Source organism: Phyllobates terribilis, unplaced genomic scaffold (genome assembly GCF_046119375.1).
Source record: "Phyllobates terribilis strain yellow unplaced genomic scaffold, ASM4611937v1 Scaffold_172__1_contigs__length_4051808, whole genome shotgun sequence".
Taxonomy (NCBI): domain Eukaryota; kingdom Metazoa; phylum Chordata; class Amphibia; order Anura; family Dendrobatidae; genus Phyllobates; species Phyllobates terribilis.
The window spans coordinates 2,962,880-3,034,968 of NW_027362932.1; the positions used below are offsets into that span (position 1 = coordinate 2,962,880).

Genomic DNA, 72,089 nt, shown 5'->3' on the forward strand with positions numbered 1-72,089 from the left:
CTCCACCCTTCACTGCCCCCTCCGACCTCCCTCATCTCCGCCGAGGAGTTTGCCACACACTTCAAAAACAAGATTGACCAAACACGACAAGTCTTCACTGTCCGACCACCACAACCCCTTTGTTTTCCACACCATTTCCCTAACTCCATAACCTCCCTTCCCAACATCACGGAAAGAGACCTTACTCATCTCCTCTCCAAATCACACCTCACCACATGTGCACTCGACCACATCCCATCCCACCTCCTCCCCAATCTCACCCCCACACTCGTCTCATCCCTAACCAATCTCTTCAACCTATCACTATCCTCTGGTACTTTCCCTGCTGCCTTCAAACATGCCACAATCACGCCCATCCTCAAAAAGCCATCCCTCAACCCATCCGCCCTGTCCAGCAATCGCCCCATATCGCTGCTCCCATTTGCCTCCAAACTCCTTGAGCAACACGTTCACGCCAAACTTTCCTCCCACTTTTCATCTAACTCTCTCTTCGACAACCGACAATCCGGCTTCCGCCCCCACCATTCCACCGAAACTGCCCTTACCAAAATTACTAATGACCTGCTCACAGCCAAAGCTAACAGACAATTCTCTGTACTCCTTCTTCTTGACCTGTCCTCTGCTTTCGATACACCACTGCCTCCTACTACAGATCCTCTCTTCCTTTGGCGTCAAAGACCTTGCCCTATCCTGGATCTCCTCATACCTTTCTAACCGCACATTTAGCGTCTCCCACTCCCACGCTACCTCCTCACCCTGCCCCCTCTCTGTTGGAGTCCCTCAAGGCTCTGTCCTAGGACTCCCTACTCTTCTCAATCTATACCCTTGGCCTGGGACAGCTGATAAAATCCTATGGCTTCCAGTACCATCTGTACGCTGACGACACCCAGATCTACCTCTCTGGCCCAGACGTCACCTCTCTGCTGTCCAGAATCCCAGCATGTCTATCAGCCATATCCTCCTTCTTCTCCTCCCGCTACCTCAAGCTCAATGTGGACAAAACTGAACTCATTATCTTTCCACCACCTTGCATATCCTTCCCACCTGATCATTCTATCACAATAAATGACATCACTCTTTCCGCTGTACCGACATTCTGCTGCCTCGGAGTAACCCTTGACTCCGCCCTGTCCTTCAAACCCCACATCCAAGCTCTCGCCACCACTTGTCGCCTCCAGCTCAAAAATATTTCCAGAATCCGTCCTTTCCTCAACCCTAACTCTACTAAACTGCTTGTGCACGCCCTCATCATCTCCCGCCTCGACTATTGCAACATCCTCCTCTGTGGCCTCCCTGCTAACACTCTCGCACTCCTCCAGTCTATCCTCAACTCTGCTGCACGACTTGTTCATCTCTCGCCTCGCTACTCCTCTGCTAAGCCCCTTTGCAAATTGCTTCACTGGCTCCCATTCCCCCAGCATATCCAGTTCAAACTACTAACACTGACCTACAAAGCCATCCATAACCTCTCTCCTCCGTATATCTCTGAACTAATCTCCCGATATATTCCCTCACGTAACCTCCAGTCCTCCCAAGACCTCCTTCTCTCCTCCACACTTATCCGTTCCTCACGCAATCACCTCCAAGATTCCTCCCGAATATCCCCCATCCTCTGGAATTCTGTGCCTCAACACGTCCGATTATCCTCCACATCCGGATCCTTCAGACGGAACCTGAAAACCCATCTCTTCAAGAAAGCTTACAGCCTGCAATGACCCCGCTGCCTCCTCAACAACACCGGAGCTACTGCAACCCCCAACCTATTGTCTCCTCCCCACTCCTGTAGAATGTAAGCCCGCAAGGGCAGGGTCCTCCTCCCTCTCTACCAGTCTATCATTGTTAGTTTGTTTACTGTAAGTGATATTTTTACTTGGTATGTAACCCCTTATGTACAGCGCCATGGAATCAACGGCGCTATATAAATAAATAATAATAATAGCTGGGAGTTTGCTACAGTTGTATCTGTTCTAAACCATCAGACTGAACCTCTTCCTTCTGTATTGATATATTGTACCAGGATAAGATCTGTAAGAATGTACCAGTGTGAAAAGTATTTGGTCAGAACGAGTCTTCATTCACTGCCGGAAAGCAGAGATCTAGAAATGTGAAGCATTTGAAACAGTGTTAGAAAGTTCAGAAAATTCCATTATGCAATGATTAAAGTTCCGTTGTGAATTTTAGCGTGACTGGACCGTTCTTGCGGAAATGTTTCCTGCCTCCTTCACTTAGATTCAGATCATACAGATAGTCAGACACCGCATTATCTCTGATACTATGGCCGATACAGCGCACATATAGATTATACAATAGAGTCCAAAAGTTTTGCTTTTTTTTTTTTTAAAAATGTGATGACTTCTGTCTGGTTGTTGTGATGCCATTTCCCTGGTGAGGAATTGAAAGTGCATGAAGTTGTCATCATACAAGACCTTAATTGTAACCAAAATGCTTTTGAATATAGGAATGGTCTTTTAATTAAAGAAAACTGACGGCCAAAAGTTTTGCATCTACTATTTATTGATCACAACATAGAGAGTAATTCATTCTTTACAATGCCATAACTTAGTATTTTGTAACATAACCTCTTGCTTTAGTTCCTGCCGCACCGCATTGAAGCCACTCGGGTATTCAAGACATCTTGAGGGATCTTGCTTCGTTCCATTTGCTGACGCCGGCCCTGATTCAATCCCATTTGTGTCAAATTCTGTGCATGTTATCAGGCCAAAATCACCAGGGTATGTGAACTTTTGATCAGGGTCATTTGGATGTTTTTGGTTGCCATTAAGATTTAAAAAGAGAAAACACAGTAGTTTGACAATAAATGGCTTCACCCAACCAATAACCATGAGTGGAGAAAAAGTTTTTTTGTTCTCATTCATATTCTCTGAAACAAGACCAAGAAAGGAAAAATTCTGCCGGGGTATGTAAACTTTTGAGCACAACTGTATCCTTGTTCATGGTAGCATTCATATTTCCATCAATTCTATGCCAATGGCCGATGCAGAAAAGCAGCCCAAAACCATGAGATTGCCACCACCATGTTTCACTGTAGGCGTTTGGTACCTTACATCATTACGTTTTCCAATTCTGCAGTATATACAGTGCTGCCATCACTACCAAACAGATTGAACTTGGATTCATCCGACCCCAACACCTTAGACCAATCTGTCTCTTTCCGTTGGCTGTGTTCTTTGGCAAACACAAGTCGGACCTTCCGGTTCTTTGCAGAGATGAAAGGCTTCTTGACTGGAACTCGTGCATTCAGCCCTACTGCTTAGTCGTCGCGACTCACTTTGACCCCATATTCTTTGTTCATTTTGTGGACATCAGATACTGACTTTTTCTTTATAATGTGATCAACTCTGGAGGAAGTTCTCCTTGGTCATCCACTTCTAGGTTTGCCGGCTGTTCCAGAACCTTCTTTTTCTTTCTTTAATATATCTGACACTTGACTCTGAGAACAGGTGAATTCCATAGCTGCCTCTTTATGGCTTTTCCCTGACTTCACTCCCAGAATAATAAGCTTCCTGACATCTGGTGATAAATTTGGCTTTGTCTCTGCCATGTTTTTAACCTAAAAACGCAAAAAAAAAAAATTTAGGCAAAATTCGACTGCCCATAACAAAATATGCAAAACATTTGTTCCAGCAAATGTTGAAAACTAACACATAAAGGGATAAAACAATGTCCAACACAATTTTTGTCCTGATAGCTGACAATCATTTGCTTCCAGTTAACTAAAATCACCAGAAAAATGGCCTCACAACAACCAAACAGAAGCAATCACAATTTAAAAAAAAAATGCAAAACTTTTGGTGGCTACTGTATTCATACAGTCAGGTTTAGCAGAGCTGCCTTTATCATTTGGCACACAGTACAGTATCACAACATTTAATGTGGCTGCAGGGAAACTAGGCTGTACTTTTGGAGATGCATATAAAAATATTTTTGGTTTTGTCACTCGGCCTCAAAAAATTTAGTTACATATCTGGTAAAAACCCCTGAGCCCTCCTGAACCCTGCTGCTTTTCTGCCGTTTTGCACTGCGTCGCTCCATTGCAGAGATACTGCACTCCGAAAGCAACAAATGTGAGTATGTGAAATCTCTGCTTTGCAGTACAACTTTGCATTTTTTTAGTCTTATTTGGGAGTACGCACTTTCACCCCTCCCTCCAAGACGCTGCCAATGATCACATGCTCGACTACTAGATCTTCTCCTGATCTGTGGAAGCAGAGAAGAAACAGCCCGTTGCACTACAAGCAGAGATTTCACATGCAGCGCTCCAAAAAACGCAAATGTGAATATCTCTGCAATGGAGCGACGCAGCAAAAAACGGAAAAGAGCTGCAGAATCGGGGGAGCTCAGGGACTTTTACAAGGTATTTAAGGAATCACCCTGTAAGAATTTAATTTTATCGTTCTGGGTCCAATTACTGGAAAGTGGATTGTATTATGTGTTGTGCACAGATATTACTCAGTATTGCAGGGTCTGATTACTGCACACTGGGGTCAGGTGGCTTTAGTGGTCCTATCACTGTCTTATTACAGTTTTTGTGGAGCATTATATGGCGGCACACGCAGTTTGGTACATGTGATGGGTCTCCTAACCATTTTCCTTCTGTATTTTTTTACAGAGAAGGACGGGAAGGCTTTCCATCCAACCTACGAGGAGAAGCTGAGGCTGGTGGCTCTGCACAAACAAGTCCTCCTGGAACTGTACAACCCCGACACGTGCCCCGAAGTCGGCTTCTTCGATGTCCTGGGCAACGATAGGAGGTAACGAACGTCGTGTGCTTTGTTTGTGTATCACATTCCTATAAAAAAAGTAGCCACTTTGTAAATAGCCTAACGCTTTCTTATCGTTTTGTATACACAGCACTGATGCAGATCTGTGTGTCTCCATGGTTACAGACTACACTACATATGTAGTCTGATCCTGCCATTGTATATTTTTCCCCACTAAAGAAGCAGTCAGGGACTGCAGGGTGAACCTCATTACCATGAGCATTTATGGGAGCTGTGTACGCAAAACGGCAACAGATTTTCCATCATGGGCATGCATCGATCTGATGTGTCCAAAAAAAAAATAGGAATTGAAATGCAAAGTTTAATAGAAAACTGCAGACTGTTTCTTGCATAAAACTGAGCGACGATGCGTTTCTAACCTCTTCATAGAAGCCTTTGCTCCCTCTGAGCGTCGTTCACACACTGTCGTCTTTCTCACAGGAAAGAATGGACGGCCCTGGGCAACCTAAGCAAGCAGGAAGCCATGACGGAGTTTGTCACCCTCCTGAACAGATGCTGCCACCTCTTCTCCACATACGTCACATCCCATAAAATAGAGAAAGAAGAGCAGGAGAGAAAAAGGTACTAATCCCTACAATCCGTACATCCGGCATCGGTGCTGCACGGTAACTGCTGGTTTCCTCCCGAAACAGCGCCACACGTGTCCACAGGCTGTGCCTGGTATTGCAGCTCAGTTCTATTAAAGTGAATAGGGCTGAGCAGCAAGGTGACGCACAACCTGCAGACAGGTACCTGAAGACAACTCCAGCACTAATAGTTACTGGAGACGTTCTTAAAGGGACCGCTCTGCAGATTGTGCAGTGAACCCACCCAACTCTACCAGAAGAGGCGCTGGTGATGCTGATAGATAGGAGATGGTTTGCAGCGGTTTTCTATGGATGCCGGACCAGGGTCCTGCAAATCTTTCCGCTCCAGTCTATAGCAGAGGTTAACAGCAGTCGCTATCTCACAAGATAGATGATGATCGACATCTGGGTCACGTTTTTCCACACTTAAAGGGGTTGTCTGTTAGTTTAAAGGAGCTTTCTGTTTCCTGCAGCCAATCACTGGCAAGTACAGCATGAGACCGTAGAAACCAGTGATCGACTGCAGCAGTCACATGGATTATATACAACATCATCGCTGCAGGAAAAAAAGTGATGGCCGCCAGAGTGTGAGCACGGGAGAAGTGAAGGAGTCATCAGGCGAGAAATATTTGTTTTTTATGGGTCAATTTTGTAAAATTTCCAACTGCCTTAAGTGGTATCAAATCCCTATCATATCACTAACTTAAAGCCGCAGGAGTTCTTAAACTTTGACTAAGTTCAATACATAGAATCCAACCTGCAGTGTAAAGCATGGGGGACAAAACAGCAGTATGAGACTGATAGGACATGAGGCATCTTTCAGGTTACCTTCTACTCCAGTACAAATTGCAGTATACAGTGGTGGCCAAAAGTATTGGCACCCCTGCAATTCTGTCAGAGTGCCATGGGCTTTAAACTTCTTGATGACACTGCGCACGGAAGACACAGGAACATTCAGGTCTTTGGAGATGGACTTGTAGCCTTGAGATTGCTCATGCTTCCTCACAACTTGGTTTCTCAAGTCCTCAGACAGTTCTTTGGTCTTCTTTCTTTTCGCCATGCTCAATGTGGTACACACAAGGACACAGGACAGAGGTTGAGTCAACTTTAATCCATGTTAACTGGCTGCAAGTGTGATTTAGTTATTGCCAACACCTGTTAGGTGCCACAGGTAAGTTACAGGTGCTGTTAATTACACGTATTAGAGAAGAATCACATGATTTTTCAAACAGTGCCAATACTTTTGTCCACCCCGTTTTTTAGGTTGGGTGTGGAATTGTATCCAATTTGGCTTTAGGACAATTCTTTTTGTGTTTTTTCATTGAAGACAAATTAAATGAAGATAATAATACCAAAGAATTTGTGATTGCAATCATTTTCAGGAAGAAACGGAGTATTATCTGACAGAATTGCAGGGGTGCCAATACTTTTGGCCACCACTGTAGCTGGAGTCGGTGATTATGGATTTACGGAGCAGTCGGTATGTAAGACCGGAGGGATCATGGACCGGACTTCTGCTTTAAGTCCCAGGAAGTGAGAACGGTTGACGCTGCTGCAAAAATCATGTCCGACATAGTTCAGTGTAAAGCGTCATCTGCTGACTTTACAGGAGAGAAGAGGAGGAGCGGAGACGGCGGGAAGAGGAGGAGCGGCAGCGGCTGCAGCGAGAGGAGGAGAAGTGGAGGAAAGAAGAGGAGCAGAGGCTGCGGAGAGAGGAGGAAGAGAGGATGCGAGCGGAGGATGAACGGTGTAGAATGGAACAGCAGAAGTAAGTACTCCCATCGGAAGTCACTCATCTTTCTTAAAGGATATTTTTGGGTGGGTCACTCATTCAGGACCCTCGTAGTATGAGCCATAGTGCAAGGAGCAGTCTGTTGTATGCAATGCTGGTGACCGGTTGGAGGGTACATGCGCTGGGGTCACCAACAATGGGGTCCACGGAGCCCTGTCACATTCATTTTAATGGAAAATTACTAAAGCTCTGCCGGCCACAGGCAATGGCGGGTGCAGCAGTCATTAGGGCAGGACCGTGCATTTGTGTTTCAAATCTTAATTCTATTTTTTTTTTGCAGGCAGCAGATCATGGCCGCCCTGAACTCGCAGACAGCGGTGCAGTTTCAGCAGTACGCAGCGCAGCAGTACCCGGGGAACTTCGAGCAACAGCAGCTCCTGATCCGGCAGCTGCAGGAACAGCACTACCAGCAGTACATGCAGCAGCTGTACCAAGTGCAGCTCGCTCAGCAACAGGTAGACGCAGCGCACAGACCCCCGAGCCTCGCTGCTCTGAGCTGCATTTACCTGTCGGACCATGTTCCCACGTAGCATAAATGCTGCAGGGTTTGTTTTTTTTTGCAGAAAATCCCCTGTGTTTAAAACGGTGTTTCCCAAACTCCAGTCCTCACGGCCCCCATAGGTCATGTTTTCAGGATTTCCTTAGTATTTCCATCACCTGTGTAATACTATCAAGGCATCAGGAATTCTCTCACCTGTGTAATATGAAGGAGATCCTGAAACATGACCTGTGGGGGCCGTGAGGACTGGAGTTTTGGAAACACTGTTTTAAAAGTTAGAGCAAACTTCTTGTGCTTCCCGGAAAACTCCTGACCGCTGTGCATCTAAAGACGTTGCTGAAATTTGTGTTTTTTTGGTTTGTTTATTTTTTCCTGTGGAGTCGAAAAAATGCATGAAAAAATGCCCTCGCTTCTTGTACAGAATTAATAAAACCTTCAGATCTTCAACAATAAATGGGGTAAAAACAGCTGTAAAAATACGATAATCAGAGTAGATTGCTATTGCGGGTTTTGATGTAGAAAATAAACCCTGCACTTTACGCTCCCTGGAACCTGAACTAATTAACTAATTGTTTTTAGTAAGAAAAAAATTGCGCGGCTGAGTTTTGCTCTTGATGATGGTGGTGCGCTGAGTAGCTGGTTGATTAGATGCAGCGTTTATAAGTGGAAGACAGTGGGATTTGTGTGCAGCGTCTATTGGAGCCTGTGGTTGTCTGAAACGCTGCCTCATTAGAAGTTAAGCTTCTTTGTTCTTCCCCTCATGCTTTACACTGCAGTTTTGCTTTGCAGCATACAAGAAATGAAGAATGCTCATAAATGACGTGGTGTTACCCTCTCCTTACCCTCTCGGCCTTACAGAAACAGCAGGAGGCACTTTCGGCTGGAACCAGCTCCCCTGTCAGTTCTCCATCCAAGATGAACATGGGAAGCATCACCGGCTCCGGAGAAGCCCCCTCGGTCAACGGACAAACCCACCCACAAATAGACAATGCTGAGACAGAACTGGAGGCCGACCCCGCTGGAAGACCTGCTGGAGAACGGGCCTAAAGGTGCGTCCTATTGACCTCAGTGGGGTTGGGGTCTGTTGGGTGGACAATCAGACGATACCTGGACATTGGCTAATGGTTTATGTTTGCTCATTATTTTTCCACTTCCTTCTCTCTACAGAGTCCACGCCGGTCATTGCTGCCCCATCCATGTGGACAAGACCCCAAATTAAAGACTTCAAAGAGAAGATCCGGCAGGACGCGGATTCAGTCATCACCGTCGGAAGAGGAGAGATGGTCACAGTCCGGGTCCCCACACACGAGGAGGGCTCCTATCTTTTCTGGGAGTTTGCCACAGATAACTTTGACATTGGTTTTGGGGTTTACTTTGAATGGACAGACTCCCCAAACACGGCTGTGAGCGTGCACGTCAGCGAGTCCAGCGAGGACGAGGACGAAGGTACTTTGTACAATTTTCATACTTCATTCTTGTACAATAAATACTGTAGCAGGTCTTCACTGCGTCTCACCCCCTCTTCCTGAAGTGGTCGGGGGTCTCTCGAGAAGCAGCATCTTACCCCCTCGTTTTAAGGAGGTTGGGGCTCGAGAAGCAGTGTCTTACCCCCTCGTCTTAAGGAGGATGGGGCTCGAGAAGCAGTGTCTTACCCCCTCGTCTTAAGGAGGTTGGGGCCTCTCACCCCCTCTTCTTGAGGAGGTTGGGGCCTCTCGAGAAGCAGCGTCTCACCCCCTCGTCTTGAGGAGGTCAGGGCCTCTCGAGAAGCAGCATCTCACCCCTTGGTCCTGAGGAGGCCCCCTTATCCCCAATCCTGGTACGCATGGCCCCCTCATCCCCAATCCTGGTACGCATGGCACCCCTCATCCCCCAATTCTGGTATGTATGGCACCCCTCATCCCCCAATTCTGGTATGTATGGCACCCCTCATCCCCCAATTCTGGTATGTATGGCACCCCTCATCCCCCAATTCTGGTATGTATGGCACCCCTCATCCCCCAATTCTGGTATGTATGGCACCCCTCATCCCCCAATTCTGGTATGTATGGCACCCCTCATCCCCCAATTCTGGTATGTATGGCACTCCTCATCCCCCAATTCTGGTATGCATGCCCCCTCATCCCCAATCCCCAATAAAGTACACAGCGTTCAAAGCGCTGCCAATAACGCCCATGTGCACATACCCTTATACTCACCTTCCTTCCTCACTTCTGCTCTGCTTCGTTTTCTGCTGCAGCAGCTCATGTCAGCATCTGAGCAGCGCATGACGTCACTGCCATGCGCTCTCAGACGCTGAGCTGCTGGCACATTCACTCCTCTCCACGCCGGGACTATGGGCGTGGAGAAGAGTGAATATGCACTCTCTTTAGTAGCGGGCACTGTCAGCAGGAACTGCGGCTCAACGCTTCTCTGTGCCCGCTACTAAAGAGAATGAATATTCATCCTTCTCCATGGGAGTGGAGAAGAGGGAATATTAATTTCTCTTTAGCAGCGGGCACACGTGGTAGCTGCAGCAGCGGCTACAGCGTGTGCCCCGCTCCTCCACCGTCACAACCTGCCCCACCACTACACACCACCAGAATTTCTATATACTCGAGTATATACCAGAGTATAAGCAGAGAGGGGCTTTATCAGAACAAAAAATGTGCTGAAAAACTCGGCTTATACTCGAGTATATACGGTATATTAAAAATCTGGTGAATTAGATGATGATTGGAAGAGACGAGATCAATCATAACGTATGCAGCGGATACCACCACTGGCGGCCTCAGTATTCCTGTAGCCAGAAGACCACCACCAGGAGGAGTTAACAGAGCGGCCGGTCATACATGCACCCTGCCTCTGCCAGGAGGAGTTAACAGAGGGGCCGGTCACATATGCCCCCAGCCTAAGTCAGGAGGAGTTAACAGAGCAGTCAGCCACACATGCACCCTGCCTCCGTCAGGAGGAGTTAACAGAGGGGCCAGTCGCACATGCCCTTTGCCCTTCAATGGCTGCAAGACCACCGCCAGGAGGAGCATACTGGTCACACATGCACTCCGACACTACATACCAAGTCCACGGCACGGACGAAGATCGCCGATCCATAGATTCAGAAAGGAGCAGCAGGGTGCACTCGTGATCGTTGAGCTCCTCCTGGCGGTGGGGAAAACATAAGAATGGATCCTGCACCGAGACGGACTTACCCATACCAGACATACTCACTGGGCCAGAGTTTGTGCTGGGCTCTGCAGATGCAGCTTTAGGGGCAGACACATCCATCTTTAGAACCTCAGTCCTTCCTTATGGTGTCTTCCATCAGGGTCCTTTTATACAGGAACTGAGATCCAGCGCTGTCCTCATCCAATAGGATGAGGCCCCCCCCTCTCCTGATATCAGGTCCACCAATCCTGATTATTGCACTTTTTTAATTGAAATTTCAAATTTCCAAAATGGCAGTGCATTCCACCCTGGAACGCAACCAGAAGTGACGACGCGGCCATTGAATGGACCGGCGCGCGTCACTTCCTATGAGCTCTCCATGCGGCCAGCTATACACCGGAGGAGAGCGTTGCGCTCAGGGAGAGGGGGAGACATCGCAACTGGCTGGGGAGCTACAGGAGGCCCCCAGCCAATATCTTCTCACCATCCAGCATTGAATGAGCTCTGGAGGAAGGTGCTGTCCCGCCGGGAGGAAAGAGCAGCGGACATGGAAGGAAGGCACAGGGCGATCGATCCACGGCTACCCGGCTGAAAGGTACTGATTTTTGGGGAAGTAGATTGCCGGCCACAGCCGCACCAGAAGGAAACCTCTTCATCCCTTAGGGACAAGAAAAACACTGAGGTTAGAGGGAAGGGAAGGGCTATTTAACCTCTTGGTTCCTGTCCCTAATTAGGATGGGGAGGCAACCTCCTGTTGGTGCTGTCCTGGAGGGGATTAGAGAAAGCAGCATGTGAGTGCAGCCTAAGGCTATGTTCACACATTGTGTTTTTATGCAAATTAAAAGCTGCTTTTTACAATGTCGGCAAAAGCTAGGAGATTTCAGAAATCTCAGGTTCACGCTTATTTTTTGTTTTACTCTTCCTGACTGAATTGGAAAACTGATGCATGTTAATTCTTTCACTCATAGAAAGTTACAAGTAAGTGCAAAAAAGCAGCAGAAATGCAGCAGAAAACGTTGCCAACAGTTCTTGCAGCGCTTTTAGTGAAAAAAAAAACAAAAAACAAAAAAAACACAGGTATGGCTGGACGTGAAACCCATTTATTTCTGTGATTTTCCCGCATTTAAACCTAAATGTCTTGGTTTCATCACCCGAGATGGCAGATAGGATTAGTACATTTTAATTAAATTAGTGATATGTGTAAAAGGAAACAATACCTGATATCTCAATGCACCGCCAAGTCTTGGGTAAACTATGACTGACCAATTCCCCTAGCTGTTTTTACACTTCCAATTGTGTATTTTTTCATGAATAGTCACTAGTTTTTCAGACATAAAAATCTTGTTCCACTAAATAATTGTATCAAATTGCCCCTTTTCCCCAAAATGTTTTCTGGTGTCACATCCGTCTGTTGTTGGTGGCCTAACACCTTGCATTGCTCATGCTTGTATGGTGGAAGCAAAGCTGAACTTTGGGATCCTGAAGAACGCAGCAAAAAGACGCAATAAAAAACTGTTTTTTGTCTGCAGCTTTTTTACTATCAAGACATCAAGTTTTGGCTGCAGAAAAAAACAGCAGCAAAAACGCAACGTGTGAACATACTGTAAAAACATGACGCCTTTAACAAGTTCAATTGCAAACCTTTCTGGTAAAACTACATGTAACATGGGTCATATTGTGCACTTACTCTTTACAGCAAGTGCCATAAACCACCAATACCCCCCTATTGCAATCTCTATATACGTCGGTGGAGATTTGGCTACACACAGACGCACCTCCTCATTCCAATATATGGAGAATGCGGCTGAAAATGTGTGAACAAGGGTTAGAAAATAACTGCATGTAGCTGTAGAGTCACCATCAATCTTACTGGGGAGCCCTTAGCAGCTGGGCCTGGAGCTGTGAGGTCATCATCTACATGGCGGTGATGTCACGATCTACATGGAACTCTGGTGTCATCATCGGCTCTGTGACATCACAATGGGAGTAAAGTGTATAGAATGCCTGAGCGCAGAGCCGGGGCTGTCTTTTGTGTGACTCTTTATTGGATACACAAAGCTAAAGGAATAAAAGGAGAAAGAAGGAGAAAGAAAGCGACGCCATCATGAGGATTCATGGACGTCCCCGTTATGGCCAGCGGCTGCTGGTCAAGGCTCTCTCTTCCTGCAAGTCAATTGGCTTTAGCCTTCTGACCCGATTCAGGAAATCCCATCGCAATTGGAGAACACTGCTGAAGGATTCCTTCCTGGCCACGAAATCTGCCACCATTACAGCAGTCAGGCGCTTCAGGTCAGTTGCTATAACCAGACGTAAAGACCAAGTCATCAGCCAAGACAGCGGTGAGAAGAGTCCAACCTACATAGTAGGTGATACTGAATCCACTGCCAGCATTGCAGAAAGTGGAGAGGATCTTGCCGATCCAGAATGTGCACAAGGTGCACACGAGGGGCTGCTACAAACAAGACCCCGGGACAATCTAAAAAGAAAAGCACCAACCTCCGAGGACAGTCAGCCCAAGATGCTGCCACCGGCCAAGAGAGCTGCTACAGAAAACTTTTCTGATCTACTGAGAGAGGTAACCCCGGAGATGGAGACCCCACAAGTGGAGATGCCCGATATCGGGAAACAGGAGGACATCCTGTCTCCAGAGCAGTTAACCATCCTGCTGAGCAAAGGGGAGGAAGGCTTCCTGGATGATGAGATCGTCATGATGGCCCAGGACCTGCTGCAGAGTCAGTTTGAGGGTTTTGATGGCCTGCAGCCCCCCTGCGCTCTTCTAGTGCCAGGGTACAGTGTACTGAAGAATGCTGTACAAATCCACTATGATGAGGAGAGGGTGCACTGGCTGACCACCTGCTACAAAAATGGCCAAATCTTTGTGGCCGACAGCATCAACTCCGGAAATCTGACTCCGTCCATCTGTGAGCAGATTATCAACCTGTACAGTGAAGTGGTCGAAGAGCCCCTGAAACATCTGACATTTATCGATGTGGATCAGCAGAGGAACAGCTATGACTGTGGCTTATTCGCCATAGCGTTTGCCTACGAGCTTATAGCAGATGGCGGTGAACCCAGAGCAGAGTTCCGGCATCGGTTGATGAGGACTCATCTGATATCCTGCCTGCAGACCGGCAGGATCAGCGCATTTCCCAAAAAGGTCAGGAAGTGACTCCATGCCTATAAACGGCATGTAGAGTCAATGACCGTCCACAAGATCGCCCTGACCTTCAACCGGACACGACCCGGGACCACAGACCAGCCTGCACCAGTAAGTAACCATGGACTTTCCATAATACCCTCAATATAGTGAATGTATAAATATGATGGGGGGGGGGGGGGCGCTGCAATTATTGGAGCCGTTTATCAGTAAAGCTTAGCTCCAGCCCCTATAAAGATGTATTAAGAGATTAATTATAGCAGGATTATAAGGGGTTTTCTGTTATTTTGTACACAGAGGTGTGAACCAGAACAAGAATGACCCCCGCAGCTATAACAAGTGTCGGTGTTTCTGTCATCACCATGGACCAAATATAATCCAGGTAAGAGGAGTGTACTAAGCAGCAGTGACCGGGAGTAAATCGTGTGAACGTCTCGGATATTAAATATTCGGCTGCTCCATGATCAGTTCTGTTCCCTGTTTCTACAGATCACTGTAAGCGAGCTGGGGTCCCACTAAGAAGACGGGGTACAGCTGGAGGTGACGGCTATAAGAAGTCAATGATGTGGCGGCCGCCATGTCAGGAGCAGAGGAGCCGCACTTCAGGACGAGGCAGATTCCGGGCTCGGTCTCTGTTCTCATTACTTTCTGCAGTCAGATGTAATCACTGAATAAGTGAATTTTCTGCTGCATCAACCCCGATCTACAACACAAGCTGCCATCATCCAGCACCGCCCAAGGGAAGGGCAGGCCCTCAGACATGGTTCCCTAGAGGTTTCCTCCACCGGGGGTTTTTCCTCTCCTGAGTTCTGACGGACGACTCTCCGTGAGCCCATCATCATCAGGGCCACATGACTATTGCCCCACACGACTGGTGGGAAATTCTACATTTGATATCTTGTATGAAGCCAATAAAGAATTCAATTAATATCTAGCAGCCGTGTATCTGAATTTATTATGTTTCGTCTACTATGTATAGTACAGAATTTGGTGAACTCCAGGGGGAATATACAGGGGTGCAGTATTGCAATAGTGTTATAATACTCGCATTTACAGGTGCTTCTCACACAATTAGAATATCATCAAAAAGTTAATTTATTTCAATTCTTCAATACAAAAAGTGAAACTCATATTATATAGAGTCATTACAGAGTGATCTATTTCAAGCGTTTATTCCTGTTAATGTTGATGATTATGGGTTACATCCAATGAAAACACAAAAATCATTATCTCAGTAAATTAGAATAATTAACAAAAAACACCTGCAAAGGCTTCCGAAGCATTTAAAAAGGCACCTTAGTCTGTTTCAGTAGGCTCCAGAATCATAGGGAAGACTGCTGACTTGACAGATGTCCAGAAGGCAGTCATCTGAGCCTAAACCACATTTAGCGTCCACATGTTTGGCCTTTCTGTAGTGATGACAGCCGGCCTAAATTACAGGTGTGTGTCTCCAGAAGCATGGGCTGGACACAATGTACTGGTCACTACAATGTATTGGGGGCTACAGCGTACTGAGGACTACAACGTACTGGTCACTACAATGCAGATTTGCAATTTTCACTCAGCAACATCCACTGCTGCTTGTATCTGGAAAACTCACTACACTTGCAGATAAATTCCCAAAGGGGTATAATTTCTAAAATGGTGTCACTTCTGAGGGGGTTTCCACTGTTTAGGCACATCAGGGGCTCTCCAAACCCAACATGGCGTCGGCTAATGATCCAGCTAATTTTGCATTTAAAAAGTCAAATGGCACTCCTTTTCTACCGAGCCTTGCCGTGCGCCCAAACAGTAGTTTTCATCCACATATGGGGTATTGGCGTACTCAGGAGAAATTGCACAATACATTTTACAGTGCATTTTCTCCTGTTACCATTGTGAAAATGCAAAATTTGGGGCTAAATGAACATTTTTGTGGGAAAAATGTAACTTTTTATTTTCACGGCTCTACATTATAAGCTTCTGTGAAGCACCTGGGAGCACAAGGTGCACCCCGCACAGCTAACATTCCTTGGGGGATCTAGTTTCCAAAACGGCGTCACTTGTGGAAGGTTTCCACTGTTTACGCACATCGGGGATCTCCAAAAGCGACATGGCGGCAGCTCTCGATTCCAGCCATTTTTGTGTTTGAAAAGTCAAACTGTGCTCCTTCCCTTCCGAGCCCTGCCGTGCGCCCAAACAGTGGTTTTCTTCCACAAATGGGGTAGCGGTGTACTGAGGAGAAATTGCGCAACACAATTTAAGGTCCATTTTCTCCTGTAACCCTTGTGAAAATAAAACAAATTGGGGATAAAGTAAAATTTTTGTGAAAAAAAAAAGTAAAATGTTCATTTTTTCCTTCCACGTTCCATTAATTCCTGTGAAGCACCTGAAGGGTTAATAAACTTCTTGAATGTGGTTTTAAGCACCTTGAGGGGTGCAGTTTTTAGAACTGTGTCACTTTTGGGCATTTTCTGTCATATAGGCCCCCCAAAGTCACTTCAAATGTGATGTGTTCCCTAAAAAAAATGGTTTTGTAAATTTTGTTGGAAAAATGAGAAATTGCTGGTCAACTTTTAATCCTTATAACTTCCTAACAAAAATAAAATTATGTTTCCAAAATGATGCAGATGTAAAGTAGACATGTGGGAAATGTTATTAACTATTTTGTGTGACATCTCTCTGATTTAAGGTCATAAGAATTAAAACTTTGAAAATTGCAAAATTTTCACCAAATTTCCGTTTTTTTCACAAATAAATGCAAGTCATATTGAACAACTTTTATCACTATCATGAAGTACAATATGTCAGGAAAAAACAGTCTCAGAATCAGGGGGATATGTGGAAGCGTTCCAGAGTTATTACCTCAGAGGGACACTGGGCAGAAGTGTAAAAATTGGCCGGGTCATGAAGGTGAAAACAGGTTTGGAGGGTGAAGGCGTTAGCACTTCTCTTTCTGAAAGCATTCTTTACTCTACAGCATTTATTCCAACTAAAACTTTTGCCCTGTGCCGTAGAGAAAAATATCTTTATTTATATACACAAACATACATATTGAGGCAACTAAAGATGGCACCCCACCACCTTACTACTTTAGATCTAACCTATAATATAAGGGACAATAAAAGGGTTAGTCCATCTCAGATATTTAAATAGATTTCTAGCTTTGGAAAACTCCTGTTCCCCCTCTGCAATTTTTTTTTTTTAAAGAAACTGTGCCTTACTCATCCTCACTGGGTCCGGTACTGAGTCTCCGCTGCGCCTTTTAGTGTGTCATTATCAGTAGTGCTGCCATCACAGCCAGTAGCGGCACAATACGCTAAGGGCCAAGCACTATTGACGTGACGTCAGAGCTGCAGGCAATAACAGACATCTGGAGCAGCGGCGGAGACTCAGTGCTGGACCTGGGGCTGGCGAGTAAAGCGCTTTTTTTTTTTTTTTTAACAAACTGCAACCAAAAGAAAAGGGAGTTTCCAAAACTGGAAAACCCCTTTAAGGTATATCCATAGAATATCCCATTGGGAGAACACCTTTTAAAGGGCTTATTAAAAGAACTTCAGCATTGCTTACCAACGCCCTGGAAGTGAGCGGTGCTGCTGACGTTATGACCCGTGTGTTCAGATATTGGGCACATGTCCTATTCTAATGAACTGGACGGGTGCACGATACCTGCCCATCATGCTAGCGTCTCGGTAGGTCTGCGGATCGCAATGTCATCAGCACCGCTAGTATCCGATGTGGAAGTGAACGGCTCTGGACAACCCCTTTAAGTGAAAGAAGAATACAACTTACCTTTGCCTGTGGGAGAGGTTGGGGTTCTTCTGGCTCAAAAAATAGATTCTCTTTAAAAAACTGTCCGTCCTGCAAGAATGGAGACAGCGGATATAATACAGGACAGGAAAGGTGACTGGTATGATGGAAGGCTCACAGGGGGAAAGGTATAAAGCTGGGGTACACGGGGTAGCGCACCATGCAGCAGATTGAACTATCCTTTTAAAGGCAAAGATACAGCCTATTTCCAAGATCCTACCGCAATATGTAGTAGATCTAATAATAGTAATATTCGAAAATACCTCCAATTAGAAAACAGTATAGTTCTTCTGATTCACTATGTCACTTACCCTTTGTGCAGGGCATTGTAGTAGCTTGGGTATCTATGGTCACGACCACTCATAGCGACAGTTGTTAGTGGTCATAATCATGGATACCTAAACTACTACAATGCAGTGCACATGGGGTAAGCGACATAGCTAATCAGAAGAACAATACTACAATTTTAATTGGAGGTATTTGCTAATATTATTATTACACCTACTACATAGTGGGATAGGATCTTGGAGATGGGAATACCCCTTTTTTTTAGGATACAGTTGATGCTTTACAGTCTTCCTAGGTGTATACTTACTAGTTTTTCAATGGTGGGAAAATAAGTTACCAATCTGTGCAACACAAAAAAAGAAAAATAAAAGCATTGAATCGGTGATTTGCATTTGTATAATAATGTGATAGCAGAGAGGTGCGGGCACCTGTAGTAGGCGGAGAAGCTTTCCACCGCCCCGTGCAGAGGGTTTCCCTCCAGCCACAGCTCTCTCAGCTCCAGGTTGTGGATCAGATCCAGCTCTTCAACTCTGCAAAGCTAAAAAAGAACATGTTCCCGTCACCAGCTACCACCAGAAAACAGAGAGATTTGTTTGTTTCTCGCCTTCTTCCAAGAGCCACAAACCATTTTATTGTTCCGTCTATATGGCCTGGGGTTTTTTTTTTCCCAGGATGAGTATGGGCTTTCTATTCCTCCATTTTTGGGACTTGTAACTTTTTCTGTTGCTGGGGCTGGGTGAGGGTCTTTTTGTATTTTTATTCATACCATTTTGATCGATTGCTTTTTATTCCATTTTTGAGAAGTGCAGCGATCGAAAAATCAATTATTTTGATTTTAATTTTTTTAAAAGGTTTACAATTTGGGTTCTTTATATTTTCATAGGATGGAGTTTTACGGCTTCGATTTACCAATTTTTCTGTTTATTTATTTTTTTTTATTTCTTTAGTTTTTAATTGGGAAAAGCGAGACAAATGAAAATTATGGGTTTTAGTTTATTTATTCATTTTTAAATAAATTTTTACTTATTTTTGCCCTGGACTCTGCGACTGTTTGATTTCTTGTACTATACTGGGAACACAGATGTACAGAGATGGCAGGACTGGGGTCTTCAGGAGGCCACTGACTGCCACTGTTACCCACCGGTACCCCACGATCGATGGCATATACGGGGTAATCGGAAAAGACGTCACGACGGCAGCAGACCCGATCCCTGCGTAATGAGGCGACGTACCTCGTTATAGGAGAGGTTCAGACTCTGCAGGTGCCGGGTCAGGTAGAAGAGATGAGCAAAACCAGTCAGCTTGGAGAGACGACGACAACTCAGGTCCAAAGACTGAAGCTACAAAAATATATATAGAGAATTTCACAAGCAGCCTATGGACAGGGGGGCGCTGGTTCTTACCCCATGTATCATTAGCCCAAGAGTGACAAAAAAGATTGTGGGGGTCCCAGCAGGGTCCCCAAGGATCTCCAGTGGCATAGCCTAGTGTGGATCTGCTCAGGTCACAGATGGGGCTGTAATTAATAGTATTTATTATTACCTGGGGGTAACACTCCGAGATGATCTGCAGGACGACCTCTGCGGCTGCAGCGTGGGTCAGCGAAAGCACAATGTTGTCAGAAAGCAAATCTAAGGAAAGCAAATAACATTAGTGAGGAAGGGGCACGGCGCCGGCAGAGGAGAGAAGGCGACGGGGCGCCGGCAGAGGAGAGAAGGCGACGGGGCGCCGGCAGAGGAGAGAAGGCGACGGGGCGCCGGCAGAGGAGAGAAGGCGACGGGGCGCCGGCAGAGGAGAGAAGGCGACGGGGCGCCGGCAGAGGAGAAAAGGCGACGGGGCCGTGAGCAAAAAGCAAAGCAGGATGCCAATATTTATTTGTATAAGTATACAAAATGCCGTCATATAGTGCCCACACATTACCGCTATACAGTACAACATATATAATATAGTGCCGACACATTACCGCTATACAGTACCTACAACACGCATCATATAGCGCCCACACATTATCGCTATACAGTACCTACAACACGCATCATATAGCGCCCACATATTACCGCTATACAGTACCTACAACACGCATCATATAGAACCCACATTACCGCTATACAGTACCTACAACACGCATCATATAGCGCCCACACATTACCGCTATACAGTACCTACAACACACATCATAAAGCGCCCACACATTACCGCTATACAGTACCTACAACACGCATCATATAGATCCCACACATTACCGCTATACAGTACCTACAACACGCATCATATAGTGCCCACGCATTACCGCTATACAGTGCCTACAGCACGCATCACACAGTGCCCACACATTACCGCTATACAGTGCCTACAGCACGCATCACAGTGCCCACGCATTACCGCTATACAGTGCCTACAACACGCATCACAGTGCCCACGCATTACCGCTATACAGTGCCTACAGCACGCATCACAGTGCCCACGCATTACCGCTATACAGTGCCTACAGCACGCATCACACAGTGCCCACAGCACGCATCACAGTGCCCACGCATTACCGCTATACAGTGCCTACAGCATGCATCACACAGTGCCCATGCATTACCGCTATAGTGCCCACACATTACCGCTATACAGTGCCTACAGCACGCATCACAGTGCCCACGCATTACCGCTATACAGTGCCTACAACACGCATCACAGTGCCCACGCATTACCGCTATACAGTGCCTACAGCACGCATCACAGTGCCCACGCATTACCGCTATACAGTGCCTACAGCACGCATCACACAGTGCCCACAGCACGCATCACAGTGCCCACGCATTACCGCTATACAGTGCCTACAGCATGCATCACACAGTGCCCACGCATTACCGCTATAGTGCCCACACATTACCGCTATACAGTGCCTACAGCACGCATCACACAGAGCCCACACATTACCGCTATACAGTGCCTACAGCACGCATCACACAGTGCCCACGCATTACCGCTATACAGTGCCTACAGCACGCATCACACAGAGCCCACGCATTACCGCTATACAGTGCCTACAACACACATCATATAGCGTCCACACATTACCGCTATACAGTGCCTACAACACGCATCACACAGTGCCCACACATTACCGCTATACAGCGCCTACAACACACATCATATAGCGCCCACACATTACCGCTATACAGCACCTACAACACACATCATATAGCGCCCACACATTACCGCTATACAGTACCTACAACACACATCATATAGCGCCCACACATTACCGCTATACAGTACCTACAACACACATCATATAGCGCCCACACATTACCGCTATACAGTACCTACAACACGCATCATATAGCGCCCACACATTACCGCTATACAGTACCTACAACACGCATCATATAGCGCCGACACATTACCGCTATACAGTACCTACAACACGCATCATATAGTGCGCACACATTACCGCTATACAGTACGTACAACACGCATCATACAGTGCCCACGCATTACCGCTATACAGTGCCTACAGCACGCATCACACAGTGCCCACGCATTACCGCTATACAGTGCCTACAGCACGCATCACAGTGCCCACGCATTACCGCTATACAGTGCCTACAGCACGCATCACAGTGCCCACGCATTACCGCTATACAGTGCCTACAGCACGCATCACAGTGCCCACGCATTACCGCTATACAGTGCCTACAGCACGCATCACAGTGCCCACGCATTACCGCTATACAGTGCCTACAGCATGCATCACACAGAGCCCACGCATTACCGCTATACAGTGCCTACAGCACGCATCACACAGTGCCCACGCATTACCGCTATACAGTGCCTACAGCACGCATCACACAGAGCCCATGCATTACCGCTATACAGTGCCTACAACACACATCATATAGCGTCCACACATTTCCGCTATAGTGCCTACAACACGCATCATATAGCGCCCACACATTACCGCTATACAGTACCTACAACATACCTCATATAGCGCCCACACATTACTGCTATACAGTACCTACAACATGCATCACACAGTGCCCAAGCATTACCGCTATACAGTACCTACAACATACATCATATAGCGACCACACATTACCGCTATACAGTGCCTACAACACACATCATATAGCGCCCACACATTACCGCTATACAGCACCTACAACACACATCATATAGCGCCCACACATTACCGCTATACAGTACCTACAACACACATCATATAGCGCCCACACATTACCGCTATACAGTACCTACAACACACATCATATAGCGCCCACACATTACCGCTATACAGTGCCTACAACACACATCATATAGCGCCCACACAATACCGCTATACAATGCCTACAACACGCATCATATAGCGCCCACACATTACCGCTATACAGCCCCGACAACACGCATCATATAGCGCCCACACATTACCGCTATACAACACGCATCATATAGTGCCCACGCATAACCGCTATACAGCGCCTACAACACACATCATATAGCGCCCACACATTACCGCTATACAGTACCTACAACACACATCATATAGCGCCCACACATTACCTCTATACAGTACCTACAACACACATCATATAGCGCCCACACATTAACGCTATACAGTACCTACAACACACATCATATAGCGCCCACACATTACCTCTATACAGTACCTACAACACACATCATATAGCGCCCACACATAACCGCTATACAGTGCCTACAACACACATCATATAGCGCCCACACATAACCGCTATACAGTGCCTACAACACACATCATATAGCGTCCACACATTACCGCTATACAGTGCCTACAACACACATCATATAGCGCCCACACATTACCACTATACAGCACCTACAACACGCATCATATAGCGCCCACACATTACCGCTATACAGTGCCTACAACACACATCATATAGTGCCCACACATTACCGCTATACAGTACCTACAACACACATCATATAGTGCCCACACATTACCGCTATACAGTACCTACAACACACATCATATAGCGCCCACACATTACCGCTATACAGTACGTACAACACGCATCATATAGCGCCCACACATTACCGCTATACAGTACCTACAACACACATCATATAGCGTCCACACATTACCGCTATACAGTACCTACAATTAACATCATATAGCGTCCACACATTACAGCTATACAGTACCTACAACACACATCATATAGCGCCCACACATTACCGCTATACAGTACCTACAACATACATCATATAGCGCCCACACATTACCTCTATACAGTACCTACAACACACATCATATAGCGCCCACACATTACCTCTATACAGTACCTACAACACACATCATATAGCGTCCACACATTACCGCTATACAGTACCTACAACACACATCATATAGCGCCCACACATTACCGCTATACAGTGCCTACAACACACATCATATAGCGCCCACACATTACCGCTATACAGTACCTACAACACACATCATATAGCGCCCACACATTACCGCTATACAGTACCTACAACATACATCATATAGCGCCCACACATTACCGCTATACAGTACCTACAGCACGCATCATATAGCGCCCACACATTACCGCTATACAGCGCCTACAACACACATCATATAGTGCCCACACATTACCGCTATACAGTACCTACAACACACATCATATAGCGCCCACACATTACTGCTATACAGTACCTACAACACACATCATATAGTGCCCACACATTACCGCTATACAGTGCCTACAACACACACCATATAGCGCCCACACAAGTTCTCAGTGTGGATTGTCACTGCTAATTTCACTTAATGGTTTGCAAAGAGTGAAATCTGTGGCCAAATCTGCACTAAAATCTGCAGTTAAGTTTTGCACAGATTTTGGTGCAGATTTTCTGTCCCATTTACAGCGGCTTTATGACAGTTATTGCTTCAGTTATAAACTGTGGACACAGCTCAGGTGTGAACAGAGGGCAATGTGATGAGAGCTGATGGGCGGTGATGTCCTTCCTGTCCTGCAGCCAGATATTATCCGCCTCTGATTGGTAGAATTAGAAGCCCCCCTCATTCCTTTCCTCTGCTGAATGCGGCCCTTGTCCCCCTCATTACCGCGCTCGTCCCCCCTCATTACCGCGCTCGTCTCCCCGGCCTGTCCCGCTCCTTCGCTTATTGTGCTGATGACTCCCGCGCTCTGGATTTCTGCCAGCACTAATGTTGTATCTTCTCCATCCCCCTCATCTGCAGGTGGAAGACCCCAGCCAGCCCAACGACGAGGGTCTCACAGCCCCCCACACCGCCGTGTGCGCCCCCCACACCGAGATCGTCCAGTTCCTTGTACAGTGCGGAGTGAAGGTAAACGCAGCAGACAGTGCCGGCTGCTGCCCCGAATATCGGCTCGCATTAAAGGGGTCGGCAGAAAACCCCCCATCCCTTGTTAGAGGCCTGAGAGCACTTATTAAGCACTACCCCGCCCCCCCGGCCAGCACGTGACTCAGCCCCCGGCCAGATTGCATCAATGGGAGAAAAAGAAAAAAAAATCTTGGCCCAAGAAATAGAAAAGTTGAGCCCCCGAGGGTCTGGGTGATTGAGGACAGACGGTCTAGTTTTTCAGGGGGTTTTCTGTGGCGGTTTCTGTCGTTTTCTCCGCTTGGTGTCGCTGTCAGGACCCCGCTGCACTGCGCCGCCTCCTGCAACAACGTCCAGGTGTGTAAGTTCCTGGTGGAGTCCGGAGCCGCCGTGTGCGCCATGACCTACAGCGACCGCCAGAGGGCGGCAGACAAGTGCGAGGAGATGGAGGAGGCTACAGCCAGTGCTCCCAGCTCCTGTACGCAGTGGCGTACCGCCAATGGCGGCAGACCACGCGACTGCTATGGGGCCCGTGAGCCGGGGGGACCCCATAGCAGTCCAGGGGTGGACATACCGCCGCCGGTGCAGCAGCGCCGGGTCTCCACCATGCAGCTGCTCCCTGCACGCGGCGGTCAGGGAGCGATCCCTGCAGCTCCGCTGCTGTCAGGAGGAGAATAGCCGCGGAGCTGGAGGGTTCGTCCTCTGCTTCCTCCCTGACCCAGGCGCGCGCAGCTTGATGACGTCATCATGCAGCGCGCGCCTGGGTCTGGAAGAAAGCTGCCGGCAACCAGGAGGATGCTGCAGGCGAGCGAGCTGAGGTAAGTTGTTCTTTTTTTGTTTTGTTTTTTTTTTTACTGAAATGCTGGGGAGGGGAGGTGGGGGGAGGAATGATGGGTCTGGGAAGAGCAATAATGGGGCTGATGGGACTGGGGAGAGAAATATTGGGGCTGGGGAGAGGGCTGATGGGGCTGGGGAGAGGAATAATGGGGTTGATGGGGCTGGGGAGAGGAATAATAGGGTTGATGGGGCTGGGGAGAGCAATAATGGGGCTGGGGAGAGGAATAATGGGGTTGATGGGGCTGGGGAGAGCAATAATGGGGATGGGAAGAGGAATGATGGGATTGATGGGGCTGGGGAGAGCAATAATGGGGTTGATGGGGCTGGGGAGAGGAATAATAGGGTTGATGGGGCTGGGGAGAGCAATAATGGGGCTGGGGAGAGGAATAATGGGGTTGATGGGGCTTGGGAGAGCAATAATGGGGATGGGAAGAGGAATGATGGGATTGATGGGGCTGGGGATGGCTACGGAGAGCAATGATGGGGCTGGAGAGAGGAATGATGGGGCTTTGGGGAGCAATGATGGGGATGGTGGGGCTGGGGAGAGCAATGATGGGATGGTGGGGCTGGGGTGAGCAATAATGGAGTTGATGGGGCTGGGGAGAGGAATAATGGAGTTGATGGAGCTGGGGAGAGGAATGATGGGATGATGGGGCTGGGGAGAGCAATGATGGGGCTAGGGAGAGGAATGATGGGGCTGGGAAGAGCAATAATGGGGCTGATGGGGCTGGGAAGAGCAATAATAGGGCTGGGGAGAGGAATGATGCGGCTGGGAAGAGCAATAATGGGGCTGATAGGGCTGGGGAGAGCAATGATGGGGATGGTAGGGAAGGGGAGAGCAATGACGTGTTGCTGGGAGCAAGCAATGATGAGGGTGCTGGGACAAAGCAATGGTGGGGGGCTGGGAGAGAGCAATGATAGGGGTGCTGGGAGAGCGCAATGATGGGGGTGCTGGGAGAGCGCAATGATGGGGGTGCTGGGAGAGAGCAATGATGGGGGGGCTGGGAGAGAGCATTGATGGAGGTGCTGGGACAGAGCAATGATGGGGTGCTGGGACAGAGCAATGATGGGAGTGCTGGGACAGAGCAATGATGGGGGCTGGGAGAGAGCAATGATGGGGGTGGTGGGACAGAGCAATGATGCGGGTGCTGGGAGAGCGAATTGATGGGGGTGCTGGAAGAGCGCAACGATGAGGGTGCTGGGACAGAGCAATGACGGGGGTGCTGGGAGACAGTAATGATGGGGGTGCTGAGAGAGAGCAATGATGGGGGCTGGGACAGAGCAATGATGGGGGTGCTGGAAGAGCGCAACGATGAGGGTGCTGGGACAGAGCAATGACGGGGGTGCTGGGAGACAGTAATGATGGGGGTGCTGAGAGAGAGCAATGATGGAGGTGGTGGGAGAGAGCAATGATGGGGGTGCTGGGAGACAGTAATGATGGGGGTGCTGAGAGAGAGCAATGATGGAGGTGGTGGGAGAGAGCAATGATGGGGGTGCTGGGAGACAGTAATGATGGGGGTGCTGGGAGAGAGCAATGATGGGGGTGCTGGGAGACAGTAATGATGGGGGTGCTGGGAGAGAGCAATGACGGGGGTGCTGGGAGAGAGCAATTGCGAGGGTGCTGGGAGAGAGCAATGATGGGGTGCTGGTAGAGAGCAATGATGGGGGTTTCACTTTGCTTGTACTGTAAAGCCTTGTATATTTTCCGTGTGCACATAGCCTTACAGTTAATTGGGGAGAGTCACAGAGACTGAATGATTTATTTTATTGGCCGGTGCAGATTATAGTTAATGGGGGGCACAGTGCTGCTTATCACTTTATATTTTGATTACTAAGTGGCTAATAGTATATTAATGGGGGGGTGTTACATATCTGTATTCGAGGACGCAGAGCGGGGGAGACACATGTATGCAGACAATATCTGACCTTGTTATTTTTAGGGCTGTACTGATCATCGTGGCTGGGAGATGTCGACATGAAGGTCTGACCAGATGGAGAAGAAGCAGCAGAAACCGGCTCTGATCAGATGAGACGTCAGCGGTAAGTGCCTGGATGTAAATATTATTCTGTATCTGCACTGTGTGACTTGCAGTGATGATGTTATCTGTAAAATCCCTTAGGCTGCATTCTCACATTTGTGTGAAATGTCCGTGTGCTGCCAGATCTTTTTATCGGATGGTCCACGGACTCGTACAGTTTTATAGATCCATTCACACATCCATGAAAATCACGGATCTGAGAATGAGATCTAAGAGGGCAGAGAATGTCCTGTTCTGATCCGATTTTGAGGATTAGAATAGGACATGCTCAATGCGTCAGTAAAACAGGGCAGCACACCGACACTGCACACAGATGCAGGAATGTAGCCTTATTATGTATAGCACAGTCCCTTAGTATATAGTGTACTCATTATGTATAGAGCCGTCCCTTATTATGTACCATCCTCTCTAGCGGCTCACAGTTGGGGGATCATACTGTGTTGGGGTCAGCATACTTTACCCTGGGAGTTGAGTTGGGGTACAGTAGGGTCATTATACTGTGCATATGGAGGAATTCACCATGGGGGTTTCATACTGTGTTTGGGGGGCCCTTTTTTTGGCATCACACTTTATGGGGCAATGAAAGAGAGATCTAGGACGTCAGCAGGAGGAAAATTACTATGTAAAGGATAGAAAGTTGTGAGATCTGATCTTTGGTGACCCCGACAATTATTTACATTTTTTTTTGGGGGGGGGGGGCCCAATTAGAGCTTCTGCTATGGGGCCCCATGATTCCTATGTACGCCCCTGCCTGTACAGTAAGTACAGACAATCCACCTAGCCACGTACAAGACATCGTTCACACTTACCTGGCATTTTTTACATTTTCTTAAATGCATATATTTTGATTTTATTAAAAATGGGATTTATTAAAATTTTTGCATCTGACATCTGCGGAATGAGTTAACTGAGAATTTATCAGTGAGCTTGCAGCTTTTTTTTTTAAGCTGTCATTTTACTGAGCCTACATGAAAGCTGAGCAGAACTTTGTGTCAGTGAGAGGAGCTCACTGACAGGTCCTCAGTTGACTCATTCCACAGCCACTTAAAAGGCCTGTAAAAGCCAAACGGTGAAAAATTTTAATGGAACCAATTTGCAAAAAATATTTGGCTCAAAAATAAATGCATTTAAATACAAAAGAAAGTCCCCAAAGGTGACCATAACATTTAAAGGGGAAATGCCCACTCAAACCAGATCCCTATGGTTAGAGATTTCCTGGACACAGCCCTGCTCAGAGTGGAAAAACATGGCTGCTCTGGTACAGAAACAGCGCCACATCTGCTCACAGCCGGTATTGCAGGACCCTGAGCTGTAATACCAAATACAACCCATGGGTCAGGGTGGCGCTGTTTTCCGTAACAATTATTTTAAATGTTTTTATTCCCTGACGAAGTAAATGGTGAAGAATAAAAACGCAAGGTATATAAGAAAGCGAGTGCAGTTTATTCCGGCGGGCGGGATGCTGAAGCTTCGATCCCCATGGTGCGAGCCTCCATGTGAGGCCGGTGTGGGGACTCGCCTCCTCTCCTGCCTGGAGGGCGCACATTAGCGGCCGCTGTAGGCGGATTAGGATGAACGGCTGGAATGTGCCGGATTATAGGGCCCCGGCTCTCACCGCTCCGGGCTGAGACAATAATCGTCTGCGCGCTGATTCCATCACTCAGAGGCGAACGCCCAGTAACCCTGTACGGCCGGGTCTGCGAGTCACTATAGCGGCAGGATGGGCCCTGAACACTGTCAGGAGTCAGTCATAGCAGGGGTCCTCCAAGTCACAGCTGCTACCTACAGGGCACCAGGTCCAAGCCCAGAGGCCGGTAACTGACCTCCTCCCAGCGAGTGAGGCCGCACCCAGCGGAGGCCATACAGGAACAGAAGTGAGGCCATTGTAGAGCACGTGCCCGGAAATGTGGCATCCAGAGAAGTCACCGCATACAAGCGCCCAGAGCTGAGCCCTCCTCTAAGCCCAAAACAGGTTTAAGACGAGGAGGGGTTAATGCAGGAGAAAAACAGCTCAAATAATGATGGCAATACCGCCACTCATACCAGTATCATAGCAGTTATATTCTTATACAGGGGCAGTATCATAGCAGTTATATTCTTATACAGGGGCAGTATCATAGCAGTTTTATTCTTATACAGGGGCAGTATATAGCAGTTATATTCTTATACAGGGGCAGTATCATAGCAGTTTTATTCTTATACATAGTAGCAGTATTATAGCAGTTATATTCTTATACTGGAGCAGTATTATAGCAGTTATATTCTTATACATAGTAGCAGTATTATAGTAGTTGTATTCTTATACAGGGGCAGTATTATACCAGTTATATTCTTGTACATAGTAGCAGTATTATAGTAGTTATATTCTTGTACATAAGAGCTGTATTATAGTAGTTATATTCTTATACAGGGGCAATATCATAGCAGTTATATTCTTGTACATAGGAGCAGTATTATAGTAGTTATATTCTTGTATATAGGGGCAGTATTATAGTAGTTGTATTCTTGTACATACGGAGCAGTATTATAGCAGTTATATTCTTGTACATAGGGGGCAGTATTATAGTAGTTATATTCTTGTACATAGGAACAGTATTATAGTAGTTGTATTCTTGTACATAGGGGGCTGTATTATAGTAGTTATATTCTTGTACATAGGAGCAGTATTATAGTATTTATATTCTTGTACATAGGAGCTGTATTATAGTAGTTGTATTCTTGTACATAGAGGGCAGTATTATAGTAGTTATATTCTTGTACATAGGGAGCAGTATTATCGCAGTTATATTCTTGTACATAGGGAGCAGTATTATAGTCGTTGTATTCTTTTACATATGAATTTTCTTCTGTTGGGCAAATTGTATGAAATTCTGCTAAGTAGTCCTCGGTATTCATGTTGTCTGTATAACCCCATCCCCACCACTGACTGGAGGAAAGCTGCCGATCAGTGGTGTGGGTGAGGTTATACAAAGCTCAGCATTCAGAGAACTACTAGAGCTGCAGCAGATAAAACACTGATTTTATCAAAATAGCAGTAAGCAGCAAAAAGCGTGAGATATCACTGTAATCAGGGTCTCACCCCTTATATCATGCTGCTCTCAGATGGGGCATCTAAAACCGGGTGGCAGATTCCCTTACGATTTAACAGCACTTTCTGATGACTTTTTAGAATAAGGAGTACTATATAAGGAATAATTGCCACTCATTATACACTCCTGAGTGTACATGAATGTATGGGGAGTGTACATTATATGATGGGTATCCTGCATTTTTTCTCTACATTATAAGCCTCAGCATTTACCTTTTCTGTGCTCTGCTTTCTCTCCCTCCAGCTCCCTCTTCCATAGGTTTATAGGGGCATCACAGACATTTTTGTTGAAATGAACCTGTCGCGTTCCTCCCGGTAGCGTTCGACTTCCAGTCACCGGGGTGGCACTGCTCTGTGTATAGAAAGTGGCGCCTGTAACTGCGACCCCTGTAGTGACTGGCGGCAGCTCAGCATTAGGGCCGGCTGTCAATCAGGGCTGAGGGCACGGTGACAGCCGTCACTCTCTATACACAGAGCGGTGACTGAACCAGTGCCGCCCCCATGACTGATACCCAAACGCTACCAGGTACGATAAAGTTCATTTCCTCCAGGCAGAGGGAGTCTAAATGCCGGCACCGGGCAGGTTCAGAATGCTATTAACCTGCAGAGTAACCCCATATCTACAGGTTGATAGCGTTTTTTCATGTGACAGGTTCCCTTCCCTTCTCCCACAGATTTAGCCGATATTGAGAGTGAATGATTAGTGCAGGAGACCAAAAAATGTGTTTTAAGTGACAAAAGAAGAAGGTTTATCTGATAATGTATATTACAAAGTGTCTTATCTTTACTTGCACTATTGATGAATGAAATTAGGTTAGGCTGGAGCAGGAGCACAGTGATAGGACAATCAGAGGGAGACACGGGCAGATCGTGCTGCAGCTTATTCTAGTAAGGAGTTTATCTCACTTCAGTGCTGAGCACTTCTACACAACCATATCACTGCCACTGCTTCTGAACATGTGCTGAATGGAAAGCGGGAATCCCTCCCGCCTGTGTGCGATGTGTACGTGAGCAGACAGTGCAGCATTCTCTACCCACTAGCTGAGAGATAACTGAAGCTTAGCGCTAGAGCCTGCAGAGGGGAGAACTGGTGACAATTGCAGGACACACAGGGGCCAGAATAGAATATACACATAGCAGTAGCCACCTGACATGACTGTTATACCCTCAATATAACATTCATTGTGTACGCTGTCCATCAGTGTACAAGCTGTGGGGATCTCGCCGAGGCCGGCAGTACCAGGCGCACACACTTATATGGATCTTGCTGTGAAAGGGCGTCAGCGCCCCAGTGAGCACCATGGACCATTTGTTCTGTTAATTGGGAGGACCAATAACGTAATGCAGTAAAGTACCTGTACATTATCTGATAATGCCCTGTATATTATGTACTTACATTATTATTGCTATTATTACATACAGTTTTTACAGTACAGACTCATTTCTTGTTACATCATTTAGATGAAAAAGCGAGGTCTGGTTCCCACAGATGCCACATATACTGCCCTGTTCAACGCCTGCGCGGAGTCGCCATGGAAAGACTCGGGTCTGCAGCACGCACTGAAGCTGCGGAAAGAATTGATGGACAAGAACATTGCGCTTAATGCCATCACTTACCGGAGCTCGCTGAAGGTCTGCACGCTGAGCTCAGGACTGCAGGGGAGCTGTGAGCTATTTAAGGTAAGTCAAGGTCACAGTCCTGGTCACCCACAATGGAGTCCTTATAAGATGCCCCTATCGTAGATTAACCGGGAGGGAACAGCATCATTGTAATCATTCCACGGGGAATCACCAGTGCACCATGTCTGGCCGGGGACTTAGCCGCCATCAGAAGGCACCACCAGAGTTCAGTTCTTCTGTGGGGACCAGGGGGTCACTTACTAAATTCGAGAAAGGTGGACAGCTTTGAACTATCTGCTACTGCGACGCCCTCCCTGAGCGGTGGGGTTACTCGGTGCCGGACAATATATGGTGGGGGTATGTGGGTGTCGTCGTGGCCGCGACCCAGTCCGTGCCCAGGGCTGTCACATAAAAAGAATGGGCTATTGGATGAGTGGATGTTCGACTACGCCACCTGTGGTTTCTGGTGATGGCCACCAGCGCTGCAGCAGTCCTCTGAGGCTGATGTTCTGACAGCTTGGTTGGTACTACTCCCCACAGGTGGAGTAGGCCTCAGGGCAGTTTGGAGGATCTGGGGAGTTGTGGTGGGTGCAGTGCCGCGCAGGAATGATCAAACGGAGGCAGTATGTGAAGTCATCCAAGATTTACTCACTTTGATGAAGTAGCAGCTGCAAAGCTTCTCTCTGCTTCTCGTGGCGCGCTGCGGCCACCAGGAAGGGGTTCAGCACTTCCTAGGTAGATCAGGAGCACCTGTCAAGACCCCGCTGGGGTGTTCCTTTCTTTCCTAGATTCTCCCACTGAGTCCTCTCCTGACTGTATGTGATGTGAACGTGGAGTAAGGCCGGGTCCCACTAGATATACACAGGTTGAGAGATACAGGTGGCGACTCCGCTGCGTCCGTGTCCCCCTGGGATCCACTAAGCCTCCGGGCTTTTCTAACGATGACGTGAAGTACACTGTCAGATATCGGGGGCCGGTCCCCTCTTGCGGCAGGAGTCCCTCAGGCTAGGCCAGAGTGAAGAATACAGGTGGCGACTCCGCTCCGTCCGTACCCTCCTGGGATCCTTTCGTCTGTGGAGCCTATCTCCTCTGCTCCCCTCCTGGGCCTTCTTGATTGGACTCTGACCGGGGACAGAGCTAGCTATAACTCAACTCTGCCCCAACCCCCCGTCTCGAGGCCTGAGACCGGGAACCGTGACCCCTGAGCCGGCCGCAGCTTTGTGCTGACTGACCTTCCCAAGGAACCACGACAAAAGACTAGGTTATAAAGATGGCCGCTGTATATATATGATGCTAAAGTAAAGTGCTTACTCCACCCTCACCCACTACATGGTTCCCAACAACTTTGGTTCCTCCCCATCTCCTCTATCGCGGGCCGGGGCAGCACCCTGGTGCATTTAGGCCCCCTACAGGACAGGAGTGGTGTAGTGTTGAGTGTGAAGTAGGGTCTTGTGTGATGCTCCATCATTACCTGAGAGAGGAGATACCACACCTCTTTCTGAGGTGCAGTACCCCTGTGGCAACTGAACCCTCAGGGGCGCCACACTACCAACACATTCACTGTCAGCTTAAGAGATAGAAAGATGGTGCTGGGGTGTAAATTTTCAGCTAGTTAGTATGTCACCTGTTAGGGGGGCACAGGGACCCCACCAGGGGCGTTCTGGCCCACCGGAGGATCAGGAAATCCCCCGGTAGGCCCTGGGTCCCATTGGCCACGCCCCCAAGCCCCGCCCCCTACCCCCCCTGGGCCCTGTACAGAGAACAGAGGGCCCCCCTGGTTCGCTAATCATATTGGCAGCACTGTATGGGCCCTTTCAGGTATATATTATTGGAGGCAGCAGAATGTATGGGCTCCTGTCAGGTATATATTATTGGAGGCAGGAAAATGTATGGGCTCCTGTCAGGTATATATTATTGGAGGCAGGAGAATGTATGGGCTCCTGTCAGGTATATATTATTGGAGGCAGCAGAATGTATGGGCTCCTGTCAGGTATATATTATTGGAGGCAGCAGAATGTATGGGCTCCTGTCAGGTATATATTATTGGAGGCAGCAGAATGTATGGGCTCCTGTCAGGTATATATTATTGGAGGCAGCAGAATGTATGGACTCCTGTCAGGTATATATTATTGGAGGCAGCAGAATGTATGGGCTCCTGACAGGTATATATTATTGGAGGCAGGAGAATGTATGGGCTCCTGTCAGGTATATATTATTGGAGGCAGGAGAATGTATGGGCTCCTGTCAGGTATATATTATTGGAGGCAGGAAAATGTATGGGCTCCTGTCAGGTATATATTATTGAAGGCAGGAGAATGTATGGGCTCCTGTCAGGTATATATTATTGGAGGCAGGAGAATGTATGGGCTCCTGTCAGGTATATATTATTGGAGGCAGCAGAATGTATGGGCTCCTGTCAGGTATATATTATTGGAGGCAGCAGAATGTATGGGCTCCTGTCAGGTATATATTATTGGAGGCAGCAGAATGTATGGGCTCCTGTCAGGTATATATTATTGGAGGCAGCAGAATGTATGGGCTCCTGTCAGGTATATATTATTGGAGGCAGGAGAATCTATGGGCTTCTGTCAGGTATATATTATTGGAGCCAGCAGAATGTATGGGCTCCTGTCAGGTATATATTATTGGAGGCAGGAGAATGTATGGGCTCCTGTCAGGTATATATTATTGGAGGCAGCAGAATGTATGGGCTCCTGTCAGGTATATATTATTGGAGGCAGGAAAATGTATGGGCTCCTGTCAGGTATATATTATTGAAGGCAGGAGAATGTATGGGCTCCTGTCAGGTATATATTATTGGAGGCAGCAGAATGTATGGGCTCCTGTCAGGTATATATTATTGGAGGCAGCAGAATGTATGGGCTCCTGTCAGGTATATATTATTGGAGGCAGCAGAATGTATGGGCTCCTGTCAGGTATATATTATTGGAGGCAGCAGAATGTATGGGCTCCTGTCAGGTATATATTATTGGAGGCAGCAGAATGTATGGGCTCCTGTCAGGTATATATTATTGGATGCAGCAGAATGTATGGGCTCCTGTCAGGTATATATTATTGGAGGCAGGAAAATGTATGGGCTCCTGTCAGGTATATATTATTGAAGGCAGGAGAATGTATGGGCTCCTGTCAGGTATATATTATTGGAGGCAGGAGAATGTATGGGCTCCTGTCAGGTATATATTATTGGAGGCAGCAGAATCTATGGGCTCCTGTCAGGTATATATTATTGGAGGCAGCAGAATGTATGGGCTCCTGTCAGGTATATATTATTGAAGGCAGCAGAATGTATGGGCTCCTGTCAGGTATATATTATTGGAGGCAGCAGAATGTATGGGCTCCTGTCAGGTATATATTATTGGATGCAGCAGAATGTATGGGCTCCTGTCAGGTATATATTATTGGAGGCAGGAAAATGTATGGGCTCCTGTCAGGTATATATTATTGAAGGCAGGAGAATGTATGGGCTCCTGTCAGGTATATATTATTGGAGGCAGGAGAATGTATGGGCTCCTGTCAGGTATATATTATTGGAGGCAGCAGAATGTATGGGCTCCTGTCAGGTATATATTATTGAAGGCAGGAGAATGTATGGGCTCCTGTCAGGTATATATTATTGGAGGCAGCAGAATGTATGGGCTCCTGTCAGGTATATATTATTGGAGGCAGCAGAATGTATGGGCTCCTGTCAGGTATATATTATTGGAGGCAGCAGAATCTATGGGCTCCTGTCAGATATATATTATTGGAGGCAGCAGAATGTATGGGCTCCTGTCAGATATATATTATTGGAGGCAGCAGAATGTATGGGCTCCTGTCAGGTATATATTATTGGAGGCAGCAGAATGTATGGGCTCCTGTCAGGTATATATTATTGGAGGCAGCAGAATGTATGGGCTCCTGTCAGGTATATATTATTGGAGGCAGCAGAATCTATGGGCTCCTGTCAGGTATATATTATTGGAGGCCACAGAATGTATGGGCTCCTGTCAGATATATATTATTGAAGACAGCAGAATGTATGGACTTCTGTCAGGTATATATTATTGGAGGCAGCAGAATCTATGGGCTCCTGTCAGGTATATATTATTGGAGGCCACAGAATGTATGGGCTCCTGTCAGATATATATTATTGGAGGCAGGAGAATGTATGGGCTCCTGACAGGTATACATTATTGGAGGCAGGAGAATGTATGGGCTCCTGACAGGTATACATTATTGGAGGCAACAGAATCTATGGGCTCCTGTCAGGTATATATTATTGAAGGCAGCAGAATGTATGGGCTCCTGTCAGGTATATATTATTGGAGGCAGGAGAATGTATGGGCTCCTGTCAGGTATATATTATTGGAGGCAGGAGAATGTATGGGCTCCTGTCAGGTATATGTTATTGGAGGCAGGAGAATGTATGGGCTCCTGTCAGGTATATACTATTGGAGGCAGGAGAATGTATGGGCTCCTGTCAGGTATATATTATTGGAGGCAGGAGAATGTATGGGCTCCTGTCAGGTATATATTATTGGAGGCAGCAGAATCTATGGGCTCCTGTCAGGTATATATTATTGGAGGCCACAGAATCTATGGGCTCCTGTCAGGTATATATTATTGGAGGCAGGAGAATGTATGGGCTCCTGTCAGGTATATATTATTGGAGGCAGCAGAATGTATGGGCTCCTGTCAGGTATATATTATTGGAGGCAGCAGAATCTATGGGCTCCTGTCAGGTATATATTATTGGAGGCCACAGAATCTATGGGCTCCTGTCAGGTATATATTATTGGAGGCCACAGAATGTATGGTCTCCTGTCAGGTATATATTATTGGAGGCCACAGAATGTATGGGCTACTGTCAGGTATATATTATTGGAGGCAGGAGAATGTATGGGCTCCTGACAGGTATACATTATTGGAGCCAGCAGAATCTATGGGCTCCTGTCAGGTATATATTATTGGAGGCCACAGAATGTATGGGCTCCTGTCAGATATATATTATTGGAGGCAGGAGAATGTATGGGCTCCTGTCTGGTGTATATTATTGGAGGCAGGAGAATGTATGGGCTCCTGTCAGGTATATATTATTGGAGGCAGGAGAATGTATGGGCTCCTGTCAGGTGTATATTATTGGAGGCAGGAGAATGTATGGGCTCCTGTCAGGTATATATTATTGGAGGCGGGAGAATGTATGGGCTCCTGTCAGGTATATATTATTGGAGGCAGGAGAATGTATGGGCTCCTGTCAGGTATATATTATTGGAGGCAGGAGAATGTATGGGCTCCTGTCAGGTATATATTATTGGAGGCAGCAGAATCTATGGGCTCCTGTCAGGTATATATTATTGGAGGCAGCAGAATGTATGGGCTCCTGTCAGGTATATATTATTGAAGGCAGCAGAATGTATGGGCTCCTGTCAGGTATATATTATTGGAGGCAGCAGAATGTATGGGCTCCTGTCAGGTATATATTATTGGATGCAGCAGAATGTATGGGCTCCTGTCAGGTATATATTATTGGAGGCAGGAAAATGTATGGGCTCCTGTCAGGTATATATTATTGAAGGCAGGAGAATGTATGGGCTCCTGTCAGGTATATATTATTGGAGGCAGGAGAATGTATGGGCTCCTGTCAGGTATATATTATTGGAGGCAGCAGAATGTATGGGCTCCTGTCAGGTATATATTATTGAAGGCAGGAGAATGTATGGGCTCCTGTCAGGTATATATTATTGGAGGCAGCAGAATGTATGGGCTCCTGTCAGGTATATATTATTGGAGGCAGCAGAATGTATGGGCTCCTGTCAGGTATATATTATTGGAGGCAGCAGAATCTATGGGCTCCTGTCAGATATATATTATTGGAGGCAGCAGAATGTATGGGCTCCTGTCAGATATATATTATTGGAGGCAGCAGAATGTATGGGCTCCTGTCAGGTATATATTATTGGAGGCAGCAGAATGTATGGGCTCCTGTCAGGTATATATTATTGGAGGCAGCAGAATGTATGGGCTCCTGTCAGGTATATATTATTGGAGGCAGCAGAATCTATGGGCTCCTGTCAGGTATATATTATTGGAGGCCACAGAATGTATGGGCTCCTGTCAGATATATATTATTGAAGACAGCAGAATGTATGGACTTCTGTCAGGTATATATTATTGGAGGCAGCAGAATCTATGGGCTCCTGTCAGGTATATATTATTGGAGGCCACAGAATGTATGGGCTCCTGTCAGATATATATTATTGGAGGCAGGAGAATGTATGGGCTCCTGACAGGTATACATTATTGGAGGCAGGAGAATGTATGGGCTCCTGACAGGTATACATTATTGGAGGCAACAGAATCTATGGGCTCCTGTCAGGTATACATTATTGAAGGCAGCAGAATGTATGGGCTCCTGTCAGGTATATATTATTGGAGGCAGGAGAATGTATGGGCTCCTGTCAGGTATATATTATTGGAGGCAGGAGAATGTATGGGCTCCTGTCAGGTATATGTTATTGGAGGCAGGAGAATGTATGGGCTCCTGTCAGGTATATACTATTGGAGGCAGGAGAATGTATGGGCTCCTGTCAGGTATATATTATTGGAGGCAGGAGAATGTATGGGCTCCTGTCAGGTATATATTATTGGAGGCAGCAGAATCTATGGGCTCCTGTCAGGTATATATTATTGGAGGCCACAGAATCTATGGGCTCCTGTCAGGTATATATTATTGGAGGCAGGAGAATGTATGGGCTCCTGTCAGGTATATATTATTGGAGGCAGCAGAATGTATGGGCTCCTGTCAGGTATATATTATTGGAGGCAGCAGAATCTATGGGCTCCTGTCAGGTATATATTATTGGAGGCCACAGAATCTATGGGCTCCTGTCAGGTATATATTATTGGAGGCCACAGAATGTATGGTCTCCTGTCAGGTATATATTATTGGAGGCCACAGAATGTATGGGCTACTGTCAGGTATATATTATTGGAGGCAGGAGAATGTATGGGCTCCTGACAGGTATACATTATTGGAGCCAGCAGAATCTATGGGCTCCTGTCAGGTATATATTATTGGAGGCCACAGAATGTATGGGCTCCTGTCAGATATATATTATTGGAGGCAGGAGAATGTATGGGCTCCTGTCAGGTGTATATTATTGGAGGCAGGAGAATGTATGGGCTCCTGTCAGGTATATATTATTGGAGGCAGGAGAATGTATGGGCTCCTGTCAGGTGTATATTATTGGAGGCAGGAGAATGTATGGGCTCCTGTCAGGTATATATTATTGGAGGCGGGAGAATGTATGGGCTCCTGTCAGGTATATATTATTGGAGGCAGGAGAATGTATGGGCTCCTGTCAGGTATATATTATTGGAGGCAGGAGAATGTATGGGCTCCTGTCAGGTATATATTATTGGAGGCAGCAGAATCTATGGGCTCCTGTCGGGTATATATTATTGGAGGCAGCAGAATGTATGGGCTCCTGTCGGGTATATATTATTGGAGGCAGCAGAATGTATGGGCTCCTGTCAGGTATATATTATTGGAGGCCACAGAATGTATGGGCTACTGTCAGGTATATATTATTGGAGGCCACAGAATGTATGGGCTACTGACAGGTATACATTATTGGAGCCAGCAGAATCTATGGGCTCCTGTCAGGTATATATTATTGGAGGCCACAGAATGTATGGGCTCCTGTCAGATATATATTATTGGAGGCAGGAGAATGTATGGGCTCCTGTCAGATATATATTATTGGAGGCCACAGAATGTATGGGCTACTGTCAGGTATATATTATTGGAGGCAGGAGAATGTATGGGCTCCTGACAGGTATACATTATTGGAGCCAGCAGAATCTATGGGCTCCTGTCAGGTATATATTATTGGAGGCCACAGAATGTATGGGCTCCTGTCAGATATATATTATTGGAGGCAGGAGAATGTATGGGCTCCTGTCAGGTATATATTATTGGAGGCAGGAGAATGTATGGGCTCCTGTCAGGTATATATTATTGGAGGCAGCAGAATGTATGGGCTCCTGTCAGGTATATATTATTGGAGCCAGCAGAATCTATGGGCTCCTGTCAGGTATATATTATTGGAGGCAGGAGAATGTATGGGCTCCTGTCAGGTATATATTATTGGAGGCAGGAGAATGTATGGGCTCCTGTCAGGTATATATTATTGGAGGCAGGAGAATGTATGGGCTCCTGTCAGGTATATATTATTGGAGGCGGGAGAATGTATGGGCTCCTGTCAGGTATATATTATTGGAGGCAGGAGAATGTATGGGCTCCTGTCAGGTATATATTATTGGAGGCAGGAGAATGTATGGGCTCCTGTCAGGTATATATTATTGGAGGCAGCAGAATCTATGGGCTCCTGTCGGGTATATATTATTGGAGGCAGCAGAATGTATGGGCTCCTGTCAGGTATATATTATTGGAGGCAGGAGAATGTATGGGCTCCTGTCAGGTATATATTATTGGAGCCAGCAGAATCTATGGGCTCCTGTCAGGTATATATTATTGGAGGCAGGGGAATGTATGGGCTCCTGTCAGGTATATATTATTGGAGGCAGGAGAATGTATGGGCTCCTGTCAGGTATATATTATTGGAGGCAGGAGAGTGTATGGGCTCCTGTCAGGTATATGTTATTGGAGCCAGCAGAATGTATGGGCTCCTGTCAGGTATATATTATTGGAGGCAGGGGAATGTATGGGTTCCTGTCAGGTATATATTATTGGAGGCAGGAGAATGTATGGGCTCCTGTCAGGTATATAGTATTGGAGGCAGGAGAATGTATGGGCTCCTGTCAGGTATATAGTATTGGAGGCAGGAGAATGTATGGGCTCCTGTCAGGTATATATTATTGGAGGCAGGAGAAAGTTTGGGCTCCTGTCAGGTATATATTATTGGAGGCAGGAGAATGTATGGGCTCCTGTCAGGTATATATTATTGGAGGCGGCAGAATCTATGGGATCCTGTCAGGTATATATTATTGGAGGCATGAGAATGTATGGGCTCCTGTCAGGTATATATTATTGGAAGCAAAGAGAATGTATGGGCTCCTGTCAGGTATATATTATTGGAGGCAGGAGAATGTATGGGCTCCTATCGGGTATATATTATTGGAGCCAGCAGAATGTATGGGCTCCTGTCAGGTATATGTTATTGGAGGCTGCAGAATGTATGGGCTCCTGTCGGGTATATATTATTGGAGGCAGGAGAATGTATGGGCTCCTGTCAGGTATATATTATTGGAGGCAGGAGAATGTATGGGCTCCTGTCAGGTATATATTATTGGAGGCAGGAGAATGTATGGGCTCCTGTCATGTATATATTATTGGAGGCAGGAGAATGTATGGGCTCCTGTCAGGTATATATTATTGGAGGCTGCAGAATGTATGGGCTCCTGTCGGGTATATATCATTGGAGCCATCAGAATGTATGGGCTCCTGTCAGGTATATATTATTGGACGCAGGAGAATGTATGGGCTCCTGTCAGGTATATATTATTGGAGGCAGCAGAATCTATGGGCTCCTGTCAGGTATATATTATTGGAGCCAGCAGAATGTATGGGCCCCTGTCAGGTATATATTATTGGAGGCAAGAGAATGTATGGGCTCCTGTCAGGTATATATTATTGGAGGCCACAGAATGTATGGGCTACTGACAGGTATACATTATTGGAGCCAGCAGAATGTATGGGCCCCTGTCAGGTATATATTATTGGAGGCCACAGAATGTATGGGCTACTGTCAGGTATATATTATTGGAGGCCACAGAATGTATGGGCTACTGACAGGTATACATTATTGGAGCCAGCAGAATCTATGGGCTCCTGTCAGGTATATATTATTGGAGGCCACAGAATGTATGGGCTCCTGTCAGATATATATTATTGGAGGCAGGAGAATGTATGGGCTCCTGTCAGATATATATTATTGGAGGCCACAGAATGTATGGGCTACTGTCAGGTATATATTATTGGAGGCAGGAGAATGTATGGGCTCCTGACAGGTATACATTATTGGAGCCAGCAGAATCTATGGGCTCCTGTCAGGTATATATTATTGGAGGCCACAGAATGTATGGGCTCCTGTCAGATATATATTATTGGAGGCAGGAGAATGTATTGGCTCCTGTCAGGTATATATTATTGGAGGCAGGAGAATGTATGGGCTCCTGTCAGGTATATATTATTGGAGGCAGCAGAATGTATGGGCTCCTGTCAGGTATATATTATTGGAGCCAGCAGAATCTATGGGCTCCTGTCAGGTATATATTATTGGAGGCAGGAGAATGTATGGGCTCCTGTCAGGTATATATTATTGGAGGCAGGAGAATGTATGGGCTCCTGTCAGGTATATATTATTGGAGGCAGGAGAATGTATGGGCTCCTGTCAGGTATATATTATTGGAGGCGGGAGAATGTATGGGCTCCTGTCAGGTATATATTATTGGAGGCAGGAGAATGTATGGGCTCCTGTCAGGTATATATTATTGGAGGCAGGAGAATGTATGGGCTCCTGTCAGGTATATATTATTGGAGGCAGCAGAATCTATGGGCTCCTGTCGGGTATATATTATTGGAGGCAGCAGAATGTATGGGCTCCTGTCAGGTATATATTATTGGAGGCAGGAGAATGTATGGGCTCCTGTCAGGTATATATTATTGGAGCCAGCAGAATCTATGGGCTCCTGTCAGGTATATATTATTGGAGGCAGGGGAATGTATGGGCTCCTGTCAGGTATATATTATTGGAGGCAGGAGAATGTATGGGCTCCTGTCAGGTATATATTATTGGAGGCAGGAGAGTGTATGGGCTCCTGTCAGGTATATGTTATTGGAGCCAGCAGAATGTATGGGCTCCTGTCAGGTATATATTATTGGAGGCAGGGGAATGTATGGGTTCCTGTCAGGTATATATTATTGGAGGCAGGAGAATGTATGGGCTCCTGTCAGGTATATAGTATTGGAGGCAGGAGAATGTATGGGCTCCTGTCAGGTATATAGTATTGGAGGCAGGAGAATGTATGGGCTCCTGTCAGGTATATATTATTGGAGGCAGGAGAAAGTTTGGGCTCCTGTCAGGTATATATTATTGGAGGCAGGAGAATGTATGGGCTCCTGTCAGGTATATATTATTGGAGGCGGCAGAATCTATGGGATCCTGTCAGGTATATATTATTGGAGGCATGAGAATGTATGGGCTCCTGTCAGGTATATATTATTGGAAGCAAAGAGAATGTATGGGCTCCTGTCAGGTATATATTATTGGAGGCAGGAGAATGTATGGGCTCCTATCGGGTATATATTATTGGAGCCAGCAGAATGTATGGGCTCCTGTCAGGTATATGTTATTGGAGGCTGCAGAATGTATGGGCTCCTGTCGGGTATATATTATTGGAGGCAGGAGAATGTATGGGCTCCTGTCAGGTATATATTATTGGAGGCAGGAGAATGTATGGGCTCCTGTCAGGTATATATTATTGGAGGCAGGAGAATGTATGGGCTCCTGTCATGTATATATTATTGGAGGCAGGAGAATGTATGGGCTCCTGTCAGGTATATATTATTGGAGGCTGCAGAATGTATGGGCTCCTGTCGGGTATATATCATTGGAGCCATCAGAATGTATGGGCTCCTGTCAGGTATATATTATTGGACGCAGGAGAATGTATGGGCTCCTGTCAGGTATATATTATTGGAGGCAGCAGAATCTATGGGCTCCTGTCAGGTATATATTATTGGAGGCAAGAGAATGTATGGGCTCCTGTCAGGTATATATTATTGGAGTCAGGAGTATGTATGGGCTCCTGTCTGGTATATATTATTGGAGGCAGGAGAATGTATGGGTTCCTGTCAGGTATATATTATTGGAGGCAGCAGAATGTATGGGCTCCTGTCAGGTATATATTATTGGAGGCCACAGAATCTATGGGCCCCTGTCAGGTATATATTATTGGAGGCAGGAGAATGTATGGGCTCGTGTCAGGTATATATTATTGGAGGCAGGAGAATGTATGGGCTCCTGTCAGGTATATATTATTGGAGCCAGCAGAATCTATGGGCCCCTGTCAGGTATATATTATTGGAGGCAGGAGAATGTATGGGCTCCTGTCAGGTATATATTATTGGAGGCAAGAGAATGTATGGGCTCCTGTCAGGTATATGTTATTGGAGTCAGGAGAGTGTATGGGCTCCTGTCAGGTATATATTATTGGAGGCAGGAGAATGTATGGGCTCCTGTCAGGTATATATTATTGGAGGCAGGAGAATGTATGGGCTCCTGTCAGGTATATATTATTGGAGCCAGCAGAATGTATGGGCTCCTGTCAGGTATATATTATTGGAGGCAGCAGAATGTATGGGCTCGTGTCAGGTATATATTATTGGAGGCAGGAGAATGTATGGGCTCGTGTCAGGTATATATTATTGGAGGCAGGAGAATGTATGGGCTCCTGTCAGGTATATATTATTGGAGCCAGCAGAATCTATGGGCCCCTGTCAGGTATATATTATTGGAGGCAGGAGAATGTATGGGCTCCTGTCAGGTATATATTATTGGAGGCAAGAGAATGTATGGGCTCCTGTCAGGTATATGTTATTGGAGTCAGGAGAGTGTATGGGCTCCTGTCAGGTATATATTATTGGAGGCAGGAGAATGTATGGGCTCCTGTCAGGTATATATTATTGGAGGCAGGAGAATGTATGGGCTCCTGTCAGGTATATATTATTGGAGCCAGCAGAATGTATGGGCTCCTGTCAGGTATATATTATTGGAGGCAGCAGAATGTATGGGCTCGTGTCAGGTATATATTATTGGAGGCAGGAGAATGTATGGGCTTCTGTCAGGTATATATTATTGGAGGCAGGAGAATGTATGCGCTCCTGTCAGGTATATATTATTGAAGGCCGGGGAATGTATGCGCTCCTGTCAGGTATATATTATTGGAGGCAGGAGAATGTATGGGCTCCTGTCAGGTATATATTATTGGAGGCAGGAGAATTTATGGGCTCCTGTCATGTATATATTATTGGAGGCAGCAGAATGTATGGGCTCCTGTCAGGTATATATTATTGGAGGCCGGAGAATGTATGCGCTCCTGTCAGGTATATATTATTGGAGGCAGGAGAATGTATGGGCTCGTGTCAGGTATATATTATTGGAGGCAGGAGAATGTATGGGCTCCTGTCAGGTATATATTATTGGAGGCAGCAGAATCTATGGGCTCCTGTCAGGTATATATTATTGGAGGCAGCAGAATCTATGGGCTCCTGTCAGGTATATATTATTGGAGGCAGCAGAATCTATGGGCTCCTGTCAGGTATATATTATTGGAGGCAGGAGAATGTATGGGCTCTTGTCAGGTATATATTATTGGAGGCAGCAGAATCTATGGGCTCCTGTCAGGTATATATTATTGGAGGCAGCAGAATCTATGGGCTCCTGTCAGGTATATATTATTGGAGGCAGGAGAATGTATGGGCTCCTGTCAGGTATATATTATTGGAGGCAGGAGAATGTATGGGCCCCTGTCAGGTATATATTATTGGAGGCAGCAGAATGTATGGGCTCCTGTCAGGTATATATTATTGGAGGCAGGAGAATTTATGGGCTCCTGTCATGTATATATTATTGGAGGCAGCAGAATCTATGGGCTCCTGTCAGGTATATATTATTGGAGGCAGCAGAATCTATGGGCTCCTGTCAGGTATATATTATTGGAGGCAGGAGAATGTATGGGCTCTTGTCAGGTATATATTATTGGAGGCAGCAGAATCTATGGGCTCCTGTCAGGTATATATTATTGGAGGCAGCAGAATCTATGGGCTCCTGTCAGGTATATATTATTGGAGGCAGGAGAATGTATGGGCTCCTGTCAGGTATATATTATTGGAGGCAGGAGAATGTATGGGCCCCTGTCAGGTATATATTATTGGAGGCAGCAGAATGTATGGGCTCCTGTCAGGTATATATTATTGGAGGCAGGAGAATCTATGGGCTCCTGTCAGGTATGTATTATTGGAGCCAGCAGAATCTATGGTCTCCTGTCTGGTATATATTATTTGATAATCATGCCCATTGCCCAGCTCCCGCCATATGTTGATCGCCAGCCAGATAAAACAAGGCAGCTGGGGGCTGGGATTCGCAGCATGGTAAGGCCCAAGCGTTCTTGGCCCCCCACGCTGAAAATCTCAGCCCGCAGCCACCCCTGAAAGTGGCGCATTCCTCATAGCACCATTTCCAGGTGCTTTACCCGGCTCTTCCAGCGGCCCTGGTGGTGAGTGGCACCCTGGGTAATAATAGGGTTAGTACCAGGCCAGCTTTGTATTATCAGCTGGTACTAAGCCCGAAATTCATGGTGTCACGCCAAATTAGACATAGCCACCATGAATTTCTAGTAAACCGAAAAAAAAGACAGAAATTTTTTTTTTTATTAAAAATAAAACACATTTAGGGACTCCATCTTTAATAAAGAAAAATCCTCACTCCAACGTAATCCATAGGTCTTCTGTCTTCAGCTCTGCTACATCTTTGCCATCTGACAATATGTCTGCTGACAGAGATGAGCCGGCACAGAATGACACTGGGGCAATGTTACTGTGTAGTGCGGCGCTAGATTTCTTTTTTTGTCATTTCATGCAGTGTAGAAATCTTGAGAAAAGTGTAGATTGTGCTCTGGAAGTGATCAGTTATAGCTAACTATGTTATTTTCTGCAGAGATAAGTCCTGCATAGAAGATGTGATATATCGGTCTGCGGCAGATAAAGAACTTCACCTAGAGACATCACTGGTGAGTATGTGTGTTACCTATACACACACACTGACACTATATACAGAGCTCCTGTGTGTAATGTCACTGGTGATCACTGTATTACCTATACACACACACTGACACTATATACAGAGCTCCTGTGTGTAATGTCACTGGTGATCTCTGTACTACCTATACACACACACTGACACTATATACAGAGCTCCTGTGTGTAATGTCACTGGTGAGTATGTGTGTTACCTATACACACACACTGACACTATATACAGAGCTCCTGTGTGTAATGTCACTGATGATCACTGTATTACCTATACACACACACACTGACACTATATACAGAGCTCCTGTGTGTAATGTCACTGGTGATCACTGTATTACCTGTACACTGACACTATATACAGAGCTCCTGTGTGTAATATCACTGGTGATCTATGTACTACCTATACACACACACACTGACACTATATACAGAGCTCCTGTGTGTAATGTCACTGGTAATCACTGTATTACCTATACACACACACTGACACTATACACAGAGCTCCTGTGTGTAATGTCACTGGTGATCACTGTATTACCTATACACACACACTGACACTATATACAGAGCTCCAATGTGTAATGTCACTGGTAATCTCTGTACAACCTATACACACACACTGACACTATAAACGGAGCTCCTGTGTGTAATGTCACTGGTGATCACTGTATTACCTGTACTCTGTCACTGTATACAGAGCTCCTGTGCATAATGTCACTGGTGATCACTGTGTTACCTATACACACACACTGACACTATATACTGAGCTCCTGTGTGTAATGTCGCTGGTGATCACTGTATTACCTATACACACACACTGACACTATATACAAAGTTCCTGTGTGTAATGTCACTGGTGATCTCTGTACATCCTATACACACACACTGACACTATATACGGAGCTGCCTTGTGTAATGTCACTGGTGATCACTGTATTACCTGTACTCTGACACTGTATACAGAGCTCCTGTGCATAATGTCACTGGTGATCACTGTATTACCTATACACACACACTGACACTATATACAGAGCTCCTGTGTGTAATGTCACTGGTGATCTCTGTACATCCTATACACACACACTGACACTATATACGGAGCTGCCTTGTGTAATGTCACTGGTGATCACTGTATTACCTGTACTCTGACACTGTATACAGATCTCCTGTGTGTAATGTCACTTGTGATCACTGTATTACCTGTACACACACACTGACACTATATACAGAGCTCCTGTGTGTAATGTCACTGGTGATTGCTGTATTACCTATACACACATACTGACGCTATATACAGAGCTCCTGTGTGTAATGTCACTGGTGATCACTGTATTACCTATACACACACACTGACACTATACACAGAGATCCTGTGTGTAATGTCACTGGTGATCACTATATTACCTATACACACACACACTGACACTATATACAGAGCTCCTGTGTGTAATGTCACTGGTGATCACTGTATTACCTATACACACACACTGACACTATATACAGAGCTCCTGTGTGTAATGTCACTGGTGATCACTGTATTACCTATACACACACACACTGACACTGTATACAGAGCTCCTGTGTGTAATGTCACTGGTGATCACTGTATTACCTGTACACACACACTGACATTGTATACAGATCTCCTGTGTGTAATGTCACTGGTGATCACTGTATTACCTGTACACACACACTGACACTATATACAGAGCTCCTGTGTGTAATGTCACTTGTGATCACTGTATTACCTATACACACACACTGACACTATACACAGAGATCCTGTGTGTAATGTCACTGGTGATCACTATATTACCTATACACACACACTGACACTATATACAGAGCTCTTGTGTGTAATGTCACTGGTTATCACTGTATTACCTATACACACACACTGACACTATATACTGAGCTCCTGTGTGTAATGTCGCTGGTGATCACTGTATTACCTATACACACACACTGACACTATATACAAAGTTCCTGTGTGTAATGTCACTGGTGATCTCTGTACATCCTATACACACACACTGACACTATATACGGAGCTGCCTTGTGTAATGTCACTGGTGATCACTGTATTACCTGTACTCTGACACTGTATACAGAGCTCCTGTGCATAATGTCACTGGTGATCACTGTATTACCTATACACACACACTGACACTATATACAGAGCTCCTGTGTGTAATGTCACTGGTGATCTCTGTACATCCTATACACACACACTGACACTATATACGGAGCTGCCTTGTGTAATGTCACTGGTGATCACTGTATTACCTGTACTCTGACACTGTATACAGATCTCCTGTGTGTAATGTCACTTGTGATCACTGTATTACCTGTACACACACACTGACACTATATACAGAGCTCCTGTGTGTAATGTCACTGGTGATTGCTGTATTACCTATACACACATACTGACGCTATATACAGAGCTCCTGTGTGTAATGTCACTGGTGATCACTGTATTACCTATACACACACACTGACACTATACACAGAGATCCTGTGTGTAATGTCACTGGTGATCACTATATTACCTATACACACACACACTGACACTATATACAGAGCTCCTGTGTGTAATGTCACTGGTGATCACTGTATTACCTATACACACACACTGACACTATATACAGAGCTCCTGTGTGTAATGTCACTGGTGATCACTGTATTACCTATACACACACACACTGACACTGTATACAGAGCTCCTGTGTGTAATGTCACTGGTGATCACTGTATTACCTGTACACACACACTGACATTGTATACAGATCTCCTGTGTGTAATGTCACTGGTGATCACTGTATTACCTGTACACACACACTGACACTATATACAGAGCTCCTGTGTGTAATGTCACTTGTGATCACTGTATTACCTATACACACACACTGACACTATACACAGAGATCCTGTGTGTAATGTCACTGGTGATCACTATATTACCTATACACACACACTGACACTATATACAGAGCTCTTGTGTGTAATGTCACTGGTTATCACTGTATTACCTATACACACACACTGACACTATATACAGAGCTCCTGTGTGTAATGTCACTGGTGATCACTGTATTACCTATACACACACACTGACACTATATACAGAGCTCCAATGTGTAATGTCACTGGTGATCACTATATTACCTATACACACACACTGACACTGTATACAGAGCTCCTGTGTGTAATGTCACTGGTGATCACTGTATTACCTCTACACTGACCCTATACACAGGAGTCCTGTGCATAATGTCACTGATAATCTCTACATTATCTGTACACTGACTCTATATACAGAGCTTTTTTACATTTTCATTATCAGTCACTATCTGGTGCCATTATGTGCCATGGTCATGGCGTGGCGGAATTTGTCCCTTGTATGTGGTATTATTCGGACAGTCACTATGTGGTGGTAATATGTGGTCTTCTCATGGTGTGGCAGTATATATACCTTGTACTTGGTAGTATTTCATCACTATGTGGTGGTATGTGTTCTGGTCATGGTGTGGCGGTATTTCTCTCTTCTATATGGTATTATTAGTCTAGGGATAGTTGTCAGTCATTTGTTTTTTCGGATATTAAGAATGGGAACATTCTTTATTTGCAATACATATTAAATACTTGGATGGTTAACCTCTCCCTGTGTTGTGACTACTACAGAGCAGCAGAGATGCACGTCAGCTCAAGACGCAAAAAATAAGCCGTCACAAAGCCCCAGACCCAAAAAAATGAGAACACTACGGTGCGCAGAACATGGCGTGAAAAGTGTGATTTTTCAAACTTATGAATTTGTTTTCACCACTTAGATACCAGTAAAGGTATACATGTTTGGTATCTACAAACTCGTACTGACCCGAGGCATCACCCTGTCACGTCGGTTTTTCCATATAGTGAACATGGTGACTAAAAAACCCATTAAACAAACGTGCAATTGCACTTTTTTTGCAATTTTACTGCACTTGGAATTTTTGTTGCCATTTCCCTGTACACTATATGGTAAAATAAATGATTGCATCTGAAAGTACAACTCGTCCCGCAAAAAAACTGTCTTTCCTGCTGCTACAGACTTTTATATGACTACAATTTACATTCTGCTGCTTATGGAAACATTTTTGCAGTTTACAAGACCCTTCTTACACTTGCTTGCACCCAGGTTTCATGTGAAAGAGTGTTCTCAAAGCTGAAAATTGTAAAAAATCGTCTGAGGGCTTCGATTGGACAGGAGCTTTTAGAGTCCCTCCTTCTGTTGAACATTGAGTGTGACATTTCAAGGAACTTAGACTATGATGACATTATTAATACGTATGCAATGTCATCTTCTGTTCTGAAAAAAAACGTTTGTAATTTTGCTGCTGATTGACTGTTAGTGTGAGTTTATTTGTTGCTTTGGGCCTTTCACTAACAATTGAATGGTATTGTATTATAGAGGAGAGGAAATCGTGCAATACAAACTTCCAAAATGCTTACAGAATTCTTTTACTTTTCCCAGCGGCCAAGTTTGGTGCTGCTACAATGATGCCGGCTGCTGGGATGCCAGATGGATGCAGGTTCAATTTGTGGCACTTATACTTTAAGAGAATGTACCTTGAAAGTATTTCTTGTTATTGTTCTGTTATGGCACTTTATCACACACTGGTGTGAATAAGATAACAGTGTTCCTCTTTCGCCAGGAGTGTTTCTTTAGTTTGTAATTTATTCGTTATATTGGTTATTTATTGGTTAATAAAGTTGATTCATTTTGAAAGAGTTTGTGGACTTATGTTATTCCTATATACGGTAACTGCATGGTGCTGGTGGGCCCCAAGATTGATTGTTTCCTGGTGGGCCCCAGGTACTCCAGTCCGGCGCTGGACCCCACTGATCCTGGGCACTGGTGCAGCACTGCGCCCCCTTCACTGTTTTTTTCACTGGCCACCCGGCTGTTCTGGGAACGGCAAAGTGACGCTTTTCCTGAGATTTTGATTTTGGTTAGATTTCTCTTGCAATACTCAAGCAGTGATGTCGCGAGCTGGATAATAACAAGCTAATATGGTCTTCTTGGGTTTATAGGAAATTGCACAAAAATTCCGTGTCGTTGGCCCTGAAACATTCACCGTCCTGTTTATGGGATGCATAAAGGATGAAGAGCTGGGCTTCCTACAAGCTCTGCAGGTATGGCTTGCTGCACACATCCTACATCCTATATCCGTACAGTGCACACTTACCTGGGAATTATGTCTCACACTTCCGACATGATGAGAGACGCAAAAACATTGAGGAATCATGGAGCAACTGTTCATTTTACTAATACAGATATTTCTTGCTGCAGTATTTCTGCTGAAGTGACGATGGGGCATGCCGGCTGAGGGTGGGACTCTTGGATTCTCTGATGACTCTGTTGGGCTCGGTGCACATTACGTTTGTGGCCATTGTTGGGCGCATACACATAGAAGGTGTGTGCCCCCTAGTGGCCACTGTCAGGATGGATGATGAGGCATCCGTCCACTATTGGGACCCATTGTAAAGAAATGTATACCGCATTGCAGAGGTCGCTCTACATTTTTTACAGAAGAGTAAAAATCCTCCTCATAGTATTTTTCAGGAGTATTTTTAGCCAGTCTTTGAATATTAGAGAAGAGGCTGCAACCTGTGCTTTGCTCTACAGCTTCACCATCTTTGACGTATATTTACGTCAAAGGTCGTGTCCCTGCCTTTGATGTGATCTCGCACACCGAGCCCACATATTTCCCTGCACATGATGACTGATTTAATCAACCATCATCTGCCTTTAATAGCTGCTGATGTAGTGTTGCTCCGCCTGCTGCTATTAACCCGTTAAATCCAGCTGTCAATCGCTGACAGCGGGATATAGCGCACGTCGGCTGGAAGCGCGTCATACATCCTGCCACGTGATTGTGGGGCGCCGATGGGTTGTCATGACAGCTGGGGGTCTGCTGATGACCTCCCATACATGTCATTATGACCCTCCTATGGGCCGGCGTTCATAGAAGATGGTGATTTCTGCTATAGATTGCAGTGTATGTACAGCACAAGCGAGCAGACGATCGCCGCTCCAAGTCTCCTAATTAATCTGATCAGTAAACATTGTAATGGGGAAAAAATCAAAATGCCAGAATGACGTTTTTTTTGGCTGCCACAGCATTGCAGTAAAGTGCAACATCAAAGTGGTTGCAGGGAGTATATAAGGATATGTAGCTCACAAACTCCTAAATATATGATGTTTTCATTTACAATGTATCTAATTTATACATGTATATAGAGAGTACTGAGCATGGATTTGTAAGGTTTCATAACTTCCATGCTAGACAAAATTCTATAAAATAAATAATGTGACAATTCTTTCATGGCCGGAGGTGATAATAAACTGATATAACAGTGTACACTAGTAATTAGAATTCCCTGGGCTCGGGTGTAAGAGGCAATATTCCTGATGATCAGGGTCCCGTGTAGGGACGGTCACTGCTGTATACCATCTAGTACAGAGGTACAGAAGCTGGCGGCGCTCCCATAACCTCCGGGCTGCTGGATTCTATCAAACATCTCCATGTTATTCTGTATACAGTTATATTCTTCTTTCCATCACAATGCGGTGGGATATCACTACAATATGCCAACATGGTGTGATTAGTGGAGGGCGGCTGTCAGTATCCCCCGACTTTAGAATTAGACTGAATAATCCTTCAAAGGGGGTGTACAAAGTTTAAAAGATATCTCCTATCCATAGGATAACTTCCCGATGGATGGGGTCTGACTGCTGGGAGCCTCACCAATCCTGAAAACTGGGGATTTGAAGAGTCCTTTGTGACTGATGTGATGGTCGATCATTGCTGCACCATACATTCTCTATGGGACGACTGAAGCTCTGTGCTCGGCTGGTCTTCAGCACTCCCATTAAGAATGAACGGAGCAGTGCGTATACTCAACCACCACTCCATTTGCGGCACCCTGCTACAACAGGTACCACAGGACCCAGGGTGCATGGATGGACTTCTCCACAAGAGGCCCTCACTACATACAAACACCTCCACCCTTCCTCCTCATACCACCAGAGGGAGCCCGTTAGGGATATATATATATGGAGGGTGGAGCCAGGCAGTTCAGTCAGAGTTAGTAGTCAGACAGAGAGAGTCTGAGAGTGTGCTGACGCTGAGAGCAGCGAAGACGCAGCGCGTCTGCTGCTGGGTTCTGAGGGCCACGAGTGTGGCCGACGGTAAGGAGGAGAGATGAGAGGAGTTGAGGGGGCAGAGGAGCATCACAAGGCTCACACCGAAGATACAAACCGGACACCGGGTCCGCGCCTACAGGGTCCTTTATACCCAGTAGGGACAACCGGCATTCCAGGAGGACTACAAGTCCCTGGCAGACCTGAAGCTAGACCCATTACAGGACCAGGAACCACGATGGCCCCGACTACCAGGGATAGTGGTTGCCAGCAGAAGGTTCTACTACCGAGCGACAGGTGAAGGAACAGCACGACACATAAGCTAGGCCCAGTTGCAGGCTGGCCAGGAGCATCCAGAGAGGCAGACACGGACCAGGAGGCCTTATACCCGCTCACTGGGGAGAAGTCCTGAAGTGCACCCATCCTACTGAGTACCCTGGACCGTACCTGACATCCGCACCAGTAAAGATATTGAAGCGAATCCCCTGTCTCTGTCAGTTACTCCTGCTGCACCATCCCGCCTGCACTACAAGTCCCAGCATCACCTCCCACCAAATTCCACACTGCCCCGGGGGCCCGCTCCACCTGTGGGGAGCAGAAACACCTCAGCTGCCATCCCATCACCCCCCCGGAGGTCTGAAGCAGCGCTGGTAATCATTACCAAGTACCACAGGTGGCGTCACAAACTGTTTATTTATTTTATCCAAGTTTCAATCCCCTTTTTCAAGAGTGACCCCAGTGTACGGGCCCAGGAGCCGACCACCGCGACATCCCCAAAACCAGGCAAAGGCCCGGGTACCGAGTCGTCCCCATCCCCTGGGCGCGTCGTACTCATCGTCTGTGGGACTGCCAGAACTAGTGGAGTGCTGCTCTTGGCTATTTTGGGCAGTCCTATAGACAGTGAATGGAGGGGAGGCTGAGCATGCTGCCTGTTCTTGCCTTTGCTAGGGGTTCCAGCAGTCAGACCCTCAGTGATCAGTAAGTTATCCCCTAACCTTTGGATAAGAGATGATTTTCTATTTTGGCAATAACCCTTTAATTGCATCCATGTGGTTATTTTCCCCCTATCCTGTCCACCTTTATTATGTCCGTTATTCCCTCTGGTGGTCAGTGCAGCCATGTAGTGTATGTCTGTACTACTCAGGCTCTGGGGGGCCGGAGCGTGCAGCTACAGAGCAACCTGCTCCACATCACTGCCAGGAGGGGAGATTTATTGCTGTGTAGTTAGTCCAGGTGGTGCCGACAAGTAGAGGGAACAAGTTCTGGCAATCCTGCCAAAGGAACACAGTTATTCCTGCACCGGACCTGCATCTCTGGTGTGCGGCGGCCGGGAAGGTGCCCGCTCTCCTCAGGGAAGATGCTGACGGCCCGCAGGCACATACCCGTCCTTGTGCCAATGCACAGGAGATAAAGCAGGACATTTATCTAAGTAGAGATGTGGCGTCTCCCACCCGCCTGTCATATTTGTAGATGACGCGTGGCGGAGGGCAGAAGCCGGGGCAGGACTCCTGTCCGGCTGCAGAAGTCTCATGTGTAGTGATACTCATGTGACTTTTCTAAAAGCATAAATCGGCCTGCAGAGGTGTCAGCGACGCTGGCTCAGACGTTACTGTGAGCGGAATAACAAGGCTTTGGTAACAGTTTCACCTCTTTATATTGTATTAGCTCCTTTACTTAGTCCTAGTTCAGACTGGTCTAAGAGATCGCCTGCTGATTCCTTTCTTGCGATTCTGATAGGAGATTTCTGTTAGAAGTTTGGCACAAGGCTAGTGATTAGACTGGCTAGTGATTAGACTGGCTAGTGATTAGACTGTCCAGTGATTAGACTGGCCAGTGATTAGACTGGCCAGTGATTAGACTGGCCAGTGATTAGACTGGCCAGTGATTAGACTGGCCAGTGATTAGACTGGCCAGTGATTAGACTGGCCAGTGATTAGACTGGCTAGTGATTAGACTGGCTAGTGATTAGACTGACTAGTGGTTAGACTGGCCGGTGATTAGACTGGCCAGTAGATAAGGATTTTGTGCCAGATTTTTAGTAACAAAGGGAATACAGCGGTCGGCCACTTTAGGTGGACTGTTACAGTAGGCAGCATGCTGATAAGTTATTTTTTGACGTTTTGCATGATTTTCGCTGTCTTCGGTTGGCATATCCCCCCCCCCAACGGCACTTCCATCTGCAACCTGTAAAGGCCAGTCGGAATACCCGTGCTGGCATCAGGGTCTTATTGCATGGGTAGGCGCTGTGGCATTGGGGTCTTATTACAGGGGTAGGCATGCTGGCATCAGGGTCTTATTACATGGGTAGGCGCACTCTCATCGGGGTCTTATTACACTGGTAGGCGCACTGGCATCGGGGTCTTATTACACGGGTAGGGTTGCTGGCATCGGGGTCTTATTACACGGGTAGGCGCGCTGGCATCGGGGTCTTATTACACGGGTAGGCGCGCTGGCATCGGTTCTTATTACACGGGTAGGCTTGCTGGCATCGGGGTCTTATTACACGGGTAGGCTTGCTGGCATCGGGGTCTTATTACACGGGTAGGCGCGCTGGCATCGGGGTCTTATTACACAGGTAGGCGCGCTGGCATCGGGGTCTTATTACACGGGTAGGTGCGCTGGCATCGGGGCCTTATTACACGGGTAGGTGCGCTGGCATCAGGTCTTATTACACGGGTAGGCGCGCTGGCATCAGGTCTTTATTACACGGGTAGGCGAGCTGGCATCGGGGTCTTATTACACGGGTAGGCGAGCTGGCATCGGGGTCTTATTACACGGGTAGGCGCGCTGGCATCGGGGTCTTATTACACGGGTAGGCGCGCTGGCATCGGGGTCTTATTACACGGGTAGGCGCGCTGTTCGGAGACAATGGGAAAACCAGTGGGCAAGGCTTCACAGATACAGAAAATAGCACAGAATTTACTAGTAGAAGTTGCCTATTTATTATGTAGACACACGTTTGGAAATGACATAAGTAGATGGCCCAAGCCCTCCACAAAGCTTTTCATCCTGGAGGGCACCGGCTTTACCAATGTGACCCTCTGACATATGGGAGCATCATTATAATAGGGTACTGCCATTATATGCCAGCTAGTCCGTATCCAGTTACTGCTTTCTCTGTGACGGGGTGTACATATTTGCGTGAATGTAATGTGGATAATGACTGTATACGCCATCTTGTGCTTCAGGTCTGGAGGCAGATGCGGCACATGGGGGTAAAGCCGCATGTAATCACCTATAACCTGCTTCTTTGTGCCCCCCGAGACTGTGGGATTGGAGACACCGCTGACGCTCTACATTTACTCACGCACTCTAAGGAACTGGCAGCCCTGACTTTAAGTGCAGGCAAAGAGAAGCAAGACAGGAAAAGCCAGCAAGTGAAGAAAGGAAAGGATAGTCCTGAAGAGGTGGGCAGCCCATGCTCCTGGGCCATTCCTCAATTCCAAGTGGCAACTATGGCACAGCTGAGGACGTGGCAGGCTCACAGGCACTGGCCGTGGTGAGTACGGCTGACCATTTTCCCAGCGTGCCCTCTTTTGATGCCAGTAATGTGCCAAACCTCCTGGACCTGTCTGTAAATACGGGAAAAATTGTGTCACTTGAAAATGTCAATACCCCATCTGACCGATTGGCAGTGATTGGCGACTTAGGGGTCGTTCTTCAGAAGATGAAAGAAGACAACGTCTGTCCTACAATAAAGACCTTCACCCTCCTAGCGGCAGTCATGAGAGCAGAAGTGGGGTCAGAATCTGCCGTCCGGGCCACTATGGACGCCTACGGAGTACAGCCAGATCTCACCTTTTTTAACACTTTGGTGTTGAAGAGGAGTAAAACTCTGAAGCTGCAGTCGGCTTTGGTAAGGGAATGGTTTTTATTTTATCATTTAAATGTTAAAAAGCCATCATAAAATAATTAACACGGCTTGTGAGAAGATCCACGCTATCTGACAGTAAAGAGGCTGAGGTACAGTAGGTGAATGATGTTACCGCATTGTGGGATTATATTTGCTGCATGAAATCATTTGTAAAGCGTGTGACAGATCTGCCTGACTTTTCATATATATTTTTTTCTTAAAAGTGAATACCTTTTTTTTTTTTACTATTGCTTAATAACGATCCAAAGCAAATGGTTCTGTGTGACCCACTACTACTCAGGTAGCGTTAGCCCTCCCTGGGAAAGGTGTACTTGGACGATGGGCCGGTGGAAGAGGGGGATGCAGTCGCGGCCTTGACCCGGTCTGTGCCCAGGGCGCACACATTAAAAATATGGGCTAGCAGATGAGTGGTTATTTGTCGACTACGCCACCTGTGGTTCCCGGTGATTACCACCAGCGCTGCGGCAGTCCTCTGAGGCGGGTGTCGTGGCAGCTCAGCTGGTACTACTCCCCACAGGCGGAGCAGGGCCTCAGGGCAGAGAGAGAGGAAAGTCTGGAGGTTGGTGGTGTGTGTGCGGTGCCGCGCAGGACAGGATAACGGAGGCAAGGGGTGAAGTCTTCCAAGCTTTACTCGCGTTGTTTCAGTAGTAAGCACAAAGCTTCTCCTTGTTCCTCACGGCGCGCTGCGACCACCAGGAAGGGGTTCAGCACACTCCGGGTAGTTTAGGTGCACTTAACGAGACCCCTGGACCAGAATGTTCCTCTCCTTGGTGAGTTCTCCCATTAAGTCTCCTCCTGACTGTGTGTGTGGTATGAACTTGGTGAAAGGCCGGTTCCCGCTGCATCAGCGCAGTTTAAGAGATACGGGTGGCCTACGCCGCTCTGTCCATATCCCCCTTAGGGATCCAGAAGGCCTCTGGGCTTTTCCGGCTGAGACGTGAAGTAACAGAGTCAGATATCGGGGGCCGGTACCCCTCTTGCAGCAGGAATCCCTCTGACTAGGCCAGAGTAAGAAATACAGGTGGTGTATGCTGCTCCGTCCGTATCCCCTGGGATCCTTTTGCCTGTGGAGCTTTACTCCTCCGCTCCCCTCCAGGCCTTCTTAGGTAGGGACCTTGACCGGATAGAGACAGCGGTTAACTCTAACCCACTCCTCACCTCAAGCCCAGAGTACGAGGACCGTGTATCTTCAACAAGCTGCAGGTTCCAGCAGAAAGCCACTATCAGCGATAAAGATCACAATCAAAGACTTTGAACCTAAGATGGCCATGTATTAAATATGTATCAGTAAGTGTAACCTAAAAGTGTGTCCTCCACCCTCACCCACTACATGGTTTCCCCTATCTTTGGTCGTCCCCCCATCTCCTCTATCCCGGCTGGTTTTGCACCCTGGTGCATATAAGCCCCCCACAGGACAGGAGTGGTGTAGTGTTGAGTGCTGAGGCTGGGTCCCGTGTGGTGCTCCATCCTTACCTCGGAGAGGAGATACCACACCTCGATCTGAGGTGCAGTACCCCTGTGGCGACTGAACCCTCAGGGACGCCACAGTTCCAACCGATTCATATAGAAACTACACTTTTAGATATCTGCCTAATTGTTTCTAAGCATGGCTTTGAAAGAAGGGGCATGGCTTTGAATTAAGGGGCATGGCTTTGAATTAAGGGGCATGGCTTTGAAAGAAGGGGCATTGCTTTGAAAGAAGGGGCATGGCTTTGAAAGAAGGGGCATGGCTTTGAAGAAGGGGCATGGCTTTGAAAGAAGGGGCATGGCTTTGAAAGAAGGGGCATGGCTGTGAAAGAAGGGGCATGGCTTTGACAGAAGGGACATTGCTTTGACAGAAGGGACATTGCTTTGACAGAAGGGGCATTGCTTTGAAAGAAGGGGCATGGCTTTGAAAGAAGGGGCATGGCTTTGAAAGAAGGGGCATGGCTTTGAAAGCAGGGGCATGGCTTTGAAAGATGGGGCATGGCTTTGACAGAAGGGGCATTTCTTTGAAAGAAGGGGCATGGCTTTGAAAGAAGGGGCATGGCTTTGAAAGAAGGGGCATGGCTTTGAGGAAGGGGCATGGCTTTGAGGAAGGGGCATGGCTTTGAGGAAGGGGCATGGCTTTGAGGAAGGGGCATGGCTTTGAGGAAGGGGCATAGTTTTGAAAGATAGGGCATGGCTTTGACAGAAGGGGCATGGCTTTGACAGAAGGGGCATGGCTTTGAAAGAAGGGGCATGGCTGTGAAAGAAGGGGCATGGCTTTGAAAGAAGGGGCATGGCTGTGAAAGAAGGGGCATGGCTTTGAAAGATGGGGCATGGCTTTGACAGAAGGGACATTGCTTTGAAAGAAGGGGCATGGCTGTGAAAGAAGGGGCATGGCTGTGAAAGAAGGGGCATGGCTTTGAAAGATGGGGCATGGCTTTGACGGAAGGGGCATGGCTCTGAAGGAAGGGGCATGGCTCTGAAGGAAGGGGCATTGCTTTGAAAGAATGGGCATTGCTTTGAAAGAAGGGGCATGGCTTTGAGGAAGGGGCATTTCTTTGAAAGAAGGGGCATAGTTTTGAAAGATAGGGCATGGCTTTGACAGAAGGGGCATGGCTTTGACAGAAGGGGCATGGCTTTAAATACAACAGCATGCACTAAATTGCTTGAAAATTGGGGGGCAAAAAAAGTGATGCAAGGCAAGCCAGCAAAAGAGTCTAAAGTATGACAAATTTTCTCATTTACATGTCCATATTTAACCACTTACATGGAAAAAATGGCCCTGGTGTCAGCAGTGTTTGTTCCGTGTGTCATCAGTGTTCGGTCTGTGTGTCCGTTTTTCCCATCAATGTTTGACGGATGGATAAATAAATCCTTGAATTACAGAGCTTCTCCTATTCTTTGCCATCCGGGTGCTGAATGTTTTTGCACAGACCCATAGACTTGTATCGGCTCTTTTCATCTGTGATATCGGAAAAAGACAGACAGACGGACATGTGAATAGCACCATAGATTATACTGGGTATGTGATGTATCCATGAAAAAAGGGATAAACCTCCACGTGCAACATGATGTGTGAATGAGGCCTTTTGCTTTTTCTGGCCGCACCATCAAGAAAGATTTCCTCCATTTGTGTTTTTGGTCTGTGTGATGTCCATGTCACCCAGTGTAATATTCCACATGAATGGATTGACCACCAGACTGTGGGGGAATAATGGCTACAGGCGCTTATCTCATCCATCCGTTTTTTAAATGAGATATAACCGTAGATTTCAAAGGCTGCACAACAATCAGACACAATCCGTGTGGCAGGTATGTTTTACCGGACGCACTGCATAGATTACATAGGAAAGTGTGTCTGGCCTTCTATTAGGTTTTTTTTTAGTTATGGATGACAAATGGACGCTGTACGGATCAAAAATGGCCTTTTTTTCCCCTGAACACAAAGCATTGTGCTTGTGTGAATTTGCGCTTCGGCAGGGAATTGTGCACTGAGCCTATATGAAGGCGTTTTGTGCGCTGCCGCCAAAATGCAACATTCAGTTGGACGCAGCAATATTTTATGTGTGAATACTGTTTAATACAGATTTTAGCATTTCTCTTTTTCTGAAAATGCGTCGGGCCTCATGCAGAAACAAACTTTTTGTCGAAACGGACAGTGATACCCATAACAACCAATCAGAGCTCTTCTTTTATTGCCCTGGTAAAATGAAACGTGGCATCTGGTTGGCTGTCATGGAGAACACTGACACATTCTGAAACTTAGTGCAGATTCTTCCACACTTCATGCCACACGTACAGTGTAAAAACTGATCGTCTGAATGGTCTCTTTACAGCAGCTGTTGCCTATGATGGCACAGAGAGGCATTGCACCAAACATCCATACCTTTTGCAATCTCGCTAGGGCATGCCTTAAAGAAAAAGATGGTTTACAGCTCCTGGAAGACATGGCGGTAATGACATTGCTACTTTGCATAGTTTATTTAGTGTCTTTTTTTTTTTTACTCTAAGGCTATGTGCACACGATGCAGAAATGAAGCAGAAAATTTCTGCATCATTTCTGCATCTCCCTGGCAGAAAAAATGCATGCAGATTGTGCATGCGTTTTTCCTGCAGAATACATGCGGATCCACATGCAGATTCACATACGTTTCCGCATGCAGATTGACAAGCGCTTTCCAGGCGATTTTAGCATCACCTGGAAAGTGCTTGACAACTAGGTCACAGTATATAAATCCATGCAAACAGCATGGATTTATATAGTGTGACCCGAGAGAGTGTATATACTTACTTCCGATGGCCCGCGCTGTCCTGCTTTACACTCCGTTCTCCCGGCAACTTTGAATTGAAAGACCTGCCGACGTCAGCGTCACGTGACCCGTCACATGACTCTGACGTCACCGCAGGTCCTACAACTCACTGCAAGTGCCGGGAAGCAAGCAGGAGCGCTGCGCGGGCCGACATATGGTAAGTATATATATATTTTTTATTTTATTCTTGTTTTACAGCTTTTTTAATGGTACCTGGGTGTGGAGGAGACTCTCCTCTCCTCCACACCCGGGTACCATCCGCACATTAGAACGCACCAATTACGCAAGTGACGCGCCCCTGGGCCTGTGTCGTGCGGCATCGCGCGCACGGGGGCTTACCCGGAGCCGGATCAGATGGGGGTAGTAGTCTCGTGGCGGTGACCCGGTCCGTGCCCAGGGAGTCAAACTGAGTGGCAGTATTTAGCAGTAGATGTTAGAATGTTCGACTACGCCACCCGTGGATTGCGGTTACGAAACCGCCGCTGCACGGCAGACCGCTGAGGCCGGTGTTGTTTGTGCAGCTGAGAATGAGATGACTCCCCACGGGAGGAGTATGGCCTCAGGGCAGATATGCTAGAGATGATGATGGGAGTGATGGTGCGGGCGTCCCAGTGCCGATGGTGCAGGTGTGACGACGGAACACGGAGGCGGGAAGTGCAGTTTCAAAAGCTTTACTCACAGTTCTTTATCAGGTCCTTGTGCACAGTAGGACCACCCGAGTCATGCTGCGTCCACCAGGTCAGGGACTCGGCCAACTCCCAGGCAATTCCAGAGCGTGGTCCAGAGCTCCCCTCTATTCCTTCCTACTGGCCGTCCCCACCAGGGACCCACCTTTGTCCGGCTTCCTCGGGCCTTATGGGGGTAAAACCTCTCTCCGGTTTCCCTGACCCTATGTGGCGTGCCTTCCTGGTGGATGTGGTGAGGGGTCGTGCCAAAACTTGACCACGACCTCCGGTTCCTGGCTAAGGATAATTGGCCTCCACCAGTTTGGGATCCGGTACCCTTCTCTGCCAACCCTTCACCCGTTTTGGTTCTCTCGTGGGATCTCAGGGTTCCCTCTATGCTTGCGTCTCTGGGCCTTTCTCTGTGTTCCTCTTCTTCCTTCTCTCTCTCTCTCTCGGCTTCAGGCCTGGCTCTGGAGCTGGGCCCAGACGGAGCCACACCTCCCTGTCAGCCCTCTCTGGCTGAGCTCCTCTCACAACTCCTCCAGGCTGAACTGAACCCTGTCTTAAGATGGTGCCCACCTTATATACTCCCTCTGACACCCGAGCCCAGGTGACTAGCACCCAATGGGCTCCTACCTATGCCCAGAGTCCCTCCCCTATCTGCTCCTACACCACTAGGATGTTCCTCCCCACTCCAGCCAGGGACAGACGCTGTCGTACCTGCACATCTACCTGGTGGGAGTACCGTTGTTCTGTCCCCCGGAAATGGGGTGAGTGTAGTGCATGCAGCTATCTGATCTCTGTTCCACACTCCATCCTTACCCGGGAGTGGAATACCACACCTCTGGTTTGAGGTGCAATACCCCTGTAGCAGCCGAGTCCTCGGGGTGCTACACAAGTACAGATGCAGTCTTACGGTATTGGCGCGTTCTAATGCAAGTCAATGGCGGCGAAAACGCTGCGTTTACGCAAGATTAAATGACATGCTGCGGATTTTTGAGCGCAGCGTTTACGCTGCGGAAAAATCCGCATCATGGGCACAGCACATGCGGATTTCCATTGGGGAACATTGCTTCCCTTCTACCATGCGTTTTTCATGCGTTTCCGTGGCGTTTACGCAACTGCAAAAACGCCGCGGAAACGCATGAAATACGCATCGTGTGAACTCAGCCTTACTTGATAAAGTCTAGAAAATAAGTAAATAAAGTAATTTTCAATAAACATTATATTTTATTTTCCATTCACATCTTTTCCTCTTTTCCCTTCCCAGTCTATACTCGATATAATTATGGTGGTGTACACCAGTGAATGGTAGTCTAATGAGATATGATCCTCTTTTCTTTCTCTTTCTCATTCACGCTTAAACCTTCATTATGCTTACATACGCCCTTAGTTTCTTGGCACCACTAAACCTTACTCTCCTTTGCTGTCCTCAAACCCCAGCACCCTCTAACCAAATAATCATCTCTCCTTCCCTCTTACCTCCCCACCTGACCTCATCTGCAGACCTGCTCCTCAAACTCAGAGCTATCCTACCAAAACATAAAACAAGCCGGACACTCTCCTTCTCCCACCTGCTCTCCCTTTCTCTGCTTCTCCTCACTGCTGGCGACAGTCCTATCCAGTCCTATCCTGGACCCAAACAGCTCACACCTCCCACCAATACCCCCTCCTATTGCTTCCAACCAACTGCAAACTACAGCAACCTCTCCTACGTAAAACCCGTGCCGCTGATGACCACCCACCCTGCTCCCTCTCTTTGGAGCACTCTGGAACGCCTGCTATGTCTGCAACAAGCTCCATTTTGTCCACGACCTCTTTACCTCTCGTCATCTCTTTTTCCTGGGCATCACAGAGACATGGTTGACACCCTCCGACACTGCCTCCCCTGCTGCGCTGTGTTACGGTGGCCACCACTTCACACACACGCTCACTCCTCGCCCTGGTAACAGACATGGTGAAGGAGTGGGTCTTCTCCTTTCTACCAACTGCTCCTTTAGCCCTATCCCACCTCTACCCTCCCTTACTCTCCCTTCTTTTGAAGTCCACTCTGTCCTCATCTACTCTCCTTCCAAGTAGCTGTCATATACCGACCTCCAGGCCCAGTCACTGCCTTTATTGACCAATTCTCCACCTGGCTTCTTTACTTTCTCTCTGCTGACGTTGCACAATCATCATGGGCGATTTCAACATCCCCACTGACACTCGCCAGTCAACAGCATCCAAATTCCTGTCACTTACTTCATCCTTTGGACTTACTCAGTGGTCCTCCTCAGCCACCCACACAGACCGACACATACTAGACCTCATCTTCTTCACCCAACTCTGCTCCCTATCTAACCTTACAACCTCCCCCCTACCCCTATCCTCCTCACCTGTCACACATGTCCAGCAACTAGCACACCCCCTCAGAAACCTTGCATATCTAGACACTCACACACTCTCTGACTCTGTTCTACCACTGACATCTTTACTCCACGACACTGACAGCACCACTGCTTTCTACAATACCACTCTCGCATCAGCTATTGACTCGGTCGCCCCTCTTGTGCATGGCAGAGCGCGACGAGTCAATAGGCAACCCTGGCACAACACCCTCACTAAACCGCTTCAGCAAGCGTCCAGGGTTGCGGAACGGCGTTGGAGGAAAACACATTCGCAAGATGTCTTCACTGCATTCAAACAACAACATTCGCATTCAAATCAACCCTCGCCTCTGTTAAGCTGGCCTACTTCACAACCGTCATATCTTTCTTATCCTACAACCCCAAACCGTTATTCAACACTTTTAACTCTCTCCTCCACCCACCACTGCCCCCTCCAAACTCCGTCATCCCTGCTGAGGAGTTTGCCACACAATTCAAAAACAAGATTGACCAAACACGGCAAATCTTTACTGTCCGACCACCACAACCCCTTTGTTTCCCAGACCATTGCTCTTCCCCCATAACCTCCCTTTCCAACATCATGGAAGGAGAACTCACTCGTCTCCTTTCCAAATTACACCTCACCACTTGTGCACTCAACCCCATCCCCCCCAACCTCACCCCCACACTCATCCCCACACTCATCCCCACACTCATCCCATCCCTAACCCATCTTTTCAACCTATCACTAACTTCTGGTACCTTCCCCTCTGCCTTCAAACATGCCACAATCACTCCCATCCTCAAAAAGCCATCCCTCAACCCAACCGCCTTGTCCAGCTACCGACCCATATCGCTTCTCCCATTTGCCTCCAAACTCCTTGAGCAACACGTTCACGCTGAACTTTCCTCTCACTTTTCATCTATCTCTCTCTTCAATAACCAACAATCTGGTTTCCGCCCCCACCATTCCACCAAAACTGCCCTTACCAAAATTACTAATGACTTACTTACCAACAAAGTTAACAGACAATTCACTGTACTCCTTCTTCTTGACCTGTCCTCTGCCTTCGACACAGTTGACCACTGCCTCCTACTGCAGATCCTGTCTTCCTTTGGAGTCAAAGACCCTGCCCTATCCTGGATCTCCTCATACCTTTCCAACCGCACATTTAGCCCCCCCCTCCCACACTACCTCCTCATCCCGCCACCTCTCTGTTGGAGTCCCTCAAGGTTCTGTCCTAGGACTAGGACCCCTACTCTTCTCAATCTATACCCTTGGCCTGGGACAGCTCATAAAATCCCATGGCTTCCAGTCATGAAGAGCATGGTCAGTCATCCTCTTGGTGAGGACACAGAAGTCTTGCCTGTCAGCAATCTGGCACGCATGGCTGAGTTTATGTTACGCAGCCTTTCCCGTGATCCTTGCATTGTCCAAACTTTGGGTGACAGTCCTTACTGGTTGGTGACACTTCTAGACCCACGCTACAAGGAGAACTTTCTGTCTCTTATTCCCTTGCAGGACAGGCCTCTAAAATGGTGCCGTACGAGAAGGCTTTTGTTGCGGAATTATTTAAAAAATTCCCATCTGAAAATGCTGGCGACAGAGGTCACAGTTCGTTGAACAACCAAGGAGTACAGGCGAGAGAGACACAAATTCAATCCAGCAGAGGCAGGGGAACACTGTCAAAGTTCTGGGACAGTTTTCTCAGACCCTCCCATCGCACAGGTCCTGAGGCGCGGGGTACTCTCCCAAAGAGGGGAAAGTTTCGGAAGATGGTGAGGGAGTACCTTGCCAACTGTGCCAACGTAGTCCTTGATTCCTCTGTGCCTTATAATTATTGAGTATCCAAGCTGTACACGTGGCATGAACTGGCTCTCTACACCTTGGAGGTCCTGGCCTGCCCTGCCGCTGTCAACTGAAAATGCTGACAGGCTGACTCATACAAAAATGATCAAAGGCTGGTTTGGGCCAGACTTCTCAACACCACTGAATGATAGCAGCGTAACATAAACTCAAATACAGTGTCTTTTTTTTTGGGAGGTCTAACTGTATTCCCATGCACCTCTGTCTTCACACCCAGACATGGGTATACGCTTCCTGATTTTGTCTATTTGCTCTTGTCCTCCTCCTTCTCCTCATCCTTCACATCCTCCTCCATATCACTACCATATCTACCATATCTACTTCTCTTGCAAGGGGCATTGGAGTTTCTCCAAATTTTTGGCAGCCGTTGCATTCACTGCATAGGCAAAGAGTATGGGAGACCCACTTCCTAATAATGGGAACATTGTTTTCAGGAGGCCCTCCGACCTCTACGTCTCTTGCAAGGGGCATTGGAGTGCCCCCAAATTTTTGGCAGCCGTTGCATTCACTGCATACGCAAACAGTATGGGAGACCCACTTCCTAAATATGGGAACATTGTTTTCAGGAGGCCCTCCAACCTCTACATCTCTTGCAAGGGGCATTGGAGTGCCTCGTAATTTTTGGCAGCTGTTGCATTCACTGCATACGCAAATAGTATTGGAGACCAACTCCTTTTTAATGGGAGCATGTCGTACTCATTACTGTAGCCCAGCTCCATGTGTCTTTAAATTGTTAATAGGGTTTTTTCTAAATTTTGGCAGCCGTTGGACTCACTGCATACCCTATAACTGGATAGGAGACCCTCTCCTTTCTAATGGGAACATGTTGTTACTGTGCCCAGCTCTATGTGTCTTTAAATTGTTAGTGGGGTTTTTCCTAAATTTTTACAGCTATTGGGCTCACTGCATACCCTATAACTGTATAGCAGATCCTTATCCTTTATAGTGGGAACATGTCATTACTGTGGCCCAGCTCTATGTGTCTTTAAATTGTTAGTGGGGTTTTTCCCAAATTTTGGCAGCCCTTGCAGTCACAGCATGGGCATTACCACTATAGGAGACCCACTCCTTTATAATGGGAATATTTTTTTTTACTGAGACCCTCCTCTATGTCTCTTCAAAGAGGTATTGGGTTGCGTCCAAATTTTTGGCAGCCCTTGCAGTCACTGCATATGCAATAACAGTATAGGAGACCCACTCTTTAATAATGGGAACAACAAAGCATAGCCGACTGCTGGCCCTTTAAGAATAGTAAGGCAGTAAAAATAGTGTTTGTGACTTTCACAATCCCTCCTTCATAAATGAAACAGGATGTGTCTGATGATGTTTCACACACCACATGGCCAGATAAGGTTGTAAAATGTTAAAATGCCATTTCCCGGTGAATACATTTGTCACGGTTGAAAGCAATGCAAAAATGCATCAAAAACGCTATGTGTGAACATAGCCCAAGGTGTGAAGGAGCATTTTTGTTTTTGGTTATTTATTTTGCCTTGTATACAATTCATTACCCTGGAAAGGATGTTCCTTAACATAATTCCCAGGAAAATCTATTTTAGTTTAGTTTTTGTATGTTTTATTGTGAGTCCGTAAAAGTGGCGTAATACCTCTGACAACATTGTTGACATCATTGACCTGGGAGTCAGAAATGCTTCCAGGAGTCTTCCCCATGCTGTTCCCATGTCATTTGAGTTCTGTTCCCATCGATTTGGGCAATTTTTAGGCCCTCTGCAGACCGCCGGGGGGGGGGGGGGCGCTGAAAGAATGCTGGAGTTTCCCATAGACTTACATTGGGCTCGTTACTTGGACCGAGCAGCCGAGTATTCCAATTTGCTTGACTTGAGCAGCGAGCACCCGAGCATTTTAGCGCTCGCTCGTCACTAGTTTTCAGCTATACCATTTTTATTTCCATTAGACTTTTTGATCGTGTTTTATTCCACTCTTTGTTTGGTGGTAAGATGAAAAAGAATAGTTTTTTTTCAATGTTCACTGAAGGCGTTAAGTAGTGTGACCGTTTTATAGGCCGTGGAAGTGATGATAACAAATATGTGGACCTTTTTGGTTTATTTTAGTTTTTATATGAATTTACCCATTTATTGATATAACATTATTTTCATTTTCTTTTCTGTTTATTTTTTGATTAGGTTTTTTTTTTTAAATATTTTTTCACGTTCTTTTTTTTACTTTTTCATTTAGTCCCTCTATGGGACTAGCTTTTATTAGTATAATCGCTGTTATAAAGCATTGCAATGAATTCTACCTGTCAGTGTTACAGTGATAGAAGCCTCTGAGACCATGCTCCTAGCTTGGTCTAAGCAGGCTTCCGTCGCTGGGATACCTGGAGGCTCGGGTTGTCATGACAACAGGATCACTGACTAAGGGCGTAACCAGAAACGCGTCGAGATTGCATCTCCACTATCATGGACTTTTATATATTTTAATATTTTGCACCAATAAAGTGAGAATTATTTTTTATTGGAGACTTTTCCCACTTTCTCCTTATGTACACTGGCCGAGAGTCACGGCATTGTGGGTCTGAGCCCAGAAGATATGAGCAGCAGGATGGATTAAATGCATGGTGAGGCATATATTGTTTTTTTGTAAAGAATTGTCCAATCAGTCAGTAAGGATTTAGGGCCCTTTTACATGGCGATATTTTGCATCAGTATTTGTTAACAGACGCCAGGAGTGGATCCAAAACACAGAAGAGGTGAGAGTGGTTCAGATATTATTTTTCTCTGTGTTTGTTCCCCTCTGGTTTTTAGCTTACAAATACTAATGTAAATTACTGCCCAAAATACTCCCTGTGTGAATGAGGCGAGGAAGCTGCTTGTAATCCTGTAATATAAGTCCTTATTCTGAGGATGAGCGCTCACTTGCAGGTGCTGTGCTGTAATGCTTATCTTCTCTGCTCCATCATACTCCCCAGAGCAGGGGCGACCCCTGGGGCAAAACTGCGGCCGGCAGATGTCAAACGTGTCACTCAGTGATATGTGATGGAGCCCGACTCCCAAACAAAATCAGACAGAAGCATACAAAATAAATACATGAAGCATTGCAATTAGGTGTCAAACGTTCTCAACTTTATTTAAATTTACATGACACTGAACCATCACCTATCAGGATAAAGAAGATTCTGTGTAGCCTCTGTTCCTATAGACCATCTTGCTTGCAGCCTTCTCCATTGAAGACTACGGAAATTACAGGAATAGATGAGTAATCTGCTTATACTGCTGTAATACAATTCTTTTATCCAATGATGAGAGCATGCGTCCAGGAGTTGTGCTGTAATGTTTGTCTCCTCTTCACCATCATCATCGGAGCAGGGGCGACCCCTGGGGCAAAATGTGCTTACTGGGTTCTGTGCAGCTGGCACATGTCCAGCCGTATGTGATAGACCCCGACCCCCAAACAAAATTAATCAGACAGAAGCACACAAAATAAATACACGAAGCATTGCAATTAGGTATCAAATGGTCAAAATTTTATTTAAATTTACATGACACCGAAAATAGCACAACCCCCGACTCACGAAGAGTCACCCTCCAGCACTCAGGAGAGGAAAACCCCCTGTGGAGGAAACCTCTATGGAACCATGGATGGAAGGCTGCCCTTCCATTGGGCTTAGAGAGTTAGTGCCAATATATAACAGATGTAACTGCAGAATTGTACAATTTGTACATTTTACCAGATTTACAGAGAATGACATAACAAATACAGACTATAAATGTGATAAAGCGGATGTGGGAGAGATCTGGCTGCGATATCTGTCACCACATTGATTGATGGAGCGAATTTGGTTGATCTGATTGGCCAGGTGGATGTATAATTTCTCCCTTACAGATCCAGGTCCGCCTCTCAAAAAATTGGACATTTGGTTACAGTTCGTTATGCCTAATCCCTAATAGGATAAATAATCCCTCCCAATTTATCACCCATTAGAGTCATAGATCAGTCCATGAACTCCCAAAGAAGAGCTGCTCTATATAGAGGGTAACAGAAGGGATCCTGGTCTAGGGACCCCCCTTTGTTACCTTCCCATGCCCTAGGGGTGTCTAAAGCAGACAACCCCTTTCCCTGCTAGAACCTCCAAATTACACCAAGTTTGGCACATTACGTGGGTGGTCAAGCTCAAGGTCCTCAGGCGCATCAGTAATGGCGCTGATCGTGGCAGCGCGGAATTCTTTTATGGAATCTTCTTTATGACACTGGTTTATGACCTCATAACAGTTGTCATGGTGACTACAGGGTCTATTACTGATGCAGGGCACAAGTATTAACCCTTTCATCATTGGTAATTTGCTATTGTTATAGAGGCAGATAACTGCACTTGTTACCAAGCAGGGGCCTTATCATTATGGCTTCCCTTAGGCACCATAAGAAATACAGATTACAAATTAAATGTGCAAGTTTGTCATGAGTGTTTTGCACTTTCTAGATCCAGAGATTGGGTTTATTACTAGCACTTTACAAAGAAAAAAAAAGAAGAGGAAATTACTTGTAAAATAATATTATTGGGAATTGCATTTCAAGCATTTTCCTAATGTGCATTCTACATAGTTACATAAGTTGAAAAAAGTAGGGGTGGACATTAACAGCTTGGGGCCCAAGTGCAAGAAATGTGTCCGAGCCCCCATCTTTTTATGGCGACAAAGCTACAGATATATATATATATATATATATACACTCACACACACACACACACAGTGGGGGAAATAAATATTTGATCCCCTGCTGTTTTTCTAAGTTTGGCCACTAACAAAGACATGAACAGTCTATAATTTTAAGGGTAATTTTAACATTGAGAGATAGAATATCCCTGCCCAAAAGAATCAAGAAAATCACATTGTATAAATTAGATATTTTTTTTTGCATTTTGCAGTGAGAAATAAGTATTTCATCCCCTACAAACCATTATGAGTTCTGGCTGCTACAGACCAGTTAGACTCTCCTAATCAACTCGTTACCTGCAGTAAAGACAGCTGTCTTACATAGTCACCTGTATAAAAGACTCTTGTCCACAGACTCCATTAATCAGTCAGACTCTAACCTCTACC

The 72,089-nt window shown here is 46.5% G+C and overlaps 2 long non-coding RNA genes across 2 annotated transcripts; both read right to left on the reverse strand.

Moving 5' to 3' along the window:
- Positions 1-16,271: 16,271 nt before the first annotated feature.
- Positions 16,272-18,379, reverse strand: LOC141212395 (uncharacterized). Its single transcript, XR_012282165.1, has 3 exons — positions 18,342-18,379; positions 17,729-17,797; positions 16,272-16,455 (listed from the first exon to the last, which is right to left on the reverse strand). It is a non-coding gene; the product is annotated as an uncharacterized lncRNA (long non-coding RNA).
- An 89-nt stretch (positions 18,380-18,468) lies between these two features.
- On the reverse strand, positions 18,469-19,648 carry LOC141212394 (uncharacterized). Its single transcript, XR_012282164.1, has 3 exons — positions 19,577-19,648; positions 19,267-19,374; positions 18,469-18,564 (listed from the first exon to the last, which is right to left on the reverse strand). It is a non-coding gene; the product is annotated as an uncharacterized lncRNA (long non-coding RNA).
- Between the last annotated feature and the right edge of the window lie 52,441 nt (positions 19,649-72,089).